General features: G+C 33.0%; 4 protein-coding genes across 4 annotated transcripts; 3 read left to right on the forward strand and 1 right to left on the reverse strand.

The window, feature by feature from the left end:
• The first annotated feature begins 24058 nt into the window (after positions 1-24058).
• On the forward strand, positions 24059-30761 carry LOC107895343 (serine/threonine protein phosphatase 2A 55 kDa regulatory subunit B beta isoform). Its single transcript, XM_016820651.2, has 14 exons — positions 24059-24585; positions 25591-25694; positions 25824-25922; positions 26034-26153; positions 26326-26511; positions 26652-26743; positions 27034-27152; positions 27473-27596; positions 27730-27853; positions 28011-28079; positions 28193-28284; positions 28374-28451; positions 28581-28648; positions 29697-30761. Exons 1-14 carry the CDS (start codon positions 24471-24473, stop codon positions 29837-29839), a joined length of 1533 nt encoding a protein of 510 aa, XP_016676140.1. The 5' UTR covers positions 24059-24470; the 3' UTR covers positions 29840-30761.
• Positions 30762-34056: 3295 nt separating this feature from the next.
• On the forward strand, positions 34057-36753 carry LOC107895342 (NADH dehydrogenase [ubiquinone] iron-sulfur protein 7, mitochondrial). The gene is made up of 2 exons (XM_016820650.2): positions 34057-34524; positions 36239-36753. The coding sequence occupies exons 1-2, from the start codon at positions 34142-34144 to the stop codon at positions 36471-36473; spliced, it is 618 nt and encodes a 205-aa protein (XP_016676139.2). The 5' UTR covers positions 34057-34141; the 3' UTR covers positions 36474-36753.
• A 5077-nt stretch (positions 36754-41830) lies between these two features.
• LOC107895341 (far upstream element-binding protein 1) lies at positions 41831-46414 on the forward strand. The gene is made up of 6 exons (XM_016820649.2): positions 41831-42209; positions 42457-42740; positions 42848-42937; positions 43020-43091; positions 43290-43406; positions 45160-46414. The coding sequence occupies exons 1-6, from the start codon at positions 41894-41896 to the stop codon at positions 46276-46278; spliced, it is 1998 nt and encodes a 665-aa protein (XP_016676138.1). The 5' UTR covers positions 41831-41893; the 3' UTR covers positions 46279-46414.
• A 987-nt stretch (positions 46415-47401) lies between these two features.
• Positions 47402-49917, reverse strand: LOC107895340 (ferrochelatase-2, chloroplastic-like). Its single transcript, XM_041095750.1, is given in 9 exon segments — positions 47402-47828; positions 47918-48018; positions 48116-48268; positions 48356-48482; positions 48576-48661; positions 48663-48680; positions 48964-49065; positions 49234-49374; positions 49520-49917. Coding segments are annotated over 9 exon segments (1107 nt in total). The 5' UTR covers positions 49580-49917; the 3' UTR covers positions 47402-47509.
• Between the last annotated feature and the right edge of the window lie 22172 nt (positions 49918-72089).

A 72089-nucleotide genomic window follows, 5' to 3' on the forward strand; every position in this document is an offset into this window, starting at 1 on the left:
ATAGCCATTTTACAACTTTTTGTTTCTATTTTCTTGTTTTTTTATGTTGTATGCTTCTGTTGTCTTCTTGTGCTTGCATGTTTATTGCTCTCTGCAGGTGTCAGAGGCGTGGAAGGCCAGTGATAGGCGAACGGTGGCGGCGGGCATACGAGGAGGCGCCTAGCAGAGCATGCGGCGCTGGGGCAAGGCAGCAACAGGAGCGGAGGCCAGTAGCTGCTAGGGTTCTCTGCTGCTGAAAATTTTTAGTTTCCTAGGCTAGGGTTTTTCTATTTTTGGGCCTGTTGAGTGTAATTTGGGCCATTGTTTTTATTTTTACTAGGCCAGCAAATTTGGGCTTCTACATTATTAATATTATGTTATTATTTCATTAATTTTAATCAAAATTCATACAAAAATAAAGCCACCATTCATGCATTAACTGTCCACTATGGTCTATTGTGGCCAGTTTGCCCATTCAAGTCTTTCACCATTAATAAATAAGCATTTTAGTTAGTAGAATTCAATAATGATTAATTTTTACGATTTTAGTTAGTAGAATTTGATAGCGATTAACTTTTACGATTTTTACGATTTAATTCTTATACCTTAATTAATCATCCAATCACTAAAATTTTCAGACCAAAATTAAATAAATCTATATAAAAACTCCGTAAATATTTAATAAAAAATATTTACGGCCTTGGTTTATGAAAACAAGACCTCAATACCTATTTTCCTACAACTACTGACTTTAGGGTCTAACCACTTGTATTTTAATTAATCGCCCTGTTAGCAAAATTTATCATATAAAAATTCACTGTAACAATGTATTTGACTCATAAATATTAAATAATAAATTTACAGACTCACTCTTCGGAATTGTGGTCCTGAAATCACTGAAAAACAGGTTGTTACATTATGGAACTTTGGTGCATTTCATTTTGGAGTGTAGGTTTGAGCACTTCGATGCATTGCTATATTGGAGTGTGTGGTGGAGTATTCCAGTGCGCATATTGAAGTGATGGATGGTTATGTTTCGTACATTCGACGTATGAATCACCAAAAGTTACTAAGGATTATCAATAAAATTTGAGTTGAACCATTATGCTATACTACCATAATGAATTGTTTTGATATATGAGTGTGGTTAAAACTAAGCGTTGATAATGGCAATATGGAACGATCGCAAAGCAATAAGAAAACAAAAATAAAACACACAGATTTTACATGAAAACCCTTCCGAGAAAAAACCACAAGCAGAAGAGAAGAAATTTACTAATGTTGAAAACTGAATGATACAAGAGGAGTTTCGATTACATCTATTTAAAGGTTGAAAAACCTTATTCTAATTACTGTCAAATAGAAGAAGTGTAGTTCTATTCGGATTCTACTTGTGCGGTATGGTTCATACACAGATCCCCTTCTTTTGCCACTGTATTTTATTTCTTTAACAAGGATTCGAGTCACACAACTCTAATTTGGGTAAATAATTCATGTTATTTATTTTATAATTTTTTTATTTTCTTTCATTTTTTTATCATGAAAATTGTATACATTTGTATCATATTTTTGTTATTTTTCGGTTTATAATCATGTATTAATTTATATTTAAAATATTATTTACACTTGCAATTTTTTTTTACGAATAAGAGAAAATAAAAATATTCTCATAATAATTTTTTTGTCAATATGTAAAGTATTTAAGTAATTTTCTTGATTAATTTAGTCTCAACTCGACACTAAATTTATATTATTCTTTTATTTTATTTTTTATAGGAAGAGAGGTAAAGTTGTTTCATGTTTGAATCTAAAATTATATGTTAATAGAAGACTAAATAATAATACAAATTATTTTTCACTAAATTATTTATTGACTAATGTACATTTTACTTTTAGAAATATAGAGAAATGTAAAAATAAACATATCGGGTTAATACAAAAATATCTATAATTATTAAAAAAATAATATCTATATTTAACATATTCAAAAATAAAAACTAAAATATGTGTCACTATATTATCTCTATTAATTTTTACACTTTAATATCTATATAAAAAAAATATTATGTGTTACTATATGTGTAAGTTTGTCTTCCTTTTTTTATTGGACTATTTTTACAACGATAATATTTGTATAAGAGTTTATAATATTTTATTTTGTTAGAGTTTAATGTTGTACAAAGTTTTGTCTTTAATTTATAAAAATTAAGTGTAATTTTTAATCTTATGTTGTTAGTTAAAAGAATAAGCAATCTCCTATTATTTAAGAACAAATTGCAAATGGGTTATGAGTTTATATAGACTCATATCCTATATCGCTTAAAATAATAAAGGAAATGAGACTTGAGGTATATATAAAAACTTGTTTTGTAAATTTTATTTTCACAAGAGGTAGTACCAAAAATATTTTTAATAAAACAAATTTAAGGAAAAAAAGTGCTTCTAGTTTGAATTATTTTTCTGTCAATACACTAAAAATGCTTCCACCTGGAAGCATCTGAAAACGTTTTTGTCATTTTGGTCTAATCCCGTAATTGTTAAAAATAATAATCTAATTCAATACTTTCTTTTTAAAAATGGCATTTTTAGCTCCATAAGTCATTTTATTGAAAATGGGTGACTTTTTCCGTTGACTTACATGTTATTTTTCATTGGCTGGGTTTGTTTTACTCAATCAAACACCAAAAAATTATAAAAAATGTGTTGTAGGAAATAAAGCTAACCAATCAAACAAACCCTTATTTTACCTTTATTATAACATCCGAACGACAAAATTGATGGAGTGACCAAAATTTTTAAATAGAAAATATAAACTTATTATCTTAAAATTAAAGCTCAAATTTTAGAAGAGCATAAAACTTTTGACATATTTAAATCTATAAAGAATCTGAAGTAATATTAACATATTTTTACTTATTTATTGACTTTATGATGTTTTAAGTGAGTTAGTGAGGTTCACAAAATTTAGTAAAAATATTATAATAATATAGATTATTAAATGTATTTTTTTTAAATTAACGAGGTGGATATAAATTTTATTTATTTAAAAACACAGAAAGAAAATATAATGTACTGCGATTTCTTATTTGTTATTTTTTTCATAATTAGACACTACACCAAAATAGGGATATAGCGGCACTTTTAGCGGCGTTTGGACAAAAAACGCCACTAACAATCGAGCATTAGTGGCATTTTACGAAAAACACCGCAAAATATCGAGCATTAGCGACGTTACATAGAAAAACGCCGCTAAAACCAAGCATTAGCGGCGTTTTACAAAAAGCGCCGTAATAGAGTAACACAGAACGACGACGTTTTCATATATTTGGGAACATTAGTGGCGGTTTTGCCCAAGCGCCGCTAATACTCCGTTCTTCAGCGGCGTTTGGCGTTAAGCATCGGTAAAGTACCGGTATTTTAGCGGCATTTTTGTGTATGCGCCGCTAATGGTCTTATCTTTAGCGGCATTTTTTTTATAAACCGCCGCTGATGCTCAGCACTAAAGCGGTGTTTATGGAGAATCGCCGTGAATGTTCCAGTCTATAGCGGCGTTTGTGTAACAGCACCGGTAATTCTTCGGTCTATAGCGGCGTTTGTGTAAAAACGCCGCTAATTAGAAAATCTAAAATATTATTTCATTCTTTTATATATTCTCAATTAATGTTTGAATTATATTATTATATTATAAGTTATATATTATGAAACATATATATATACTAATATTGTGTTAGTTACGTAAGTACATTTGTTTGTTAGCTTAAAAATAGAGCATATATTGGGATCTAAATTAAAATTGTTATACATTATATTAATTTGAATAATTTCAGTAAGTTATAAATTATAATGTTGGTTATATTTAAATTATACATACTGCATAAAATTGAAATAATTTTATAAATTCATATTAATGTATCAATTTAAAATAATGTCATAACAATTATCAAAATAAAAAAATCTACTAAAAAGCATTAAACTTATAAATAAAGACAAATAAAATAAATTAAAAAATTAGCGGCGCTTATACAGAAAACGCCGCTATAGAACAAGATTTGTGGCGTTTATTGCAAAAACGCCGCAAAATGTGTAATCGAAAGGACTTCGTTTTTATACTGTTTATTGGTATTACCGGCGTTTTTTGTAAAAATGCCGCAAATGAAAGTTATGTATTTTAGGGTTTTGGGATTAATATTTAAGTTTTGTTGTATACGGTTTGGGGTTTTAGGGTTCAATACATAATGTTTATTAATTTAGGATTACAATTTTATGTTTAGGGTTTTGGGTTTAGGTTTACGGCTTGAGGAATGGGGTTTAGGGTTTGAGTTTACGTGTTAGTTTTAATGCGAGGTTTACGGCTTATAAGATATATTAATGATCAAATTTATTGTTTTACGGCTTGATGTTTATGGTTTATGGTTTACCCTTATTGATTTGAATGTTACAATGCTTGGTTTTTGTGTTCGGATTTGCATGAAGAATATGAGTTAGCTAGGGTTTAGCTTTTAATTTTAATGTTTACGGGTTATAGGGATTAATAGCTTCGGGTTTTAGGGTACAAAAGCAAAAAAAAATTAAAATTCTTTCTGCTTTTTACTTCTTATTATGTCACTAGTATATAGGATTATAAGAGACAGGGTTATATATATAATATGCCACGATATATATCTATGCATATATGTTATATATTATACATATTGCATAAAATTGAAATAATTTTATAAATTCATATTAATGTATCAATTTAAAATAATGTCATAACAATTATCAAAATAAAAAATCTACTAAAAATCATTAGACTTATAAATAAAGACAAATAAAATAAATTAAAAAATTAGCGGCATTTATACAGAAAACGCCGCTATAGAACAAGATTTGTAACCGAAACGACTTCGTTTTTATACTGTTTATTGGTATTAGCGGCGTTTTTTGTAAAAACGCCACAAATGAAAGTTGTGTCAAAAAACGCCGCAAATGAAAGTTATGTATTTTAGGGTATTGGAATTAATATTTAAGTTTTGTTGTATGCGGTTTGGGGTTTTAGGGTTCGATACATAATGTTTATTAATTTAGGATTATAATTTTATGTTTAGGGTTTTGGGTTTAGGTTTACGGTTTGAGGAATGGGGTTTAGGATTTGAGTTTACATGTTAGTTTTAATGCGAGGTTTACGGCTTATAAGATGTAATGATCAAATTTACTGTTTTACGGCTTAATGTTTATGGTTTATGGTTCACCCTTATTGATTTGAATGTTACAATGCTTGGTTTTTGCGTTCGGATTTGCATGAAGAATACGAGTTAGCTAGGGTTTAGCCTTTAATTTTAATGTTTACGGGTTATAGGGATTAATAGCTTCGGGTTTTAGGGTACAAAAGCAAAAAAAAAAATTAAAATTCTTTCTACTTTTTACTTCTTATTATTTCACTAGTATATATATAGGATTATAAGTGACAGGGTTATATATAATATATGTCACGATATATATCTATGCATATATGTTATATATTATATATACTGCATAAAATTGAAATAATTTTATAAATGCATATTAATGTATCAATTTAAAATAATATCATAACAATTATCAAAAAAATCTATTAAAAATCATTAAACTTATAAATAAAGACAAATAAAATAAATTGAAAAATTAGCGGCGCTTATACAGAAAACGCCGCTATAGAACAAGATTTGTGGCGTTTATTGCAAAAACGCCGCAAAACGTGTAACCGAAACGACTTCGTTTTTTATACTGTTTATTGGTATTAGCGGCTTTTTTTGTAAAAACGCCGCAAATGAAAGTTTTGTATTTTAGGGTATTGGGATTAATATTTATAAATTTTAATGTTGTTAATGTTTAAATTAATCATACTGTATAAAATTAAAATTTTTTTATAAATTTTATCAATTAAAAAAAGTATTAAGTTTGAAACTTATTAAAAATAATAATTATAAATAAAAAGAAAAAAATATATTATAACAACTGAATTATTAGTGGCGTTTCTATGAAAAACGCCGCAAATATATTTAATTGAAACGGCGTCGTTTAGTGAGAGATCATATTTCGGGGTATACCCCCTCTCCCAGCGCCAATTTCATTTTTTCTCTTCTAAAATTCCTAAGTTCTAAAATCCCTAACTCCATTTACTGTTTTTGCTTTCTCCCATTTCTGAAAATCAATTCTATATCTCTTTCAAATTTCCTTGTTTGGGTGTTTCAATTTCTTGCAAAACTGATAAACATCGGGTTCGTACATTCCGTAGACACAAACAGTTGATGGAGAACGTCGAGGAGCATCGTCGGAATTCGTGGTCGGGGGAATAAGTGTTCAAGGTTCGCTTTCCCCATTCTGCCTCCGTATACATTGGGTTTTCCCCAATTTGTTACTTTTATTTTTCCTTCCTTGTTATTGTGCTGAGAAACTGACATTAAAAAAAATATACTCTGTTTATAGGGTTTTCGGTCTTCCTCTTCAATTTTTGTTCATCGTTTTGAAGGTAATGTAATGCTTCGAATGTTTATTTATTTTCTAAATGGTTTCATTGGTTAGGAACTGATTTTATAGGGTTTATGTTTAGGGTTTCATTCAATTCCATTTCATTGCTTCCTTTTCTGTTTTCTGCATCATTTAGCAGGTATGTTAATTAGGTACAATTTCTTGATGATTCCTTCTGTGCTAATACAAGATTAAGTTGAAAAGCATTGACGTGTGTTCTGTGCTAATATATTTTTACCATCCAACATCATTGTCGTGTGTTCTGTTCCTTATTGTCATTTCCAGTTTTGGAACAAAAGAGGAAAATATCTGGAATATTCTTGGTTATGTTATTTGATGCTTATATATATAACAATCATGGTCGAATTATATTTTATACTAAGAGTCGAATTATATTTTATACTTATTAAAAGAATAAATAAATTAATTTCTATAAAGAGTAAACTAAATTTTTTTTGTATTATATTTCTATTTATTTTTACCGTTAAATGTCACGTGTTACTGCCTAATTATTTTATTAATTATGCTAGTTTTTAACTGCAATATGGAAACAATTTATAATAGATATAATTAATTGAATTATAAAAATTAATTTAATAAAAATGGGAAAGCAAGTTTAAGAAAATAATAAATAAATGATCTCGTTCGTAGGGACTAAATTCTTAATTTTAAACACCAAATAAATTTAAAGATTATTTCGAGTAAATTACAATTATATTTTTAATTTAATTCATCAACAATTTCAAACATTAAATTTAAGCTTAAAATATGTTATTATTTTATCTATTTACTTAGGTAATATGTTTATAAAGGTTAAAAAGTATTAACTTATATGTCTCTATCTTTGCATATCGTATCAAATTAATTTCTAATATTTAGTTTATATCTAATATTTTTGTTTTTTATTTAAATTGAGGTCTAATTAGATACAAATCTAAAAATAATGATTTTCTTAAATACAAGGACATAAGAAAAAACAAAATAAAAACCCATGTTCTCCGCAATAACTACCAATGAAAATAAACATCTTATATTTCTTTTTATTGAGTGCTGTTTAGTCTAGTTATTGTGTAGAGCATGCCTAATATTAACATATACCATTTTTTAAAAAAAAATTGATTTGACTTTGACCTTAGCTGTAATTAGTTAAAAACTCAAAAGTTAAAAAAAAAATTACTAGGAACAGTAGGACAATAAAATGTAAAGAAGAACGACCTTTCAATTGTCCTATGGCTGCTGCCGACAAGTCAAGGAATTAAAAATAATATAATATAATAAAAAAAGTAAACTAATCTCCCAATTTCACATTTCATTTTTTATTTTTATTTTAAGGTACTGTTAACGGGTTATATAACTTACATAATACGACATAATACATAAATATATATCATATCTTAACTTACATAGTGAAATAATGCTTATAAGTGAAAAACTTACCCTTGTAATATTTGCTGAAAATCAGACTTGCAAGAATTAAGAATTGGACCGGTCTTGGATGAATTTATCAAGGGTAAGCAACGAATATCGAAATGGAGTACAGACTTTTCTGAATTTTGTATTTCAATATGCAAGCCAAGAGAACATGATTCTTTGCCCCTGTAACAAGTGTGTCAACATAAACTGGCATTATCGTGAAGTTGTATACGAGCATTTAATTGTTGATGGGTTTGTTCGGGGTTATAAAAAATGGTTTTTCCATGGAGAATGCCCGCCTAGTACTTCCTCATCAACAATGGATGTTTCTTATCCTGGTAGATCTTACCATCAGTCCGTTGGAGGGGATGACATGGAAGGTATGTTGCGAGATGCATTTAATATGCACAGTCATGGTTTGCAGTCGTTCCCAGTCGACTTTGTGCCATCTGCTGATTGTAATGTTGGTGCAAAACTTTTACCGAACCGGGAACAAGTGTACCTCCTGAAGAGCCGAATGGAGAAGCGGCGAAGTTCTACACGCTACTTAATGACATGAACGAAGAACTATATGAGGGGTCAAAATTCTCTAAAATGGCTTTCTGCGTTCGTCTTTTCCAGTTAAAATGTTTGGGAGGGTGGACCAGGAACTCTTTGACAGTGCTGCTAGAGTTTTTGAGAGAAATGTTTCTGTTTGCAAAAATCCCTCAGTCATGCAAAGATATGAAGAAAATGATAAAAGACTTAGGTCTTGGGTACAACAAAATCCATAGTTGCCCGAATAACTGCATGTTGTATTGGGGCGATCGAAAAAACCAACAGTGCTGTCATGTATGCGGCGAATCCCGTTGGATAAATAGAAACACAGAAGATGGGAACGACGATGAAAATGATGCACAACCAAGAACGAAGCCGGTCAAGATTTTGTGGTATTTTCCGCTGATACCAAGGCTTCAAAGGCTTTTCCTGTCGTCGAAGACAGCGGAGTCAATGACGTGGCACCATGATGGACGAACCGATGATGGATTATTAAGGCATCCGGTAGATTCTTTAGCTTGGAAATCATTCGACAATAAATTTCCAACCTTTGCAAGCGATCCTAGGAGTGTGAGGCTAGGCCTAGCATCTGATGGATTTAATCCTTACAAGATCATGAGCACTGCGTACAGTACTTGGCCAGTAGTGCTTGTTCTTTACAATCTGCCTCCGTGGATTTGCATGAAGCAATCTTCCCTTATCTTATCTATGATTATCCTTGGAGAGAAAAGGCCCGGGAATGATATCGACGTTTATTTACAGCCATTTATTGAAGAGTTAAAACAATTATGGGCTGGTGTCGAGACATACGATGTGCTGATAAAGGAGAACTTTAATTTACGTGCAGCTTTGATGTGGACCATTAATGACTTCCCCGGTTATGCCAATTTATCCGGTTGGAGTACAAAGGGTCATTATGCGTGTCCTTGTTTTGCTGCACAAACATGTTCGCAATGGTTATACAATGGGAAAAAGTTCTCTTACATGGGGCATAGTCGGTGGTTACCGAAAAATCATAGATTTAGATTTCAGAGTTCAGTATTTGACGGTACCGAAGAGTTCAGAGAAGCTCCTTCGCAGATAAGTGGATCTGATATCTTGTTCATGTTGAAAGATATAAATTTCAGTTATGGAAAGATGAACCACCCGGCAAACATGCAAATAAATAGAAGATCAAATGATGAAACTGATGATGACTCCGATGAAGAGGATGATCCCAATGAGGCAGACTTGTGGAAAAAAAGAAGTATTTTTTTTGAATTGCCTTATTGGGAGTATCAGCTTTTACGACACAATCTTGATGTTATGCACATTGAGAAAAATGTCTGCGAGAACATTGTGGGTACAATTTTGAATGTAGATGGAAAATCAAAAGACAATCTTCAGAGTCGACTTGATTTAGTCCAAATGGGAATTCGACTTGATCTTCATCCGAATCCACTTCCTAATGGGAAATATCGGTTGCCGCCTTCAATTTTTTCGATATCGATGACAGAGAAAGAAGTGTTCTGTACAGTGTTGAAGGATATAAAGGTTCCAGATGCGTATGCATCAAATATATCTCGATGTGTTAGTGTTAAAGATCGAAGACTGTATTCGCTAAAATCACATGACTATCACATCTTGATGCAAGATTTACTACCAGTTGCTCTACGATGTTGTATGTTGAAGAAGGTGATGTCTTGTATAATTGAATTATCCAATATAATGAAAGTCATTTCTGGCAAAGTTTTGGATGTTCAAGAACTTCAGAAGGTACAGGATAGAGCCGCATTGACTTTATGCAACATGGAGAAAATCTTCCGACCTTCCTTCTTCACTATTATGGTTCACTTGATAATCCATCTCCTAGGAGAAGCAATTCTTGGCGGACCTGTTTTCTACCGATGGATGTATCTCATAGAAAGGTGTTAATTTATTTTAAAAACTCTCCTTCCCTAAATCCTATATGCCTTTAAGTACAACTTTTCATAATGTTGCATATCGTGTTTAGGTTCCTATCCAAATTAAAGTCTTACTGCCGCAACAAGCGTTATCCAGAAGGATCGATTGCTGAAGCCTACTTAGCAGAGGAATGTATGACCTTCTGTTCGCGATATTTGGATGATGTCGAAACAAGGTTGAGCAGACCAAATAGAAATGTTGGACTCACGGATCATAACTTGGCCGATACTTATTTGTTCCAAAGTTTTGGAGAACCAATCGGCAAAGTGGAAATTGTAGAATTAGATGATTTTTCGTGGGTACAAGCACATCGGTATGTTCTGTTTCACCACGAATCAATGGAACCTTTACGCAAGTAAGTTCTAAAAATTTGATAAATATTCATCACCTTTAAATTGTTTATCTTCTAACAAGCGGAACATATTTTTTTACATAGTGAGTACAAACAAATACTGAGATCTCGTCCCGAAGAACACAACTTCGAGATATCAATAAGTTATTCACAGAATCTTTCCATGAATGGTTAACCCAAACGGTATGCAATTGTAGCTTTCATCGACATATAATTATAATATTTTCTCATAAAATTTTTATCAACTTAGTTTACTTTTCATACAATAGGTTTGGAGTGGGAAGAACATGACCGACGAAGTTAAATGGCTTTCCCAAGGTCCAAATCGGGTGGTTAAAGGATATAGTGCGTTCCTCATAAACGGATTCAAATTTCATACAAAATATCGCGAGAGATTGAGGAGAACGCAAAATTGTGGAATAGTTGTTAATTCCTCAATTACTAGTTATGCTAGTGCTAGGGACAACAATCCTGTCGAGGGAAATGTAGAATATTTCAGACTTCTTACTGATATAATTGAGTTGGATTACTACGGAAAATGGAAAGTTGTCTTATTTCGAGGTGATTGGACTGATGTTAATACTGGTCGTGGAATTAAACAAGATCAATTTGGTTTCACAATGGTGAACTTCACTCGATTGATTCATACAGGACAACAATTGATTGATGAGCCGTACGTATTTTCTTCTCAAGTCAAACAATTTTTTTACTCAAAAGATCCAATTGATGAGGGTTGGTACGTTGTACTCCGTAACATCCCTAGGGACTTGTTTGACATGGGCACTGAAAGTAGAGATGGCATTGATGACAGAACACAAACTTTGCCATTTCCAGAACAAAACTTAAACGAAAACATCCCTAGTACTAGTACACACAGTCAATGGGTCCGCCAGTATACGGATGAAGATATTTATGGATTATAATATAGTAAGCTTTTACGATTATTTAATTATATGTAATACCATATCATAATATTGGTCTTATTATATATTTCAACTATTTTAAACATATTATTATTGTAATTGTAATTGTATATTAAGTTTTCAACTAATTTATTTGTATTGCAGATAAAATGCCTAGAAGACCCATGCGAGAGCATCGCATTGTTCAAGGTACTCCAAACTCGGTGGAAACAAACAGCACTGAACAACAGACTACTATTGGATCTTCAAATGTTCCGGTTACACCTGAGGAACCTATAGAAGCTCAAAGTAATTTAACATTTAATTTACATGTGTGTTGACTTATTATTTATTTTATTTTTTAAATTTCTTATATTACAATACTTTTATTTTCCAGCTGAAACTGCTGGGACGCGGAGAGTTCACGGACGTACGCTACTGAGGGATTTATACGATCTAGATCCAGTCGAGCGTGTCCAAGTATCCAGTAATACCTTTGGTCAACCTGTTGGATCAGAAGCTCGCCTTTTAGTAGGATACATGGGCATTCTAGCACGGGATGCAAATATGTTGCCAATTAACTTCGAATCATGGCATAAAGTGCCCGAGAGTAACAAGAACCAAGCTCTCGATAACATTAAGGTAACAAAATGTGTATATCATTTATAATACTTGGGTTTAAGTTTCGTTTACATTTACTTTCTTAAGTTGTGTTTTTTGTAGGCGAGATTTGCTCTAGAGGTCTACGATGCTTATGTAAAGAAGGCATTGGGAAAAAGATGGAGAGACCATAAGAGCACTTTAAAGAAAGACTATTTTAAGACAAAAACAACACTCGACGAGAAATTACAAAATGTCCCGCCGGGAATGCTGAGGTACCAGTGGGAAGAGGTCGTTAGATTTTGGACTTCGAAGAAATGAGAGGTATGTGTTACTACAAAAATCTTGTAATTATTTTGGTTTATAGTATTTACTAATTAACGTACTAATAATTTCATAACATAGGATCGTGAACGAGTTGGAACAAGTAGTAGGCAGAAACAAAAATTCACGCACACAGCTGGGTCGAGAAGTTTTGCGTGTGTAGCTCAGGCCGAGGTATTTTGAATTTTTTAATACTGGCAGATATTTATTACTTTCTATCAAATAGTATTTTTACTATTGTATTGTAGGAAGTGTTGTCGGGTCAAAAAGTTGGACGCCTTCAACTTTTTGACATTACACATAGGAAGAAAGATGGAAACCCTATGACTCCTGAAGCTGCAGAAATTATGGTATGTTTGCTTAATACAATTTGACTTGTTTTAATTATTTATACTGTTTATTTTCTAATGGTTTATTTCATTTCTTGTAATGCAAATATTGTTAAGTTATGTTGCATTTGTTTTTTTAATATATATTGCGTTCTTAAATATATGATTTATTTTTTAGGAAAAACTGAAGGATAAAAAGGCGGAGTACGAAGCGATTGCTTCCAGTGATAGTTCTGTTCATATTGACGACATTGATAATCGGATTATCACTGAAGTTTTGAGTCCTGAAAGGTATGGTCGGGTTCGATTTCAAGGATCTTTTGTTAACCCATCCCAATATTTTGGATCCAGCTCGCAACAATACATGCATTCGGGGAGTCAGGCTCAAGCTGAAGTTCAGAGGTTAAGATACCAGATAGCTCAGATGCAAGCGACAATAAGTGAGCAAATTACACAACTTAAAGCGGAGGCAACATCGAGAGAAGCTGAAGTTCAAAAAAGATATGAAGAACTCCAACTACAACTTAAAGTAGATGCGGCAGTAAGAGAAGCAGAGGCAGCAGCGAGAGAAGCTGAGGTTCAACAAAAGTATGAACAACTCTAGCAGCAGCTTAAAGCAGATGCGGCAGCGAGAGAAGCAAAGGCTACAGAAAGGGAAGTAGAGGCTACAACGAGGGAAGCAGAACAGCTTAAAAAGTTCGATGAACTCCAGCAGCAGCTTCAAAATATGATGAAGATGTTTCAGCAGTCGCAACCACCGTCGTCTTAGACTATCGTGTAAATATACTTCAATTTTGACTTTGGTATTATCATTTTAACTTTTACAATTTTTGTAAGAATAATACGAATTTTATTTTATTTATTGACATTTATTTTAAATATTATATAGATTTATTACTTTCGGTTGGTTAGATTTGGTTTCTTCTGATTTGTTTTTTACAGGAGGGCTGAAAATAAAAAAAAAATTCAAATTTGCCAAAATTAGTGGCGTTTTTCTAAAAGCGCCGCTAAAAACCATGAGCTATAGCGGCGTTTGTTGGTTAAGCGCCGCTAAAGACCATGGTCTATAGCGGCATTTGTATGGTAAGCGCCGCTAAAGACCAAGATCTATAGCGGCGTTTTATGGGTAAGCACCGCTAAAGGCCATGGGCTATAGCAGCGTTTGATGGGTTAGCGCCGCTAAAGACCATGATCTATAGCGGCGTTTGATGGATAAGCGCCGCTAAAGACCATGGTTTATAGCGGCGTTTGATGGATAAGCGCCGCTAAAGACCATGGTCTATAGCGGCGTTTGATGGAAAAGCGCCGCTAAAGACCATGGTCTATAGCGGCGTTTGATGGAAAAGTGCCGCTAAAGACCATGGTCTATAGCGGCGTTTGATGGATAAGTACCGCTAAAGACCATGGTCTATAGCGGCGTTTTATGGATAAGCGCCGCTAAAGACCATGGTCTATAGTGGCATTTGATGGATAAACGCCGCAAAAGACCCTGGTCTATAGCGGCGTTTATTATAAAAAGCGTCGCTAAAGTTACCGACGCAATCATTAGCGGCATTATTTGCGGCACTTCTCTAAGCGCCGCTAAAAGTATTTGCGGTGCTAAAAAACGTCGCTATAGCCCTAAAAAAGCGCCGCTAAAAGCCTGTTTTGGTGTAGTGAGAACATATATTACTTGTGGATTAAAAATAGTACAAATTTTACCAATAATTTACTTGAAATAGATTATATTATTATGTTTGATTTATTTGGTTGGAATATAAAATTTTATTAATTGTTATCTTCAATGTAAAATTATAATAAAATTTTGATAAAATAATAAGAATAAAATTATTATAAAAATAATATTTCAGTCGAAATGTTACATTACTTAAGGAATAAACAAAATTGAGACTACTTCATATTAAATACCAAATCTTGGAACTATTAATAATATTATATTATTCACTTTAATGTTTTTAAAATTAGATAGGTGGTTGAATCAATCAAATTATCAATTTTTAGTTCAATCGGTCATTAAAATAAATTAAATAAATTATTAAAAAATTAAAAAAATATTTAAAATAAAAAATATTTAAAAAATAAAGAAAATCGGTTCAACCGCTAATACTCAATTCAACTTAGTTTGAGCAATTTGCGGATCAACCACTCCAATTTTTCTCCTGGATTGATCGATTCTCGATCTAATTGATCTAATCGGTCGATCTGATCCAATTTAAACAATATGACACAAGATAATTTGTTTAAACCAATCAAAATTATCGACTTTCAAAATGTAAAATTCTTACAACAATCATAGGTAAAAGTACTACAAAACCCCCTGTATTATACATTGAATTGCATTTTAGCCCCTCCGCTGATAAATTGGGCTTAGATGAGTGAGCAAAACAACCCATTCATTAAATTTTGGTGTTTATATATAAGGTATAATGATAAATTTAGCCCTTAACTTTTACACATTTATTCAATTCAACCCCTACTCTTCTATTAGAAGTAAATTAGAAAATTTTTAAACTAATAAAGCTAAAGGGTCAAAAAGGCCTTAGTAAAAATTTAAAAAAAAAAAGCAATTAAGCCCTTTTAAAATTTAAAAATTATTTTAAAAAATCATTAAAATTTTATAAATTTTTTATTAAAAAATAACAATAGTGATCCATTAAAATCTAATGGTTATAAGATTTTAAATAAATTGATCCCTACTCTTTTATTGGGTTGATATTATTATTTTTATAAAAATTTTATAACTTTTTAATAAATTTTTTATAGTTTTTAATTAATTTTAAATTTTAAAAGGACTTAATTAATTTTTTTTAAATTATTATTAACACTAAATTTTAATGGAATCTGTGGAGCTGTTAAATGACTGGAATATTTTACTTGTAAATATTTTCAATAAAGAACCTAAATGCTATCAAAAGCATAGGCAGTTTTATACCTTTCATCAATAAAGAACCTAAATGCTATCTAAAGCATAGGCAGTTTTATACCTTTCATCCGAAGTCCCTTAAAAATTACAAGTAAAATATTCCAGTCATTTAACAGCTCCACAGATTCCATTCATAAATGTTACATGGTTTACCAAAGAGGAAAATATTCCATTCATATTTTAACCTTCTTTAGACAAAATCAACTTTATCTTACAACTTACAACTTACAACAAAGACTATACCTTTTCTTTTACATTTTACTTCTTTTATTCATTTTTTATAATATTTTAAGTTAATTTTACTAATTTAAATATAAAATATAATTAAATTAATTATAAATAAGCTTTTAACTTGTAAGAAATACCATCAGTTTAGATAAGTAAAAGGATATATTATATACTTTAATTAGAAAAAAGATATTGGGTTTGAACTCAAATCCTTTGGATAATATCAATTGAGACTGATCATGGGTCGGTTCGAAAAGTGAGAGGGATTGAGTAAAAATATAAACTCAAAAAATGGGTTTGGGTAAAAAAAATAATGCTCGTTTAAAAATTGGGTTAGGCCTCGGGTAAGACATTTTTTTGCCCGGGCTTGGACCGCTCCAAATTCGCAAAAGGACAAACAAATCTAATACTTTTTTTGTTATTTTAATGCTATTTTCTCGTTGCTTTCTCCCTATTTTGCTACCATTTCACTATTATGTTACTACTATTTTATTGTTATTGTTTGGATATTGTACAACACTAGTTTTATTGTTAATTTTGTTATTATTTTAGAGATATTTACTTGTTAAGTTACATTTATCTTAGTGTTATTTATGTATACATATTTAATATTTATTTTAATGTTTTAGTATTTTTGATATATTATATATTTAAAATTTATATAAAAATAATATAAAATGAATTAATACGATCAGGTTAGGCCGAATCTAAATTTTAATATTTTTATCTGGACCGAATTTTGAAAAAATTTTAAGCCTATTTTTTGATTGGGGTCCGGGCCTAACAAACGGGCATAATTCTTTAGTTGAGCCCAACCCCTGACTCATGATCACCTCTAATATTATATTTGCTTATTTTACCCATTTAAAAACACGGCTAATTTAGCAAAAAAAGCCAATTTTTTTATAAAATTACCGAAATGGGCCGGTTTTTTAATTATTTACCGGAATGGGCCATTTTCCCCGAAATCGCGTCCACGTCAGCGCGATGTCAGGGGACGTGACAGTAGGTCGGGTCCACGTCAGCGCGACCTCCTGTCACGTAGCGCGGTACGGGGGACACGATTTTAACGCTGATTTTACGTTTACGTTTTATGGCTTTTAGGGTTTAGGGTGCAGGCTTTTTAGGAGTTAGGGGTCCCGGAAAATTTTTTTTCGAGTTGACGTATCTGGTTAAATAGTGGGAAATCGCTTCTACCAGGATGCTATTTAAGAAGAAATTGTGAAATAGTGGCCTCGTAGACGCGATTTCGCTACAGTGGTCATGTAAGAAATAATTTTTTTTTGACGTTTTCTGAGCAAATAGTATAAAATCGCTGATACCAGGATGCTATATGAGAAGAAATTCTGAAATTGCGCCCTCGTGGACGCGATTTCGCTACAGTTGGTCATGTAGGAAATAATTTTTTTTTTGACGTTTCTGAGCAAATAGTGTCAAATCGCACCCTCGTGGATGCGATTTTTCTACAGTAGCAAGTTTGGGCTGAGGCTATAAATTAGGCAGAAAATGTTCTTAGAATGCATAACTCACAGCAGAAACATTTTAGAGAGGCTAAGAAAGTTAGAGTTTCAAAATGAGTGAACGTATTAGTGTTGTTATTTACTATGATGGTGAGGTTTGCCACACCGAGAATGGTGTTATTTTTTTGTCGGAGAATACGGTGCGACTGTCATTTAGCCAAAACATAGATTTGACAGAACTCCGTAAAAGAATTAGGCATAAAATCTTTGGAACCACGCCAATGAAAGTTCTGTCAATGACGTATCGATTTTGTTCTTCTGTTGATCCGGTGACATATGACTCGTTCGACATAAAAGGTGCTCGTAGCTTGGAGGCAATGGTGCAGACTCATCTTGCTAGCGGAGCAACTTATATTGAGTTATATGTACAATTTACGTCGCCAACTGATGTACTTCCGTCCGGTGTTCGAGATGTATACACGACCCCTGACCGACACTCGGTTAGCGTGTTACAAAATACGGAACAGCCCATGTTTGGTAACGGTGTCGAATGCACATCCCCCCAAGACACTCTGTCGGTGGATGGGACATGTACGTCGGTGGCTCGAAGTTTGACACTGGAAATACGAACTGGGGAACTGCATCAAGTTCTACTGGATGGCAATCTGCATCCAATTGGGGACGTTATCAAATGCCCAGAAGAAGGGATGACGTACTACCTACGACATCAACCGGTGAGGGGACGTCATACGTTGCAGATGATTTTGGGTTAGAAGGTGACTCCGATATGGATCCATCTCGAGAGCCCGGGTCGGATGGTGTAGAGGTGGGATTATTTTCTGAACCGGGGCCTATTCTAATAGAAGGTGAAGATGGTGATATGAGTGCAGATGATGAAGAAAATTCACGATTCAGAGCATATTCACCTCCAGCCCACATGTATAATGTCGATCTGTCAGCAGATGATGCGTTAGAGTTTCCAGATCTACCACACCGGGTGTGCGATCGTACAAGTTCGGGGGTAGATCTTGGTGAACTTGAAGTTGGTAATCAGTTTACCAATAAGGATAGTTTTATTGGTGCTTTGAAACAGCATAGCATCAAAAACAGCGTTAATTACCACGTCGTTAAATCAAAATCTGATAAATTTGAGGCGAAGTGTGCGGTGCAAGACGGCACATGTTCATGGAAAATCATCGCCTCGTTAAGGAAGAGGACAGGGTTGTGGGAGATCAAAAAGTACAAAGGTCCACATACATGTGCTGCAGGTACAGTATTGAATGTGTTTTTAATTATATTTTTATTTTCCAATGTTGCATTACTTAATGTACTCCCTTCCTATGTAGGTGTTTCAAAAGATCATCCGAAAATGGATTCAGCTGTGTTGGCTAGCTTGATACTGCCCACGATAAAAGCAGATCCTCGGACTTCAGTGCCGGTGATAATTGCCAATATCCATAGCCAAATGGGGTATACGCCCTCTTACCGCAAGGCTTGGATAGCTAAGCAAAAGGCATTAGAGAAGATGCATAGTGGGTGGGACGCCTCATATAATGAAATATGGCAATGGTGTCAGGTGCTAGAGAGATACGTCCCAGGTGCCATCACAGACCTTGAAACGGAACATGCGTACTACAACGGCCGATTGCTACGTGGATGCCAAGTGTTCAAACGCCTATTTTGGACCTTTAAGCAATGCTGAGACGCATTTCCGTACTGCAAGTCGTTGGTACAAATTGACGGTACCTTCATGTTCGGTAGGTACACTCATCGGCTATTGGTTGCAGTGGCACAGGACGGCGGTGGGAGAATTCTTCCAATTGCATATGCAATAACACCGGGGGAGTCGTCTGATGACTAGGATTTCTTTCTCTCTAGGTTAAAGAGGCATGTGTGCCCCCAACCTGATATCTGTGTTATTTCAGATCGAGGCGCCGGTATACTAGCTGTATTTGATCGAGAGGGAAGCTTGTGGCAGCGTACACACCATAGATATTGCCTGAGACATGTTGCTTCGATTAGGTTAAGGTTTTTAATTAAATTAGGTTAAGGTTTTTAATTAAGTAGGGTTAGGGTTTTTAATTAAGTTATGTTAGGGTTTTTAATTTAATTAAGTTAGGTTAGGTTTTATAATTAAGTTATGTTAGGGTTTTTAATTAAATTAGGTTAGGGTTTTTAATTAAATTAGGTTAGGGTTAGGGTTTTTAATTAAGTAGGGTTAGGGTTTTTAATTAAATTAGGTTAGGGTTTTTAATCAAATAATGTCAAAATAACTCGGAAAAAATTCTATGTGTATTACATCGTCATAAACTTCTATTTCATTACATCAAATGATAAATTTTAATACGGTAATCAATGTCTATGACCGGGGGATTCGGTTCCACATGGCGGGGGTCGACGGTTACGCGCTGGATTCCTTCTTCCTCTAGCTTCCGGCGGCGGTTGTTCTTCCTCGGGTTGTGATTGTTGTTCTTCCGATTCGGCATCTGCTTGTTGGACTTGGGACGATGATCCACCTTCAAAGAATAGTGTATGTGGAGGTGTTTGCATCATGAACGGCGACGGAGTTTGAAAGCCATGCGTTGCTGGCGATTAGTAAAAAGGAGAGCTCCCCGACGGCCCCCCTTGCGACCCCTTCTACGTCGATGGCCTAGTTATCGGTGGTCCGCTCTGCATTACAGGAAATAGAGCTGATCCGGGCATTTGGCTCCAACCTGCCATAGGATTCGGAAAAGGATACATGTACGGGTTAGGGTACATATAAGGGCTAGGAAACATACCTGGCATCATAGGGAAAGGTGAATGTGTGGGTATCATCTGTTGAATTGCTGCACCAGGTGACTGCGTCGGTGCTCTCGTTGGGGACGGTGATTGCATGGTCGCTGATGATGAACCAGGTGAATGTCTGGGCCTCGTTGAGGGGCTGCCCTCGTAGTCTTATCCCCTTGGATTTTGAGGCTCGCGCATTTCCCTTCCGACACGTATTTGCCGCCGCCTCTCCTCCGGCGTAAGTAAATACGGCTTCCCATGGGCCCTAAACCATGGCATGTATTCTGGAACGCACGCTAACTCAGGAACGATGATTGGTTCCCGAGTAGGTAGATATTCATTCCGATTTTCCCATATTTCTATGTACACTGACCAGTATAACGGCAAATTCATACCTAATAGCCGAAGGTCGATTTTGTGGTGCTCGTCAAACTCCTCAGGGTCCGCAGGGATCGGTTGTCTACATCCAAACTGTCGTAGGACTCTGTCTATCTGGTGGGGCTCTACGGTTGCATAGTTGATCAACACCACTTTCACGTGCCAAGCGTTCGGATTTTGTAAAAACTCTTCCGGGATTACTGCCCGGACTGCCGGATCCTCGTATGGTGTCCATTGAAACTACATGAACATGATAGAAATATTACATATATACATAATACTAAATACTAAATATCAATCCACTAGCGAATGTATGGAACTATTTGCAATAATACTTACTTCTGCTTCCGACCGTTGCTCCAATATAAGCCGTATATCTTCAAGTTCAGTCGGTAATCCATGATAACTTGCCGGATGGTTCCACCTAATTAAATAAATTTTTAGCATTCTTTTATTCTTACAAAATCTACATAACAATTTCAAAATGTAATATAAAATTTACCTCGTTACGAGTGGGAATGTATATGGGTGGTTCACTCGAGGACGTAGAAATGGAAAGCGAAACCGTGCCCATGATTGCAGTAGTGACAGGCAACCTCCGATTTTTGCTCTCCTCGGTTTGGTCGCCCCGCACATCTTCCGATATAATGTTGCCAAGACGGCAGACCCCCAACTAAATTCACCGGCTGCTCTAAAATCAACGAGTTTTAGCAGTTACCTTAGATGTACACGGCTCCGTGAGTGTCGGCCATGAGATAGCCTCCAATTATTTGAAGAATGTATGATCGAGCATATCGGATTCTTTCAATCTCGGTTGAATTTTCATTCAGACCGGGGAAGGTGGCACGTAACCAGCCCATCTCCACCTTACCTCCATCCATTTTATCCAGAACGGCACCCAAAAGCTCGTAGCACACCGCCTCCCAATTGCTAGATTGGGCAGACCCGGTCACTGGGTGCCCATCCACCGACAATCCCAAATGCAGATGGACATCTTCTAGAGTGATAGTGCACTCTCCACATGGAAGATGAAATGTGTGCGTCTCAGGTCTCCACCTCTCGATCAACGTACTGATCAGTTTCGGCTCCAACTTGCATCCCCGGTCAACCGTTGCCACGTGCCAAAATCCCGCTTCCCGCAGGTAGTTCTCTACTAACGGTGATGGAGGAGCATGCATATTCCGAATATTGCATTCCAATACCCGATCTTCAGCCTTTTATAACAAAAAATAAATTAATAAATATCTAAAAATACATAAATAAAAATATCTTAAATAAAATTTAAAATTTAAATTTAATACTTACCATGTTCATTTGCTCCACCGATATGTGATTCTTATCGAGACGAATCAATGATCCGGCCATTGTTGAAAATATTAAAAATTTTAAAATTATTTAAAAAAAATAAAAAAAAAATTAAAATTTTCTTAAAAAATGAAATTTAATGGAAAAAGAAATTTAATATGGATTTGGAGATTTTTTGAAGGAAATTGAGAGGATTTTGGAAGGAATTTGAGAGTTTGAGAGAATTTTAGAAGGAAATTGAGAGAAATTTTGAAGGGAATTGAGAGAATTTTTGAAAGGAATTGAGCGAATTTTTGAAGGAAATTGATATTGAATTTGTTTGTGAAAATAAAAGGGGTGAGGGGGTTTATATAGTAAAAAAAATTTGACCGTTGGGGGGGCAACGGTCAATTTTTTGACCGTTGGGCACTGTTCACGCGCGCGTCCACATTGCGTCTACGTCAGCGCGACCTCCTGTCACGTCCCCTGACATCGCGCTGACGTGGACGCGATTTCGGGAAAAATGGCCCATTCTGATAAATAATTAAAAAACGGCCCATTTCAGTAATTTTATAAAAAAATTGGCTTTTTTTTGATAAATTAGCCTAAAAACACAAAGAATTTTCTCAAAAAAAAACACAGAATATTTTTCCACATTTTTGTTAATTTCAATAAAATAAATTATACATTTTTTGTTCCATTCTAAAAGATCTTTCAAAAGACGAAGATTCTTTCTGCTGATATTTTTTATTTTTGAGTTTTCTTTTTAGGGCTATTGATTAAAGAAAAGCAGAAATTAAAAAGAAAGAAAGGAGAGAGCCTTGTAATCTACGCTAAACATAGCAATGTCCTCAACCTCATCCATAAAGCTGAGAAAACAAAAGTAGACGTCGTTTTATCACCAAATAGGAATAGTTTCCCATCGAATATTCCCAAATCAGTTAAATTAATCACCAAAATACACTCCAGAAAAAGAATATGTCAAATTCTACAAGAGTCCCTCTGCCATGTTTATTTCAGTTAAAACATGCTTTACGAATTCAGTCCTTTTACTTTGTTAGATTTAAAAAATTAACACCGTTAAAATTTTATTGTTAATTTCAAGTTTATTATAATATTGTTTTTGTTATATGATTACTAAGTGATTTTTTCTATTCAAAATATTGCACCAACAAATTAATAAAAAAATTTTAACGGTGTTCACAACTATACTCGAAATTTAAAATTTAAAAAGTAAAAGAGTTAAATTTTTTAAAATAAAAATATAAACTTTATTTTATTAATTTATCAAATAATTTGATTTTGCTTATTTAAAAAAATCACAGTTCAATAGTAATATATACATTGTTATTGTTTAAAAAAATCAAATTTTGCTTGAAGTAGTGGTCAAAGTTTTTGTCTAACAAGTAACAACTAAATGAAACAGGTTCAAACTAAAAGTATTAATAGATCGAGTCTAAATATGATATTAATATATTTTATCCTTGTTTAAGTCTAGTTCAACTCGAAATATGAGTTTTAAATTTTGTTAAAGTCCACCCATATTTGTAAATAGATAACTCAAACTCATTTTAGATTCCATTTTTTTTAATTTTTAAAAATATATATTTATATCATTTCAATTTAATATTTAATAATTCTATATATTTTTATTTATTAAAATTTTATATATAGTCATCTCAACATTTTTTTAATGCTTACATTATAATAATATATTATTATATATGTAATTTTTTTTACTATAAGCTACATAATATAAAATATTACAAACTTAAAAAACCAGGCTGAGTTGGATCGAACTTAAGTATTAAATGTTCAAGCCCAAGTTTAACTCATATTTTAAACAAATCTAATTTTTTTTCCAATCCCTCTAATCTTGTTCAAACCATGATAATATTTATCAAACTATATAAAAATATTAACTTATAGATGTCCTATTTTTCAAAAATATTTTTAAAATTATTTGACAAAAATAATAAAAAAATTCATTTCAAAATTGAAAATACACATTTTAAAAACATAAACAAATAAAAATATCAAAGCATATAGTAAGTGCTTAATATTTAAAAAAAACATAGTACAGGGACCTTCCATAAAAATTGACCAGAAAGAAGAAGAGAGAGGGGAGGGGGTCCAATAATCGGCCACAAAGCTTCGTCGCATTTCCAGCTTCGTCATTATCCTCCAATTTACATTTTTCTTTCTTTCTTCTCTCCCGAATTAAAAGAAACATAAGAGAGTAAACTGTGAAAAGTTTTAATTGAAGGAGATAGAGTGGAATCTCGTCGATGTTTATTTTTGTTTAAAAATATATCTAATCCATGTTCATTACCGGTTAGAGAAAAAAAAGAGCGATAAAGGAACACCGATGAATTTTCTTTGTGGAATATATCGATGATCGATCGAGAAGCTTTGCATTTTTCAAATGGAGATTGTTTTAAATCGATGAAGTGTTTCGGTTTTGTTGTGAATCTGAGCGCCAGATCGGCTCGTTGATGCATTGAGTTTGCCTTTTATTTTATTTCGTGAGGTGGAATCGTTTTTTTTTTTGAGACAACGATGAACAACGGCGGCGCTGAAGCAGCCGTGGCTCCTGTGGGAGGGCCACAACCGCTGGAGTGGAAATTCTCGCAGGTGTTCGGAGAGCGAACTGCCGGAGAGGAAATACAGGATGGTACAATATTTGGATTTATTCGATTCGGTTTCTCTTAGAGCTATTCATTATTGATTTTAGAGTTTCATTTTTTTAATCCAAATAGCTACAAGTTTTATTATTTAGTCGTTTTTCCTCATTGCTATTTATTTTCTCGATTGTTTATATTGGTAATACGTGACTTCAATTTGATATAACATTCGGCTGGATTGCATTATAATGTTAGGATTTAGGTCTAGCTTCACAACTGTTTCAAAGTGTGATATGAAACAACGGTGTGTAAGTTGTGGTTTATCAATTTGTTCCTGTTTTATAATTATCGCTTGAGTTTCAGCTGAGGTTTTTTTTTTTTTGTTCATTGAGTTTCAGCTGAGGTTAGTTGTTATTGACTAAATGATTGAAATAATTAATCAATAAAATGTTATTTCATATATGCTTGGCCGTTGTTTTCCGCAAGTTGTTCTAATTACTAGGGTCTTGGAGTTTGGTGCACAAAAAAAGAAAGGGAAAAAAAGGTATTTAACAAGCCTTTGGTGGCAAGTGACAGAGTTTGCTTGCGTGATTGATGCACTTGACTTTAGGTTGTGATTTCTGGACTAACATGTTCATTGTCAAAGTATACTAGCGTTTATTGCTTTATGTCTCTCATTTCGGAGGAGTTGTAGAAAATGGAAAAAGGTCCAAGTGAACTAATCAAATTGTCCGACTTAGAATCTTTCCATGTAAGTGACTAGGTCCATGAATTACTGTCGTTTTTGTCCTGTGGGAAACATATAGTTTCTTTGTGTGAAGCATTTTCAGCTGCGCTGCTATAAAATTTGCTCTTTACGACACCTTCCTTTCATCATTCTCAATGCTAGGAGGGATTAAATTGATATTTGGTGATATAATTCTCCCTGATGCTCTTTGCTTGGTGATTCTGCTTGTGTGAAGTAAACAGTTATGGGTATGATGTACTTGGTACTTGCTTGTCCTGCATTTCTGATTCCTCTGCTCGCTTCATTACATGGCGCTTTTTTTTTTCAGTTGATATCATCTCCGCTATTGAATTTAATAGAACTGGGGATCACCTTGCTACCGGAGATCGAGGAGGTCGGGTGGTTTTGTTTGAAAGGACAGACACTCAAGATGTATGTTGCTGACTGTTTCCTTCTTTTATATTTCTGAAGCTGTGTTGTTTGTTTCACTCACTGTGTTGCTCCAGTGTTCTGTTCTCATCTTTTGTGGTATGTTCTTTGACAAAACTGAATAATGTGTAGCATGTTGGGCATCGGAGAGATCTAGAGAAGATGGATTATCCAATTAATAGGCACCCTTTATTTCGCTATAAAACAGAGTTTCAGAGCCATGAACCTGAGGTATTTATGTTTGGTTATGCCAGATAAACATAATGAATGTTTGGGTTTACATGCTAAAATATTTCTGGACTTGAATTTCATTGAAATGTCTACGATATTGGTTTAATACAGTTTGACTATCTCAAGAGCTTGGAAATTGAGGAGAAAATTAACAAAATTAGGTGGTGCCAGTCGGCTTATGGTGCTCTTTCTCTTTTGTCGACAAATGACAAAACAATCAAGTTCTGGAAGGTAGGTAAAGGCATCTTTTATAACCTAGATTTTACAATTATAAAGTTGTACACAGATTAGTGTTTATTGTCTTTTTCCAACACTTATGTCCCAAAAGTGGCAGTACAACAAATCTACTCATCTAACCTTGCTATCCGGTTGGTCTTTCTAATGTCATTTCAAACTTGGACAGGTACAAGAGAAGCAGGTAAAAAAAGTATGTGACTTGAATGTGGATTCCACCAAAGCCATGGGAAATGATCCTATTGTTGGTTCAAGTATATCAACAAGCTCCAAACAATACATGGCAAATGGAGGATGCACAAGCAATGACTTTTCATTGCTAAGTGGGGGTTTGCCATCTTTGCGTTTGCCTATGGTAGTTGTTGTCTATCATGAATACTTAAGAAATTATTATGTTATTTTTGTCATTTTTTAATGTTTAGGCTGTGTCTGATACGCCAAATTGTTGTTTATATGGTTTGTTGATCTGACACGTAGTGCTTATGTTGTAATTAGGTAACTACTCTTGAGACAAACCTTATGGCCAGATGTCGAAGAATATATTCTCATGCGCATGACTATCATATTAATTCCATATCCAATAACAGGTCTATATACTTATTTGATTGATTTTAGCCACAACTGGCCCCCATCTCCCTCTTATTCCTTGTATATGGACTATGATGTATATCTTGTTTTATTTTCCTTTGAGTTTCTACTTTCTTGGGTTGAATTGTTTACATTTGCTGTCTGTTGGTTGGGAGGTGGGGAGTGCATTTAGAAAGATCATAAACTGAGAGAGAGTAATTTCTCAACTTTTGAACCTGAAATACTTCGTCTTCAAAGCTAGCTCATGATTTTATCAAATACTTATTATTCCTTTCTTCTTTATTTGTAGTGATGGTGAAACTTTTATTTCGGCTGATGACCTGAGAATTAATCTCTGGAACCTGGAAATTAGCAACCAAAGTTTTAACATTGTTGATGTGAAACCTGCAAACATGGAGGATTTGACTGGTGGGGAATCAGTTTTCTAATTGGACATTATGGATTTATAAATTTATTTTATATATGTCCTTTATTGCTTATGGGTTGATAGTCTGTTCTTTCCGTTATCCTCATCCTTCTTGCTTTCCTTCTGTTTTTGGTTATCCATCTGCAAAAATTTCTTCCTCTTTTCTACACCCTGCTATTTTTCCTAGTTGACTATCATCATCGCACTCTTTGGGTTTCACAATGTTACTCTTATCAATTTATGGGTGATTCTCTGTAAAATATAATACTCTTATGTAATTTTCATGTTTGCATGATTCATTTGCTTGAGTATATACTTGCAGAGGTGATAACTTCGGCAGAATTTCATCCTATACACTGTAATATGTTAGCTTACAGTAGTTCAAAAGGTTCAATTCGTCTTATTGATATGCGACAGTCTGCATTGTGTGATACCCACAGTAAATTGTAAGTGACCCGTGGTATTTCTGTTTTTTCTTGGTTGATTTATCATTTTAACAGTCATCTTTTGCCGTAAGATAGTTCTGTCGCATTTCCTTGTATTCTTTTTTCTGGTTTTTGAAGTTTCTTGATGGTACAGGTTTGAGGAACAAGAAGCTCCAGGCTCCAGGTCTTTTTTCACAGATATCATAGCATCAATCTCAGACATCAAGTTTGCCAAGGATGGAAGACACATACTAAGTCGTGACTACTTGACCCTTAAGGTTGATATTGTTTTTACGGAATTAATTCTTCTCCTCTTGAATAACACTTTGCCCTTGTGTCGTAGGCATCTGATGCTTGCATAAAAGCTGAGTTCCTATATTTGTTTTCTCCTTCCTCCTTTTCTATTGTTTGGTAACAAGGTTTTCTTTGCGTCAGCTGTGGGACATAAATATGGATTCTGGTCCAGTTGCAACCTTCCAAGTTCATGAATACCTTAGGCCTAAGGTAATGTGTACTTCTAAGGCTCTTCTATTTTGTTTAGATACTATTTAAAAAAAGACCCTATATTTACCCGTATGATGGATGTTTTTCTGTTATTATTTTGGGACCTTGAGCAGCTTTGTGATTTGTATGAAAATGATTCCATCTTTGATAAATTTGAGTGTTGTCTAAGTGGAGATGGACTTCGAGTGGCTACTGGTTCCTACAGGTACAGTTTTTCTTTTTATTATCTCAAATAAACAGTCAAATATGCCAGGACCTGGACAATACATAACCTAGTGATTTCTGTTATTCCAGCAATCTGTTTCGGGTGTTTGGTTGTTCTGAAGGTAGCAAGGAAGCAACAACACTAGAAGCCAACAAAAACCCCATGAGGTATGTTCCAATATTCTGTTGTAGGTATAATGATTTGAGTAGCTTTTAAAGGAACTTGTTTGACCTTTCTTGGTTTGGAAAATCCTGAATCAAAAGAATGACATTTTTATTTTTGTAATGAATTTCCAGAAGACAAGGTCTGACAGCATCAAGACCTTCAAGATCTCTTGGTAGTCCTTCTGGTGTTGTTAGACGAGGTATGCGTTTCACATTGTTCTTAGAATCCAAAAAGTTTGAGATGTTTTAATCATCGATTTGTGATTTTGCTTGATCATTAGTGAATTAGGATTATAGCCTTCTTTTTTTCCTGCGAAGTATCCAATTTCCAAACGACACTTATACTCGCAAGCTATTCAAGTTCCACTTGAAAAAGAAATTTCTAACTTGATTCAGTTGTTGTTGAGTCAAGCTTGAGCGAACTGAATTTGTTAATACTCAATTCAAGCTGCTCGCTAGCCTAATCAAAGCTTTATTTATACTATATATTTTTAAAATTTTATAATTAAATTAGTATCTTACCCCATATATATGCACTTAAAATCCAGACCCTACTTTTTTTCACTAATTTTTTCCTTTAACAGCTGTCATTTTTTCATTCCCCTGTAACACCTCTTTTTCTTCTCAACAAGTCTGCGTCTCCTACTTTTGAAATTTGAATACTGCTTGCTGCCATTTACAATGATTTACTTTCTTTCCTTCTTTCTTTTTCTTAAGCTCTTATATTTTCAGATCTGGGTTTTGTTTTGCTGATACTCAGATTTGATTTCAACTTTGTATTTTGCTTTTGTTATTCGTATTTTGTGTTTTTTCTTTTACTTTTTTATGTAGCTTTGGTTTGGTTTCAACTATTTATTGTAGTTCTGGTAATTCCAGGGAAAAAATCTTTGTCAATACATTGACTAGTAATGTATATAATAACTTCGGTTTGAACACTGATTGCTAATCCTTTTTCCCATCAATTCTTAACATTTCATATTTCATTATTTTAAGATAAAATTTGTATATGAAACGAGCTCAGACTCAATCTCGAGTATATAAATTGTGCAAACAAGTTTAATCAAGCTGAGCTCGAAGAATTCGATTTATTTTCAACCCAAGTTCAAGCTCAAATGATAGGGTTCGGTTAAGCTTGAACCGAGTTTTGAGTCAAGCTCAAGCTCAGCTTGGCTCGATTACACCCTATGGCTATACTTGAGCTTTGTTTCACATCTTTTTCAGCTATCCATATCTCGTCTCATTTTTTAGGGAAAGGAGCAGATAACTCAGCAGTTGATGCAAATGGAAATACTTTTGATTTCACAACAAAGTTGCTACACCTAGCATGGCATCCAACTGAAAACTCCATCGCTTGTGCCGCATCAAACAGTCTATACATGTACTATGCGTGAAGATGATCCAATGGAGCTAATGTTTTTTTCCCGGGCAGGGCTTTTGCTGATTGCTTTTTGCTTTTTGCTTTGCGCCTTCCTCTCTAATTAATGAGGCTGAAGCTGCAGCGGTTTATCACAATACTCTTGGTGATTTATTGAAATTTTCTAGGCTTAAGTATAAAAAAAAAATCTCTTCAATTAAAATTAAATAATTATCCAAGCCCCGATCATTTTATTACAATCAATTAAACATCTATTTTCACTTAATTGACCTCTAGATTGGATGGAAACTGATGATACCTCTAATCAAGGGCTCAATTTGATGGAAATAGATGTTTGAAATTTTAATGAACTGCAATAAAATGATGTGGGCTTGGATGATCATTTGGTTTTAGTTTAGGGACCTTTTTTTATATTTAAGCTAATTTTCTATCATGTCTAATGTCTTCCAAGTTCCAACACCAGAAGTCCAATGTTGCTGTTGTTGATTTGTGGAGGAGGTAAATTGGTCCTTTCATACACATTTAATATTCTTTATAGGGATAGACACAGTGGTATTCCCAGTCTGACTTTGTTTAGTGGGAGAAAATATGATGATTAGCAGTCCGTCTACACTTAAACAACAGCTTTTCTAATTATGCTGGAAATGGCAATGGCAATGGCAATGGCAATGACAAGGAAAATGTTGCTGGGTTTTGGAGACCAATGGGGATCTTAAACCCAAATTCCAAGGGGAAAAAAGAGCTATACAGGTGCATCAATTCTCTTTGATATAATTTTAGCCCTTTGTGCTTAAATCTTGTACTATTTCAACTTTAATATGTGTTATGATTATTGTTCTTTTAATTTCTAACTATTTTCCTTTCTCTTCCTCCGTAGCCATAGAATTTGTTGTTTTCTGTTGGTTTTGAGATGAAGTAGAAGCTCTCGTTAAAAACCATTCTCTGTCTGACTCACGTTATCTCCCGAGTGATTTATCTATGATTTTATATTATATTTTAGTTCTTGATATTAATTCAGTTGAAAAATGATTAAAAATCATTTTTTTACAAAATATCAAATGCCATATAGAGTGTCCTTTTATCTTTGAACTTAAAGTATAATTTCAATTAAAGTTATTTTTTTCTCGTAATGTTTTGTTTTGTAAATATAATTTAAGTTTTTGGGTTTGATAAGTTTTTTTCTTTTAAGTTGGGCATGCGAGCTTCAAGTCAATAAAGAGTTCTTTTTCTATTGTTAATAATTTTATATTGAGTGTATCTAGTATCTTTTCAAATTTATGATAATCAGTAGTAAGAAGTAAAGCATTAATCTTATTTCACCAAAGCAAATCCATGTTTGTTTTTAGGCAACTTGGGTTCATGCAAGAAAAGATCATATGGTTAAGTATTCTTTTTTAGTTTCATTATTAAAGAATGGAACTTTTTTCAAGTATGCTCGTATCACTAAATAAAAATTACTAAAATATAACAATTTTGAAGCTTAAACCACCAAATGGTGCTTAAATTATATATTGAAAGCTTATATATTATATAACTAAATAAATATTACTAGAATATAATAATTTTGAGGTTTAAACCACAAAATGCTACTTATATACTGTCTTTTTTACATGTTGGTCTATAAACTATTTTAGGTAAATTACATCTAAAGTAACTAAATTATTAGTAAGTTTATGTTTAATCACTCAACTTTAAAAAGTTACAAAATAGTCAATGAACTATTTGAAAGTTTTTATTTAAGTCATTGAACTATTCAGAAGCTATTATTTAAGTCGCTGAGTTGGTAAGTTTTTTTTTTTTTAAGTTTAGCTAACGAGCTTTAAGTGATGATCCGGCGATTGGTACGATGGATCAATACCCATCAATTAGTATAACTTACCTTAAATCCAAATAGATTTGATGGTCAATGTTGAATGTTGGAGAAGAAAGTTAATTGGATTTTGGTTTCTAGATACATGATGTTCAAAGTTGATTCATGAAAAAATTTGAACCGTAAAAAAAGAAGAGTGTAAGCTTTTGATTGGTACAAGAGATGCAAATAGAGAATGTCATACAATAATGATTTAACAATACAGTGATTCAAATAATGTGAATAATTTAGTAACGGCTTTTGTACATTTTTGAAATCGAGTGACCAAAACATAAACTTAGTAATAATTTAGTGACTTTAGGTGTAGTTTATCTAACTATTTTTTTCTTAAGTGGTACTCAAATTATATTGTTATTAAAATTACTTCTTAGAATAATGTAGTATAGATTAGGTATCATTTATAATAAAATAAAATAAAATATAAATTTAATTATATTTAAGAAAATGTGTAATTTAAATAATAATTTATGGTTTTAAGTCTAATTTCAACCAAACAGTAAAATGTACATTTCGTGCCTCTGGCCTTTTTGTACAAGCATTGCTAGCGTTTGCAGCACATAGAAGGACAATATGTTCCACTCCCATTCAACCAAAAGACTTGGAATAAAGTAGGGTGGAAAGTAGTGGTGATCATGGGTTGGGCTACTCGGCCCGGCCCAACGGCTCACCCGAAAAATAGGAGGGTTCGGGTAAAAATATAGCCCGAAATATGGGTTTGGGTAAAAAAATGAGGCCCGTTTAGAAAACAGGCCAGGCCTCATGTAAATTTTTTTGGCCCGGGCCCGGCCTAGCCGAAATTATATATTAAATATATATTTTTATTTTTAATCAAATATATATATTTAATATATATAAAATATATATTTAATATGGGCCAGGCTGGGCCGGACCGGGCTCATGCTTAGCAATTTTTTCGAGCTGAGCTTTGATAAATTTTTAGGCACATGTTTCGGGCCAGGCCTGGGCCTAAAATTTTATCTGGGCCCGGCCCGGCTCGACTCATGATCACCTCTAGTGGAAAGGGTGGAAAAATGGAAAATTGAAGGAATAAAAAACAAGAAATTTGGAAAATATAATTTATCTTTTCATATTTATATTTGATACGAAAGGTAAGAGAATTAAAAGAAAAATATTCAACTCTTATTATAAGTGAATTTCTAAAGATTCTTTTTAATTTTTAAAAATTTTAGAAATTATTTTATTTTTTAGTGTCAATATCAAAATAAAATAGGATATGTTGTATGAAAATGAGGAATTTATTCTCTTCTTTTTCTAAAAAAATGCTTTTTTTTTTGCTATTGCTTGGTATTGTTAAAAAATGAGAGGAAAAAAATATAAAACTTTTTAAAAATGCATAATTTTGAATTGATATGCATATTTCTTTCATTTTCTATATTTTTATCATTATAATTTGGGAGAATTTGGTTTTATGCATTAAAATGAAAAGTTGAATCTCACTTATTTATTTCCTCATTTTTCTTTCCAACTAATTTTTTTTTTACACTTTTTCATTTTTTCTTTCTATCTTATTATTTTTCCACTCAATCAAATGCATCTAAGAAAACACTGCTCCTGGTAAAAATGCCAGCTCAAATAAGCAATAAGTGGAAAAAACCTTTTTGTATGTTTTTGAAAAAAAATTAAAATGATATGTTTTATGTCTATTTTTTTATTTCAATAAGAAAATAAATTTAAATATATCTTTACGTTCCCTTTCTCTACTTCACAACAAGTACCTTTACTTAAAAAAAAGTTTTAAAAAAAAAACACTACAAGTAAATATTAAGATTTTACTTTCTCCTAATCTTTTACAAAAATACTATTTTTTCCTTTTATGAAATTTATAAAAGATATTTTTTAATATAATTAAATAATTAAATAAAATGTTGGTTTATAATATTAACTAAAAAATGCAAAAAAATAATAGTTTGAAGCTTTTATTTTATTTAAAGTATATGGAAAATTTTGTCAGAGATTTAGATAAGAAATTCGTTGAGATAATTTTACTTGAATATTACTTTCGGCCTGAACAAGATTATACTCAAATCATAAGACAAATGACGACACTTGTAGCTATAAAAAATACAAAAATAAATAAAAATTACAAAGTTGTGGGAGATTTAATAATTTTATAAGAATTTTAGTAATTTACATGATAAGAGATTCATTAATTTTTTTGAATTAATAATTTTATAAAAACTTTAGTAATTTTTGTTAATATTTAGTATTTTTTATAAAGAAATCAATAAATATAAAATTATATAAATTAGACCTCTCCACCTTTCCTAGCCGAGCCGAGCCGAGCCTAGCCTAGCCTAGCCAGGCGTGCTTGCTAACAAATTCAAACTACTACTAAAACCAAACGATAAGCAGCAGCAGTAACATGGCCCAGAATTGAGAATTGTCACCGAATCAAAGCTCTCCCAAATTTCTAAAACTCACCGACCCATGTCCCTAATCACCCGAGCCAGCGCCAATCGCCTGCCCCACCTCCTCTTCGCACAGCGGGCTCTTTCTTCCTCCTCCGCCACCCCAACCACTTATGTTCGCCCTTCTCCTCCTCCTTCTACCTCCGGTCCTCCCCCCGGCATCTCCAAGACCGCCGAATACGTGATCTCCAAGGTCGATGACCTCTTGAACTGGGCCCGTCGTGCTTCCATCTGGCCCATGACCTTCGGCCTTGCTTGCTGCGCTGTTGAAATGATGCACACCGGCGCTTCTCGCTATGATTTCGATCGCTTTGGTGTCATTTTCAGGCCTAGTCCTCGCCAATCCGATTGCATGATCGTTGCTGGCACTCTCACTAATAAAATGGCCCCTGCTCTCCGCAAGTATGTTACAATCTCGTTTCTTTCTTAGTATTTTATTTAGCTCAAAATCTGTTGCCTTTGTAGTTTGATAATGTTTGAGATTTAAAACGTTAAAACTTTTAAAAAAAATTCTATTACTATTTAAATTATAGTCTAAGTGCCAATGAGGCAGCTTAATGGCAAGGTATCGGGAAATTTGAGGTCTAGTTTCATTTTCTATCATGTGGTGTACTCTGGTTTGTTAGTTTGAGTTCAGTTTGCTTATGAAATTATAGTATGGGTGTATGGATTGTAAATTTTGATGGAAAATTATCAATAATTAGATTAGGATTTTTAAATAAAAATTAAGAGATTTAATTTTTATGTTTTAAGTAAATGATTAAGTTTACTTTTATCCTACCATGTGTGTGGGTGTTCTGGTTTGTCGATTTGATTCCGATTAGTACTTGTAATGATTGATTCCGACGGGTTTTGATTGTATTTTATTGTAATTTAGTATGTTTGTTAAGTTCATAATATGAGTGGATTGATAAGTTTTGATGGAAACTATATTAGGATTTTTAAATAAAAAGGTAAGAGATTTAATTTTCAATTTTGTAGGTAAATGAATAAGTCTCAAATTCATTCAAATACAGGGATTTGCAGCATATTTCAACTTCAATCTAAGAATTTAATAGTCCTTTTCTTTCCATCTCTATATTTTAGGTTTGGAAGCTCTTTAGTTTTGTTTTGTGCAGTCCAAACAATTGTTTTATCTCATTGTTACATTTTTGGGCTAATTAATACAGGCTTAATTGCAATTTTTAATTCATAAGAACTCCATTTGTCAAGGAAATATTTAGATGATCCTATCTTTTTAATCATGTAAAATTATAAATTGATTTGTGACTGAATTCCAATGATGCTAGCTCTTTCCTTTGATTCAAGTTGGGAGCAAATTTCAAATACTGAAAGATCATAATAATATCTCTGAATTTATGGATTTTTATTTGGAATATGGTAGATAAAATAAGAATGATATGAAATCCACCTGAGGTTGTTTCTTCTTCAGTCTATACATTGCCATCTTTGTGCTCCTTTACATAAAACATTGTGCTTGCTACTCCGACTTTGTATTAGTCTATTGAACTTTTCAGCTTCCTTCTGATTTTGAGGAAATTGTTGAAGAGTCAAGAAGATGAAGAACTATGATTACAACAATTTTTATCTGTGATCTTTCAAGCCCTTATTTTGGTTGGCTGAACATTGATTTTAAAGGTTTAATTGTAAAGCCTGAAGTTCAATATGGAGCTACCTTGAATTGTTTTGAATAAGTTTGTGTGATCTACCTGGTTTGTTATGTTAGTAGTTAGGTTCACAAATTATAAACAGATTACTTAACATTGATGTTTGCTCTATTGAACTTTTATATAACTAGTTTCTTGTGTGTCTAGTCGTAAAAAGCTACCTAATACCTTGGCAGAGCTTGTCATATTTGAGTCGTGGTTGAGTCTGATTAGGACCATAGGCTTAATGTGTGATGGTGAATTATGCAAAGGTTGTTTCAATGGTGGTTTGGCATTTTGATTTGTTCCTCTTGTGTTGTGCCAAATAAACACCTTATTTTTTTACCAATGCTGTTGGTTCGTTCTCTTCTCTCTACTGCTTCTCTTCTGTTTCCTGTTATTTTCCTGTTTCAGTTGTACAAATTTGATTGAGCTTTGGTAATTTGATCACCCTATTGTAATTTTTGCAGGGTTTACGACCAAATGCCAGAGCCCAGGTGGGTTATTTCTATGGGAAGTTGTGCAAATGGTGGAGGATACTACCACTACTCGTACTCCGTTGTTAGAGGTTGCGACAGAATTGTCCCTGTTGACATCTATGTCCCTGGTTGCCCACCCACTGCCGAGGCTTTACTGTATGGAGTTCTTCAATTGCAGAAAAAGATCAACCGCCGCAAGGATTTCCTCCATTGGTGGTCCAAATAAAGTATCAGAAGTTGCTTCTGGGCTGCTTTTTGGACCCCACTGTTAAGAACAAATAAACTAGTTCTCTGCTGAAATGAAATGTAGATGGAGATGATTGTTAAGCTGGTTTTAAATATAATGTCCGCTTGATTTTTCCACAAATCAGGCTTGTGTTACATGTTTTTGGTGACTACCTCTTCTTGTGTTTGACTACTTGTGCTATTGATCAAAGAATGTTTAAGCTTGTGAAAAATGTTTTTAGAAAGTGATTTTGAAGTCAACTAAGAAGTTGGTTGGTTAAGTGGGAAGATGCTTGTCGGTGTCTTAATCATCATTAAAACAATGATGATGTAAGAGATGACAAAAAGCAGCTGTGACACAAGCAGTGACAACAGCGGTCATAAATGCAAGCATGACACATGGAAGCAACCATAGCCATGCAAAAAGAAGGAGACGTGGAAGCAATCACATCCACAAAGAAGCCGAGTCCTTATCAGAAACACTGTACGGGATTCAAGATACAGTTGTATAGAATTTTTAGAATTCCTCTATAAATAGGGAGGAAAGCTCAATTGTATAGCATCTTGTAAATTACCAACTACTTTACTTTTTAGTTTTCTCTCTTGTAAACTTTTCCTTTTGTAATAAAAGAGTCTATATTCCCTCCCGCTCATACTCTCAAATACCCTCTACTCTCCCCCCCTACTTGGTATCAGAGGTGCCGGTGTAACGATTTTCTGGAGAAATAATATCGTAATATTCATTGTAATTTTTTGTCTTTGATTTACATTTCTGTTTGTTTCACAGTTGTTTGTTTCAAAACCTATATCTGTTTATCTGTCTTCTTGTTGCCGTTGAGTCCAGGGAGGACGTTAGGTGTTGTGTGAAGACGTTAGGATAACAGGCCGATCTTAGGTACCCGAAACAAACATTATGAAACAAATTGAGTGTCAGTTTAAAGATAAAACTTGTGATCATATTACGCATATAGACTCTAGAAATGAAAACAACATTTCATCTCTGAGTAAGGGTATTAATAGTCTTGTCGATATGACTTCTTTTTATTTCAGTAAATTATATAGTAAGGTTAATTCTGTAGAAGAAAAAGTAAATAACTTAGGTAATATAAAAGAATTAGACTTAAACCATGAGTCTAAAGAAATATTAACTAATGTTAATAACAAATTAGATTAGGTTTTTAGTAATAATAATATCGAGTCCGAGGTAGATTTAGGTCCTTTATATTACGGTAATGGTAAATATCATATTTTAGTTTTATCTGAAGAAGAAAACACTTCTTCTGATGAGTCAGCTTCTATGTTAAAAAATTATAAAAAACATAAAAAACGCAAAAAAGATGATCAACAAAAACAATATGATTTCCAGTCTTATAAAACCCTTATAGAACATTGGAAAGAAAAATTTACTAATAGTAATGATCAACTAGAAAGAGTTGAATATTTAAAACTAATAGAAGAACTTTATGAAAAACATAAAGATCTTTTTAGTATGTTTAATTATCATTATATGTTAAAATATGATGATAGCAGTAGTTCAAGTAATTCTGAACAAACAGAATTATTAAAGAAACAATCTGAAGAAGAAAAAACTTCAACAGATCAGGATGAAGACATAAAAGTCTCAACATATAACTCTGATGAAGAAACCACTTCATCTGAAGATGAAAATATAGATATCCCAGAACCCATGGATACTGAACCACCAGATCCATATAGAAAAAGAAAAGTAGAGTCAGATAGTCAAACAGATGATTATCTTAGATTTTCTAATAAAGACTTTGAATTTGATAATGAAAAATTTAGGGTTTTTGGTAATAAAACCGAAAACATAGCTACTAATGATGTAAAACCTGAATACCCAGGGAAAACTTCAAATCAACCCGTTCAACCAAGAATAGATGATTTAAATAAAAGAAATGTTGCTCAAGGAGGAATATATTTAGATTTATATATATTCCTATTATAACAGTTCTTCAGCTTCATTTTCTTTAGTTGTTTTTTCAACTAAGAATAATGAAAATTTGGTAAGAGCTCTTCGGAAATTGGCTCTTTGATTTGAAATATGGGTTTTCCATATCTCATTTATAAAATCATAAAATTCTGGTGATAAACCAGAGTTATAAAAATCTTTAATTTTTGAAAGATCTTTTAATTCATGAATTTGTTGTTGATTCAACAAATTCTCGGCTCCCTTAATGACTTCAGCATAACTTGTTTGTGATACTGAATTCGGATTTTGGGACCATTATGATTGACTCACCGTGTTTGGGGTCAATGAAAAAGTATTTCCCATTGGTTGGTTTACCATAGGGTAATTTAAAACATTTGATCCAAGTGGTTGGTTTACCATCGGATAAGATACATAATATCCTTGGTTAGGATAAAATGGTATTTGTGCAGGTTCAAATCCTTTTTTGGAGTTTGATTCTGCTTTCCCTTTGTTGGGCTTTTTGTGAACATTTGTCCATTCACCAACTATTAGAGGTTGTTTACCTCTATCCATGAGGCCTGCTCAAGAAATCAACAAATATTAGTAATTAATTTACAAATACTAATTAATTTTAATAGGTGTAAATTTTTTATTACACACTTTTATATTATTTTCTTCAAGTGGAATTTCCACAAAATCTTCTTTTATTGATAACCAAATAGAATGTTTATCAATAGTGAAAGGTAAATATTTACAAATAAAATTATTCCCTAATAATAAATCTGTTTTCATTTTTGGAAAACAAACTATTTTAGGAATCATAAATTTAACATTATTTATGTAAATTAGTATGTTTTTAGCTTTATATTTTATTATATTTTTACTTCCATCTATTCCCAATATTTTTATGGGTTTCTTCATTAATTCCCATTTTTCTACAGGAATTGCATTTTCTCTGCAACTACAAATTATAGCTCTAGTATCAACCAAAGCATTTAGAGAATATTTTTTATATTTTCTAAATTGAAACGTAACTTTAATCGTTATTTCAACTTTTGACTTTTTATCAATTGTTGAAGTTTGAATTTCTTCCATTCTAGTTTTTCTAGAATTATTACTAGGTTCAGTAGGAAATATAGGAATTTGTACAGTTTAGAAGTACATTCCATTCTAGTTTTTCTAGAATTTGTACAGTTTTTATTCCTATTGGTGTACTATTTGTACTAATATTATCCTCTTCTTCTTCTGGTTGAGAGTTAGAGGGTAAGACTAAATTTTCATTTGTATTTGTTATACAATTATTTTTAAAATACAATTTAGTACCTGATGACATATATTTTATAGTACTAACTGGTTTAGAAGTACTAGAACTATTAATTTTTTCCATCATCCAATCTCTTGGAATTGACAGATCTCTTATATCTAATAACCTTGGCTGAATTTCAGTAGTGAACCTGTTTGGTTCAAAGAGTTCAATAATTTTATTATTAATCTCTTTTATTTCTACTTCATCAGTATTTGTATATTCATTAATGGAAGTCCAGCTGATTGCTAGATCTTCTGCTAAATCATTAATATCAGAATTTTTTGTCTGAATTCTAAGGCAAAGACACTCTTCTATTAGAGGATCTATAATAGAAATAAAGTAATTAGGTTTAACTTTAAATCCACAAAATCAGCTTAATGGAAATTAAATAGATTTATTTAAAATGAATGTCGCCCCAATATGTTTTAATAATTATCAAATTATTGATTTTCGCTTCATTTCATTATTCATTTTACAATAATTAATTAAAAGGTGAAGCCACATTCACACTTTTTTTTTATCCGAATTAATCTTTGAACTTAACAGTTAGTCTCATATAGGGGTTTAAATTTTTCTTGGTCTAAGTTGATCTTTGAACTTCGCAATTGTTCTTTCATAGGATTTGAATTTTTTTTGTCCAAATTAATTTTTGAACTTGTCGATTAATCTCATATTGGGGTTTAAATTTTTTTTTCAAATTAATTCTTGATATTTCCTTGAAAACCTTAAAGTTTAGGCCTCAAAGTGAGAACAACTATCAAGTTCAAGTCTCAATTTGGGAACAATTGTCAAATTCAGGGGTTAATTTGAACCAAAAAAAAGTTCAAACTCCAATGTGAGAACAATTACCAAGTTCAAGCTTTAATATAAGAACAATTATCAAGTTTAGGGATTAACTTGGATAAAAAAAAGTTTCAACCCCTATGTAGGAGTTGTTGCCAAGTTCATACCTCAAATAGTGGTTAAATCCTTAAATAAACAATTAAAAATCATAAAATTTTAAAAATATATAAAATTTATAAAACTGGTTCAATCGTAATTATTAAAGGTTTAATTGATCATTGTCCTCTTTACACATTTTAAATTTAGTCCTTTTATTTTTAATTTCTAAAATTTAGTATTTTTATTCTTTTAATTTAATAACTAAAGTTTGATTAGTATTATTTTCAAAAGATTTTCATTAAATTTAAATATTCACATTAAAAAAAAATTGCTCATGGTGTTGTCAAACTAGATTTGAATGTTAAATCAAAAGAATATAACATCTAAAATCATGAGATTAAAAAGGTAGAATGGATTTTTTCTTTTTTAGGTTTAAACATTTAAGGTATTAAACTTTAAATATGTAAAAGTATAAAGATTGAGATCAAATTAGGCAAGAGCAGAAGTCAACTCTCTCACTCTTGAGTCATGTGTCATGTGGGAGTAGCAAAATAAAAGTAATGGACACTTTTCGCATTTTATCTCATTAATAGCACCCCTCGAAATTAGTCATTCATTTGGAGAGAGGATTTAAATCAATTAGATCAAAAATCGATATAGATTAATTGAACAAATTTTTTTAATTGGATCGATAAATTGATTAATTCGGCTATTAATTCGATTTTAAAAAATAAATTATATTATCTCTTCTTAATTTAATCAATTAAGTATTTATAAATATTAGGGATAAGTTTTAAAATTATGTATGATCTAATTATCACAAATTATTAATACAATTTATTGATGTAGCATTAATTTATGTTTATATACTGCATATAAAAATAATTATATTTATCCAAAATAAAAATAAATTGATATATTTATTTTTATAAATATATATATGATTGAATCAAAATTAAAATTTGGTATATACATTTCAAGCGCAATCAAATTTTAATATTTATAATTATACCAAATTAAAGTTTAAAATTATTTGAGATTTATCTTTGAAAATTATAACTAATTTGTTATACCATTCATAATGTTGATAACAATTTGATGCTTCCCTGGTCGAACCGGTCAAAATTATTAAGTTTGAATTTAATGGGTCGATCCGGTTCATTCCAACCGCAAACCGAAGGAGAAGAATCCAGCTCACTCGAGGACATAATATAAATATAAAATAATGAATTTTCTACTTGTTACATCACATAATAATATCCTCCCATTTTCTTAATCTAGGGTTTCTTTCGCGCAAACAGATATGGCAGACGAAGCACAGTACTCTTCAGGTCTCGATGCCGGCAGCAACAAGCGTAAATACGATGACCAACCCCCTCTCCCCTCCGGCGCTAGGAGGCCTACTGGTTTCTCTTCCCCAGATTCAGCTCCTCCTTCCTACAACAGCGTTCCGCCGCCGCTCGATGGCATCGAGATGGCCAAGCAGCGAGCTCAGGAGATTGCTGCTCGCCTGACTGCCTCCGTCGCCTCCGCTGGGGCCGAGCCCAAGCGCCCTCGTTTTGAAAACGGCTCCGGCGGTGGTTTTGATCACGACAAGGGGTTTAGCTCCGCTCCTTCTGGTATAGCTTTCCTTTTATTTTTTGATAGAGAATTTTTTTTCTTTAATGAGATTGTTGCTTCTAGGATTTTGTGTTTAGAGTTTCGAGCTTTTAATGATGTAAAATAGCTTTCGAGTTTTGGCTGCTTCTCCTGCATGATTTTTGAAATTAAAAAGCATTGATGTTGTGCAAATGTAAAGACCTTTACCAAAATCTGCTCCTTCAGCTACCATAGCGTGTTGAAGTTAAAAGCGTTGATGTTGTGCAGATGTAAAACCTCTTTCGAATTCTGCTCCTTCAGCTATACCGGTTTCGTATGGCAGCTACCATGGTAGTAGCAAAAAGATTGATATTCCTCAAAACAGGGTCGGTGTTATAATCGGGAAAGCTGGAGAAACCATTAAATATCTTCAACTACAATCTGGGGCAAAGATTCAGGTCCAAAGAGATATGGATGCTGACCCTAATTCTGTGACTAGGCCTGTAGAGCTTGTGGGTACTGCTGAACAAATATCTAAGGCAGAGCAGTTGATAAATGATGTTCTTGCTGAGGTTATTTATCCTTTTTTTTTTAATTATTGTTATTTATGTCAAATTGATGCATTGCTGCTATGCAGAATATGAGCAATATAATTTATACCTTTTAATTTTTTATCAAGGCTGAAACAGGGGGTTCTGGCATAGTTTCCCGGCGATTGACAGGACAGGCTGGAAGTGAACATTTTGAAATGAAGATTCCGAATAACAAGGTATACTGGTGTAAAAGTATTATTCAACATTTCAACTTCAATGAATTTGTTTAAGATGGTACTAATAAGTGCATGATCTCAGGTTGGTCTGGTGATTGGTAAAGGTGGTGAAACAATTAAAAACATGCAAGCTAGAACTGGAGCTCGTATTCAGGTTTGAATCTTAGTTTCATCTATATTTGGAAGTTATTATTAGGAATTGGATGCATGGCCGTTCTATATCTGCTAACTTTTAACAGACTTTTATGTATTCTAATCAGTTTGTTCCGTATACAATGCTCTTCTGGATCTTGTTGTGATTGCACCTAAACATACCATTTGTGATGGAAATACCTCTGTTAATATTATGCAGGTGATACCTTTGCACTTGCCCCCAGGTGATACATCAACAGAAAGGACTTTACATATAGATGGGACAAGTGAACAGATTAAACATGCAAGAGAATTGGTTGATGAGGTCACAAGTGAGGTATGTTTGGAAGTGGATGTTAGGAGGAAAGTGTTTCCTCAATGTAAATTATGTCTGCCACTTTTATATGAATTGCCTGTGTTTGTTTTGTACGATTAACATGCATGCCTACTGCAGTAGATTCTTTTAGTTCTATTAATAATTGTTCTAGTTTAATTTGTTATTTGAATGTTGATTATTGTGATCTTGTGACTAGTCTTGACAACATTAGTAATGATAGAATTTTTGAAATTTCACTTTTATTGAGGCTTCCAACATTGGTTAAGAGATTTCACTGTACAGGATATTGTAGAGTTGCTCCATACATTTTTAATTGCAAGCAAAACCTTTTTTCTTTCCTATATATATTATTGTATTATGACCTGTCAATCATTTTTCTGGTCAATATTCTGAAACTTTCCCCCTATATTTTAACAAGTTCTTAGATTTTCTTATACATTTATATACCTGTTGAGGGAGAATATTATTTTGCACAAGCAGGTTATAATATTTCTTCCGGGTAGTATGCTGAATAATTCTTCTATAGCTGCTTTTGCTATCCCTTTGTAGTTATTCAGTCGCTTTGAGATATGGACTGGATTTTATATTATCATCTATTTCTCTTCTTCTCTTTGTTCCACTTGTAAAATCTCGAGAGTTGCAGACGTTTTTTTGGTGGTGACCCTTGTTGCTATGGCAGCTGGTTGAGAAATTGTTGTAGGTGTCAAATGACCAATGGAAGATGAGCAGGTCCTCTACTTTGTAAGAGATTCGTAGCTGTTTTGTATCAAAATCTTCTGGTTCTAGCTTAATATTAGGAACTGGATAACGTGGTGGTTTCATTGTTCACTGCTTGGTACCCTTGAAATCAAATCTTATGGGTTTAGTTATAATTTTACATGTTAAGTTCAAATTGTCAAGCTCTTCACATGCAGTTGCTTTCTTATATATTATTAAGGTAAATGGTCTTTTACTATTTGGATGGAGGTCAAACTGAATGGTTCGAATTTGGTGAAGACTGATGGTTATTGTCCTTCAGTCTTCCTAAAGATTTGTGCTAAGATTTTGATAAAAATATTGAAGTTTTATCACCATAAAGGGGAATTCCTTGTTCATGTTTTGATATCTTAACATAACTTGACTGTGACCACCAGTTAGTCGCCTTATCTAAATGCAGATATTCGTTTTATAAGTGTAATACCTGTAATGCTTTTTTCCCTTCTTTGGTTCAGAGAATTCTAGGATCTGTTCTAGGCGATAATCATTTGCTTAATGCATGTTGGTTGATCTATCTAGGTCGTTGGCATTCCTTATCTGATATTCTGTTTTTTAAAATGTATCAATTGGATTATTGGATAGATGATATAGAGTGAACTTTTAACTGTGAGAGTTTCTTGCCTGTATATGGCAATTGGGTTCATAGTTCCTTTTGCTATGATGTAAAAGCTTCTATTAGTATCTGTGGGGTTCTTTTTTTTTTTTTCTTTTTGCACCCATTCACTTCAAATAGGGAAATGATGGGCTTCTGCTGGAGTAAACTCAATAATTCCTCCGACCATACGGTATGTAGGCATTATACTCTTCGTAGTTTATGCTATAGTACAAATCCATTAAATCCACTGAACACATTTTGTTTATTTTTGCAGTTTTATGCTGAGTTGATATTGTATATGCCTCTTGTATATATATGCATATTCTGTAATGCTGTATGTGTTTATGTGCTATCATCATCGGAAAGTACATATTGGTCATTTGAGGAATTGATCTTGTGCAGAACCGTATGAGAAATCCATCAATGGCTGGAGGATTTCCACAGCAAGGTTATCAAGCAAGACCAGCCTCAAGCTGGGGCCAAGGGGCTCCTCCAATGCAACAGCCTGGTTATGGTTATATGCAGCCTGGGGCATATCCTGGCCCATCATCGCAGTACAACATGTTGCAGCCTCCTTATGGGGGCTACCCTTCCCAACCGTCATCTGGTGGATATGCCTCTGGTTGGGACCAGTCATCTGTACAACCAAACCAGCAAACCTCTGCTGCAAGTGGTTATGATTACTATAACCAACAGCCTTCACAGCAGCAGCAGCAAACCTCTGGTGATTCGGTAACTCCAGCTGATAACAGTGGTTACAATTACAGTCAACCTCCAGCTTCTAGCTATATGCAACCAGGACAAGGTTATTCTCAGTATGGCTATGGTGGATACCATCAATCTGGTTATGGGCAGCCATCATCATACGATCAGCAACAAAGTTATGGTTCTGCTTCGAGCTACGGTAATGTGACAAATCCAACTCAAGGTGGTCAAGGGGATTCAGGTCAGGCACCTACGTCTACCCAACCGTCTGCAACAGGCCAACAAGGGTATAATACTAGTCAGCAGCCTAACCCAAACCCTGGAAGTTATCCACCTCCAGGAAGTACTCAACCTGGTTATGGAATGCCGCCTTCCCAAACTGGCTATGGGAATCAGCCACCAGCACAGCCTGGTTATGGAGCTGGATATGGACAACCACAAACGCAGAAACCTTTGGCCAATCCCCAGATGTATGGGCAGGCTCAACAGTCGCCTAGCACCCCAGGAAGTTATGGCCAGCCAGGATATCATTCACAGCCGCCATCTTCTGGTTATGGTCAACCAGAGACAGGTTCACAACTTGCTCAACCACCAAGTTATGGTGCGGCATCTGCCCAGCCTGGATATGGAGCCCCAACCTATGGAGCTGGTTATGGAGCACCTTATAACACCTCTTATGGTGGTAGTTACTCACAGCCTCCAACATATCCAGCCGACAACAATGCTGGTGGGAGCACTAATGGAAATTACGATGCAGCACCAGCATCTAAAACTGTTGACCAGGGTGGAGTTGCCAAGGCATCCCCCAAAAGTTGATTTGGCCGTAGTACGATTTTATAATTTTGAATTTGTGGTCTAGTTTTTGCATTGTTTTTAGGACAATGCTTAGAGTGTGTTGAGTGTTTTTACTTGAATATTTAAATGTGCTTTTAATGGTATTGGATTTGGTTTATTTGTGCTTTTGGTATAAATGCAAGGTGGTTATTAGTAGTGGTTTATTTGAGATGATGCATTTATATTATGGTTGAATCCAAAATTCACCACTCTTAAGGCAAGCAAAATGGATATTGTATGTAAATGCAATTGTTTGGGCAGAACATCAACCATATAAAATAAATAGCAACATCTCCAATTATATGTTAAATGCTTCTATCATTCTATTTCTTCCTTGCTTGAACTCGTTATAAGATCCTCCATTTTCTCCCAATTTGAGGCTATTTCTTTTTGGTAGCTGCTCAATTTGAAATCTAAGAATATTAGTTGCCATGTGGTGAACTATAGATACCGTGATTACAACAAAAGAGAATTTAAAATATGCTTTAAAATTGTACTATTTAAATTTGGATTGATTAACTTATTTTTTGGGTACCTAAGTCTGTATTTAATAAATACTTTTGTTTGGTTTTTAAAAATATTTTCTGTTTTTATGTTTAGAAAACAATTTTCATTTTATAAAAAAAAAAAGAAAAGAAAACATGGTTGGTACCTATTTGAAAGATTGTTGAGAAAAAAAGATATTTTTGTGTTTATATTGAGTTTATTCAAAGTCATTATTTTCGATGTTAGTGAGAACAATGAAAACAATATTTTATTGATTTATAATTTTCGTTGTTTTTGGAGAAACGAAAATGATTTTTATTTCCTAAAACTAAACACGAGGCTTCTTGAGAATTAATAGACGTATTAGAAATATGCTCCAGACTGAAGTAACCTTCTTTAATCCCTCTTTAGACGTCAAGTTTGATTTGATTAGGCTTCATATAACTCGATTCATGAAACATGGTTTAAAAATTTAAAGTAAATAGTGGCAGATTTATCTTCTTCACGAGGATATAGTGTGGTTGTACACAGCTTTTATCTTCATACCAAAAGATAATGGCAGCTATGGTTGAACCAAATATTTAGAGGATCGCCAAGCATAATTCTTACTCTCTGTGGATGCCACTATTATTTCACTCTTTCTATGGTATGTATATCAAACAAATCTCCGTAATTCATTCTTATCTATACCCTCTTTCAATTAAACCTTTTTTTATGATTTTTTTCATCAATGGAGATGATTCCTAAATGCAAATACCACCTTTGGTCTTAATAGTAGCAAAACAAACGCCAAGATCGAACAGAAGAACAGTTTAACAAGGTATCTCACTGGCTCGTAGTTGGTTTCTTCAGCAGGTTCCCTTGATGCTGACAGTGCTTTTGCGGATGGTAGAGCTTCAACTACTGCATCAGCTAGATCCGTGATGAAGGAAGAGGTGCAACCTAGGGCAGGAACACGACCCCAATTCTCGATTCCGGATTCAAGAGCTAAGTGCTTATATTCCATGTCAATCTCTTCCAGGGTTTCTATGTGTTCACTCACAAAGCTGGAATTGAGATGGATCTAGAGTTAATATTTTTCCCTTACATAATCATGCATTTCAAAGCACACCTACCTCAGTAACAACTCATGTACCTTATCGGAACAGCTAGAAGACTCTTCACACCTTTCTGTCCAAGCTCAACAAGCACTTCGTCTATGTAGGGCTTTAACCAGTGCACAGGCCCAACTCGAATCTGGTATGGAAGCATGAAGAAGAAGTTGAGCATAACAGTTTTTATTACTTTTTTCTTATTTTATGAGTGACAGCCGAAACTTTGTTCTAAAACCAACCTGGTAAGCAAGGGTATGATCATTTCCAATTCCTCTAGATTTCAGCTCTTGCATAATTAAGTAGACGCACTCCTCCATTTGATCTTTGTATGGATCTCCAGCATCCTCAACATAACTATCAGGCACCCCATGGGCACTAAAGAATATCATGACCTGAAGTTCAAATGAATACATATTATCCTAATCCTTGACTTTAGGCATAAAAGATTACAGACTAGACCATACGGTAAGCAAACAAACCTCTTCAGGCTTTGCAAATCTCTCCAGCTCTTCTTTAATCAAGTCAGCCATGGAACAAATATAACCTTGTCGTTGGTACCAAGAGAGGATGACAGAAACAGGTAGTCTCGATAAATACACATCTTCCCTGAAATATAACTTGCATTACAGCCATTCACAAAGGGGAACGCTGATGGATGAAGTCAAGCAGAAAATTATAACACAAAATATCAACATCAACCTGAAAATATGCTGGAGAACTCGGATGCTTGACCCAGTTGTGGAAATGGAGAACTGAGGATATAATGGCAGCACAACAAGCTTTTTTTATCCTGTCTAGCTTAATCTGTGTTGCACATAATAAATGCTTATCGGTAATCAGTATATAACCCGAATTGGACTTGAAGATAGATCATTCAATGCTACGCGGAGAATTCCAAATTAATATACGAGGTATAAAGTTCTTCAAAGGCATAACCAAATAAGAGTATCCCTCATGTAAGGATTTAATCAATTTAACAACAACCTTAAATATCAACAAAAGCACAACAGAAAGAGCTCACTCTCCGTTTATGGTATCATACAAGTTCAAAACACACGCAAATTTGTTAGGCTATCAAGAGACGAACCTGCTCAATGGCCTCCTCTGTGAATGGATACCGATATCGCATTCCAACATATACACTAACATTCACATTCTTTGCCTCCAAAGCCATTCGAAGAGCATTTGCCTGCAACGAGTTCTTTAAACTATAAATATACTTGCCAGTTTCCCCAAAGCACAACATGGTTCGTTTTGGAAAAAAATATCCATATAAAAGTACAATAGTTCATTTTCAAGCCATTAGCTCATGACAAAGTAACAAGAAAATTTCTACAATCAAGGGACTTGATTTTACCTGTTCATCGGTTATTTTACGCAAAGGCGAGCTGCCACCAATGGCAGCATACCCTTCACTTTTCGGAGCTCGAAGAACAGATATTAGCTTCGCCAATGGCCGTTGAAGTAACTTAAACAGCCCAGGCAACCGTATTATATCCTGCACAAAGAAACATCATCACCTCAACACCATTGTAACTTGAAACCCACAAATGTTCATATGAAATACACACACACAAAACAAAAAAAGAACAAGCAAAATAACGTAAAGGATCAGCAAACAAGTTATATAGAAAAGGTTGAACATCTTTAAGTGTCTCTGGCCCTCCAAGGTTCAAAAGAAGAACCCCAATTTTTTCCTCCATGGCATGTGAGTGATGAGATTCCACATCATCATTTTCACCCAAGGTGTAAACCCCCACCCCGCAAATTGCTTGCAAATGCAGATTTCTCCTCTGAATTAGGCCATCACTGAGAAAGGGTCCTTTGATAAGGGCTTTAGATGAAGGCTTATTCACACCATTGAATCCATTAGATGAATGTCGTGAGAAAGACGCAATGCGTCTTTCCCGAGGAATCGACCAGAAAAAAAAAACAATATAAAGAAATGGACAAATCCAAGAATTTCATCTTTGATTCACAAAAAGAAGAGCTAAGAACAATCTTAGGTTCTATAAAGTTCCAAAAAAAAAAAAAACCATTCAGACAAAAACTATAAAGCATAAACCTCTGATTAACAGTTCAAAGAAAATAAAAGGATTACCTTGAAAATCTATCATCAGAATAGCATTGATTGGAACTAGAGAGTTTGGTATATGAAAGAACACCAGGTAAAGATGCTGCCTCCATTATTTTTATCAAAAATAAGAGTTGGAATCTGGGTATTAGGTGAATTTGGGAGAGATTTTCTATGGGTCAGTTGAGAAAAAATGGCGAAAATTGTTTATAAAGAAAACTGGAAATATAGATTAAAAACTGTGTTGGTTCCCAAGATTGAACATATTATTAATGCCATTGGTTCAAACCCCCCCAATAAAAGCCTTCCTTGAGAATTAAGGCGGTGCCTTACTCTTTTACAGTGTTTTACTAGCAAAGGGTAAACTACATTGCAAGTCCCTCCAGTATTAATAAGTTTTGGTTTTAATCATCGAAAAGTTATTAAACGACGAGTGACATTATCCGTTAACTTTTTTTTTTGGTGAAAAAACAAACTAAACAAATAACGTAAAGCAAAAAATCAACTACCCTACCATTCCTAAATCGTCCTAAAATACTTCATAATTAGAATTGCTTTCTCTAGACGAATACCACCTATATGTTATGCTATATTGTTTCGCCCAACTCACTGATATCTTAATAATTTTCAAGAAATTTCAAGAAATGCCTTGAAAAACAAAAAATATTTCTATTTTTTCATATTCGCCATATAAACAAACCAAAAAAAGTGGGCCAAGGAACCTCATTTCTTAACGTCCATCCTGGACTCCCCAAATTTGTCATAATCCAATCTAAGAGATTCTCGAAAAAAATTGTGTCAACAATTTCCTGGCACAAAATAATTCCAAACATCTTTAACAACTAGGTAATCCCCAAGGACATGCAAAATATCTTCCATCTCATGATGACAGACTGGACATGACATATTTTGTCTAATGCCCCTTCGAATTCTCTCCTGATTGGCAAGCAATCTTTGTTTGCAAACAAGCCATAAGAAAAAACGAACACGATGCAGTCCTTGATACTTCCAAATGATCTTCCACCTAGCATCTCGTGCATTCCATGCGTCTTCTTTAATAATTTGATATGCACTTCTTATCGAAAATCCTCCATTATTTGTATGCGTCCAAAAGATTTTATCAAGACTTGCTAGGGGGTGTAGAGGAGGAATGTTTGCAATTTTTTTAATAACTTCTTCTGGTAAACGTTCCCTAAAGGCCTGCAAATTCCATACTTCGTCTTTTGCAACCATGTCTTTAAGAAAACATTCTGTGACTGGTTGATCCATGGAAGAGACAAACATTTTTAATGACCCTACTTTTGGGAACCAAGAATCCTCCCAACAGCGGATCAAGGACCAATGGACCAGCATAAATTCTCTCTCAGTAGGGGCCAAACCTTTGCAATCCCTTTCCAAACAACTAAACAACTTCCTCTTGCTATGCTTTCAAGGATACTTTCTCTCATCCCAAATTTTGATCGCAGCACCCTAACCCATAAAGCTTCCTCATTGGTGACGAGATTATACCATAATTTTAGCAAGAAGAAAGTATTTTGATCTTCTAAATGTCTAATACCTAAACCCCCACAAGCACGAGACTGGCACATAGAGCCCTAATCAACGTTTCCTTGTATTAAACCCTTATATGAATTGTCTTTTCAGGCACTAAATCTCTTCACACACCCCTTTCGGGATTCGCATGGACTGCATAAAGTAATTTGGAATAGCGAGGAGGATAGATTGGGCCAAAGTGAATCTTCTGCCATAGAGAGTTGTCTTGCATCCCAATTACATAGTCTAGCTCTGACCTTCTCAATCACAAACCCCAAGGTTTCATTGGTGACTCTTTTATGGAATAGTGGAATCCCTAAGTATGTTCCCAACTCTTGGACCTTCTGAAAGCCTAGTAGCCTGCTTAACTGGTTACTAAGATTTTCGTCAACTCCTTGAGAGAAAAACACATTAGTTTTTTGTGCATTGGTTCAGTGCCCTAAGAAACTATAGAATCGATCCAGAATGCTTTTTAGTAATATGCCATGCTTTGTGTCTGCTTTGGAAAAGATTACTAAATCATTTGCAAAAAATAAGTGGGATAAAGTTGGCCTTGTTCGTGCAAGCTTAATAGGACTCCATTCGCTAGAAATCTTAGTTGCTTTGATACTGTGCCCTAACCATTCCATACATAAAACAAATAAGGAGACTGAAGGCATCTTTAACGTACTCCTCTAGCAGGTTTGAATTTTTTTGTAGGGACTCCATTCCATAAAACCTGCATAGTGGATTTTGAAATGCCAAAGATAATCACCTTTTGTAAGGATTCTGGTATTCTTGCTGCCGGTATAGAGCCATCAATAAAGTCCCACCGTACCCTATCATATGCCCTTTCTAAGTCAATTTTAACAACCATCCACTTTTTACTCATTCCTTGCACGGAGTGAATAACCTCCTGAGCAATTAGGATATTATCAGAGATACTCAGGCTAGCAATAAACCCAACATGTTCTTGTGAAATAATTTGGGGAATACTACTTTGAATCTATTGGCTATAACTTTCATGGCCAATTTATAGACAACAGAGCATAAACTAATAGGTTGAAATTGCGAAATTTCTTTAGGTTGAGTAATCTTTGGGATGTGAACTATAAGTGTATTGTTTAATTCTTGATCAATAGGCTTTCCTTTGAATACTCCTTTGACCCACTTGTAAATTGTCCCCCCAATACTGTCCCACTGATTCTGGAAAAATATCACATGATGCCCATCACTCCCGAGAGCTTTTAACGGAGCCATATCAAAGAGTTTCATTTTAATTTCTTCATTCGTAACCTCTTTTCCTAGAAAATTAATGTCACTTTGTCCTAACTGAGGAAAGCAACTAGAAGGTAAACCCTCCATCATACTTGGCTTCTCCTCATACAATTGTTGAAAATAAGCTATTGCTTCTAATTGAATTTCATCCGATTCATACAGCCAATTACCATTTCTATTGCGCAGGGTGTTAATGCGGTTGGCCTTTCTTCTATGTAGTGTTCGACTGTGGAAAAATTTTGTGTTCCTGTCTCCTAGTTTGAGCTAGTCATACCTTTACTTTTTTTTCCATAACAACTCTTCATGATTAAGCACCTCTTCAAGCTCCTCTCTTATATCCATCTCCCTTTTAGCTATCATGTCTGAATTTGGCCTTTCTATTTCTCTTTGGATCTGGTTCAAGGACTATAGTAATTCCCGTTTATGCACCCCAATATGTCCATAAACCTTCTTATTCCATTTTTGAGACCCATCGTGAGTTTTCCCAAAATGTCCGATATATTCCCACTGAATCTCCACAACTCCTGTACGATGCCTGATAAATTTTGATGTTGGGTCCATTCAACCAGGAAATGAAAAGGGCACCTTTTAGGTAAGTTAAGATCTGGGTTAATGTTGATGAGAAGAGGTCGATGATTGGATTTAATTCGTACGAGATGCGTCACAAGGAACTTTGAAAAAGTTTGAATCCAAGCATCATTTCCCAATGCTTGATTAAGTCTCTCAAAGATCCCTCCTATTTGCCAAGTAAACGGTGGCCCTCTAAACCTTAGATCTTGTAGATCATTTGACTCAACAAATTCTCTGAATTGGGGACATCACTTTCCAACGTATTACCCCATTTTTTATCACTCTCAGAAAGGATAGCATTAAAATCCCCTACCGCCATCTAAGGAACAAAATTAGTAGGAATGGTGTCTTTTAATGCTTCCCAAAACACTTTCCTTCTAGTTCTATTTGGGTCACCATATACGAAAGTGATAAAAATAGTCTAAGAGGGGAATCCGAAGGAAACTTGTATCAAAATAAACTGAGGGTGATTTTGAACAAATTTGAGGCGAACCGAATCCTTCCATCCTATCTAGATTCCACCAGAAAATCCCTTTGCTTCAACCCGATGCGAATATTAGAATCCTAACTTTGCAATTATCCCATTTATTTTTCCACCACTGACTTTCGGCTCTAGAAGGTTAACAACATCAGGCTTATGTTCCATATTATACTCTCTAAAGATGCGAGGAAACTTTACGTTTGCACACCCCTGATAGTTCCAAGTAAACACGAAAAATTTAGAGTTCATTAAAAAATAAATAAAAAAACAAATTGCAAGGCACTTCCTCTTTTACTAACGAACACCATCCTAGCCTTTTGTATTCTTGTATACTTCCTTAGAAGCCTTCATCACCAGCCCTTGTTGAAATTGGCTCTGTAATAATTCCACAATGTTGATTACTGATTCGGTCAAATGAACTTTTTGGGAGGAGGCCTTGAAAGGATTGCCCTCCTCCCTTATAGTTTTATTCAATTTTTGATTTTTCTTATTCCCAATCTGTTTCCCCTCACCGACCTTGATTAGCGCTAAACTTCATGACCTTGGGTTTGTTTGCCGGAATCGTTAACTGCCTTTAACCTTTAACAGAATGATGATATCACATGTTTTATATAGGTTTAATATCTAAGTTAGCCGTTAAACTATAATTAAAATATTAGTTTAGTCCTTTTAAAATTTTTTAATAATTATTTTCAAAAATAAATACAAAAATTCTAAAAATATTAGATTTAAAAAAAATATTAAAATTCATAAATAAATTTTTTAATTATAAAAAAATTACAATTATATTTATGAGGAAATTTTTAATTTTTTTTAAAAAAAATCATAGAATTGTAAAAAAAGTTCTAAAAATGTCGAAAATTTTCAAAAGAATTGAAAATTGAGTTTTTTGTTAAAACCATTCCTTCCATCTTATTAACCACTCGTTGGTTTTGGAGTCTCGTTACTAGCAACATTGACAAGGCGGAGAACAGCCTACCATCATCTTCGGCTGCTTATCATGTCAACTTTGGTGGGTATATGCGAGGGACCGTCTTTTGGGAACCTGATACCCCCTCACCATTGAAGAATTTCATATGCCTCGTCTCAAAGCTGGATAAGCTCTTATTAAAACCAATGGTTTTTTTCTTTTTGGAATCATAAGAAAGGAGACACCAAGATTTGAAATGGGTCAACTCCATTGGTTCAGGCTATGGAGTATGCCAGTCTAATCTTCATGTTATAAAAGGTGAAATTCCATTTTCTATTCCTTATGTTCTCGGGCACGAGGTAACTGGGGAAGTAGTTGAACATGAGCTAATCACTAACTGCAACTGAAACAAAGATTTTTCCATATTCCATTTGACAAATTACTTGAAGGAAGCCAATTTCATCTGATGCGTGATTTAGGGGAAGGAAATTGAAGAATTAGGATGAAGAGGGGTGAAATTTTTTTTTTCACCGTCTTTTTTAACAATTTTATTTATTTATTTACTTCTTTTTAAAATAAATATTAAGGGAAATAAAATTTTAAATGACGTAGCGTTATTCTAGTGGCTGCAACTTTTTTTAAATTACACCTTAAAATTGGTTCCTTCAACTAAAACTGTAACAGCCCGATTTTTGGGTCTAGTCAGAACAGTGGTTTTGGGACCACAAATTCGACGAGGAAAATTTTATTTTTATGGTCTACAATTTCACGGAATGATTTCGTAAAAATTTCATTCGAAAATTTCGACGTTTGAGCACTCAATTTATTTAAAAAGTCTAAATTGATATGTGATCCCGAAAATTATTACAGTAAGAGAGTAGGTATTCTTGATATAGTAAAACAAGGAAATTTCGAGGACGAAATTTATTTTAAAGGGGAGAGAAATGTAATACCCCGAAAATTTTTACAGTAAGATATTATCTTTGATATAGTAAGGAAATAAAGTGACAAAAAGGAGAATTTTGAGTTATGACAACGTTAGGAAGTATATTATGACATATTAATTGAAGAAAGGATTAAATTGTAAAAGTGAGAAATGATTAAATTGCAAAAGTGAGAAAAATTTTGTTATCCAAGAGTAAATACTCAAAATTTGAGGGGTTAAAGTGTAAATATGAAAAAGTTAAAGGACCAATAGTGTAAATATTTTAAGGGTGGAATAATCTAGAAACTAAGGAAAAGGGATGAATTGGGACCAAATTGAATAGATGAAGAATTACGAGTGACTAAATCGTAATTTTACCAAATTAAGTGATGACTCAAGGATGGAATTTTAAAAGATCTAAATGGCAAAATGGTCAATTAGAAGAAAGAGAAATCTAAAAAATAATGATGATGTTGGAAATATTTTAGATTAAATAAATATTAGTTTATTAATATTTTAATTTAATTTTTAAATGACATTTTATCATTTTATTATTATTTTATTTAGTATATATATATATATGGAAGAAAAGATGAAGAATCATCATCTTCTCCCATGCATTCCAACGTATGAAGAGAAAAGAAAGAAAGAAATTTTCTTTTCTTTATAATTTGGTCATCTCACTAAAAATTCACCATTTTCACTTAGAAATCAAAGAAATTGCCGTAGCCGCCAAGAAAGAAAATTGATAAGGAGACCATGGAGAGCTAGGATATCAAGTTAGATTCAAGAAATAGAGGCTGGAGGAGAGAGAAAATCAAGTTAAAGATTGAAATCAATAGAGCAAGGTAAGAACATCAAGATTTCAATATATTTTTGAGTTTGATATTATTGAAAAAGTATGAAATTGATGTTAATGTAGGGTTTTATTATATAAGGTTCTATGTTCTTGATATGTTAGTGAAGGGAAACAAGAGGAATTGATAGAAAATATTGTAGAGAAAGGAAAGGAGGGTGTTATAAATTTGATTATCAACATCTTGCACTAAAACAGTTTTGAATAGTAGCGGTAGGTTAACTTTGAAAAATCACCATAAATCATGGAAATTTAATTAGAGGATGAAAAAATATGGAATTAAATATTATTGAGTCTAGTTTCCCATAGAAGAAACGATGTAAGCAATGAAATTGTAAATCATGAGTTATAATAAATTTTGTGAGATAAGGTTAGAATGATTTCGGGTTCCCCTGTTCTGACTTTGGAAAATCATAAAAAATTGGATAAAAATGATTATGGGATTAAATTTATATTTTTAAAATAATGAATGAGTATATTTTCAATAGAAACAAATGGGAACATCATCCAAATTCTTTACAAAGAGATAATTAATTTTTAGTGAAGAGAGGTCAGAACTGTCAAATAGTGAAATAGGGGAAACTTTAAAGAATAAAATGTACTTATTGGCTAAATAAAAAATTCTGAAAATTTTATGGTAAAAAGATATGTGAGTCTATTTTCATATAAAATTTGTGGATCTCAATTCGGAGTTTTTTATATTAATACATAATTAATTTAGTGAATATGACTCAAGTGAATAGCTTGTTATGAGTAAACATGTAAATAGTGGTATTATGTATATATCAAGGGTGTGGAATGGAGTGGAGGAGGAGGAGGAAAAACATATGTGAATATTCAGCTAATATGAGTTTATTTTAAAATAGCTAATGTACATGTTTTAGGTTCAGGGACTAAATTGAATAAAAATAAAATTTTAAGGGTAATTTTGTAAAAATGTAAAAAATGACCAAATTGCATGAAATGAATTGTTTTATTATTTAAATTAATAAATTGAATGGAATATTAATTTAGATCAAGATTGGGTGGAATTTCGAGGAAAATGAAAAATTACCAAAATGTCCCTGAATTTTGGTATTTCTGCAATTTAGCCCGGTAAGTTCGTGTAACTTGAATTATATTCTTAAATGCTTGAAATGTTTGTTATTGATGTGAATATTATTTGAATGTTAATTGTATGAAAATTGATGAAACATTGATATATTTGATAAAAAGGGGAAGAAATCCCGGTTGAATGGAAGGAAAATTCGATGGATCTCTGAAAAGGAATTGACGGTAAAAAGGATCTAGCCCGGACGGGTGATCCTAATCTGACATAGCCCTCCCAAAGAATATGTGGAAAATGGATTTATCCCGGACGGGTAATCCAAATTAGGGTCTGAATTTAGCCTGGACTGGTAATTCAGGTCCAAGCTCATTAGAGCAATTGTCATTGCAGGGGATTTAGCCTGGACTGGTAATCCCGCTGTAAGGATGAGGTTCGCGGGAGTGTGCTCTCTGAAATGGAAATGTGCGCACATGAATATGAATTGACGGACCCGGATTTGTACACTAAAGTGTACCCCTGAAAATCCATCGAAATTTTGAGAAATTCAACGGGATAAATATGGAAAAATAACAAGGAAATGGAAATCATGGTATTGATGAGCTCATCAATCATGGTATATATATTATTGATACATGGAAATTATTAAACTAACTTGAATGTTGAGCTTGTGCATGTTAGGGGAATAATGTATTGAATGGCATGTATACGTTAAATTGGCCAACGTTACCTTATTAATGTTTAGATTTTGTTTGGTTTTAAATATGAATGCTTGATGAATTGAAATGTCTTTAAATTAATTTGTAAACTCTGGTAATGCTCTATAACCCTATTCTGACAATAGATATGAGTTAGGGGTGTTACAAAAACAAATAATATAAAAGGGATTGAAAGATTGTGGTATATGCACGGATGGGGGGAAATTTATTAAATTTCATTCACCAAAGCTGTCAATTTTTAAGTTTGAAAAATCAATTGACTGGCGACTACTTTTTGGATAAGATCCAGACGTTTCTAGGTTAAGATGTCTTCAAGCGTTCGAAGATCTATCTCTTAGCTTCGAAATTCATTTTGAATTAATCGATTTCGAGTTCGAGAGCTCAAGTTATGATCGTTTTAGTGAAGATTGCGCGAGCAAAATTTCTGGACGGGATTATTACAGAAATTATGAGTTTTGAACTTTTAATTCGAGTTTAAATCATATTGGATCTGATTTTTTGGCTTAATTTTTTATTATATATGAGTCCGATATTGTTTATTATTTCATTATTTATTCTTTTGTTATTCTATTCTTTTCATGTGTAATTGTTTCTAATCTTTGATTTGGATTCCTTGTTATTTTTCTATCTTAATTATTTGTTTTAATTGCTACCCTTTTAATTCTTAGATTTGACTTAGATTTGTTTGCATTTCAAGATCGCAAGTTTTCCCAAGTTACGGATTTGATTTAGGGCTCTAGACAACCTCAAAGAAACTTGGATTTTGACACAACTTGAAACGCAAACAAATCCAAGTCAGATCTAAGAATTAAAAGGGCAGCAATTAAAACAAAAAATTAATATAGAAAATGAACAAGAAATCTAAATCAAAGATTAGAAACAATTAAACTCAAACAAAACAAAATAACAAAAGAAACGAAATAAGATAGATGGAAAAGATGGAAAGTGGCGGCGTGTAGAAGTCCTAAGGAGCCCTAGAAACCAGATAAACCCACAACTGCCTTCAGACGACTTTAATTTCCCCTCCAAGAAAGAAAACTTGGAAAGAAAAAGCTTAAATATTGTAACACCCCTAACCCGTCTTCGTCGCCGAATTAGGGTTACGGAGCATTGCCTATCAAACCATAACCAATAATGACATTTAGAAACAATTAATCAATTTAAATAATAACATTCAAACTAATACTTATTCATGGCATAAACATGGTTATGGACCTTAACTCGAGCTTATAAGGTCTTAAAAATAAGTTAGGAACATCCAGGGACCAATTTGAAACAAATCAGGAAATTTTGGAATAATTTAAAAACAAGGGTCACACGACCGTGTGGTTAGGCCGTGTGACATAGCTCAAGCCATGTGAGTGTTCAAAGTATAGGACACACGGCTGTGTCCTAGCCCGTGTGGGTATTCGAAATAGGGCCATACGGTTGTGTCGTAGGCCATGTGAAACTTGCACCTAAAATAATATTGACACACAGTCGTGAGGGGTGACAGTGTGTGGCACACGGCCGTGTGACAACCCATATCCTAGGCCATGTGCTTCATAAGTTACCCCTAAAACAAGTCAAATCAACTTGCACACCAAGACACACCATTTCCTTATGCATTCATATGACCAAAATACATTCAAACACATTCCAAAACATACCAAATCCACCATCCTATAAGACCTAATCAATATGCCAACAAAGGCATCACAGTTCACATATCAATTTTAATCCAATTCAACATCTCAAGATCATTCATTCTACATAAATCAAACATACCAAAACCATTTCACACATATATATCATTCAACAATGATTTACCTATCAAGACATGGAAATGCATAAGTGTTCAACAACACACCTATTTCCACCATTATTTAAAAACCATCAATTAAAAACATTAAGGCATACACAAGCTTGGAACCACTCAAGCATACCAAATTTCCAAGTTAACAATCAAGCCCTATTATAACATTAAACCAAAAGAACCAAAATCTACCAAAATGATGATTGGATAGTGTGATTGTGATCCGATGCAATTCCAACTGATCGAGCTTCTGATGATCTACAAAACAATGAAAAACAACTATATAAGCAACTAGTGCTTAGTAAGCTCATATAAAGGAAACTCAAACTTATCTAACATAAAACGATTAAACCATTCAAACCTTGCTGAATAGATCATATGGATATTTTTATTTCCTATTCAAAACACTTCATTTAGTTAGTAGATGCATTTAAGAACATATCAACTAATGAAACATGACACAAATCATGAAAAGGATTTCAATATATAAATCCATTCATCACATAATCCATTTTTTTTACCTTTTCAATCCAATTACACATATTAAATTTTCCATTCCATATTCTCAATAACATAGCTCAATTCATATATGTACCTTTTCATTTTAAATATTAATTACCCGTTGAACCAAATAGAATAACATCGGATACTCAGGAAATACTCACACAGAGTGTGCCTTTACATGTAACTGTAATCGTATCTATAATGCTCACACGAGCTCTGAAATGGGTCTGCTCACACGAGCTGTGGGTCTAGATGTTAGCTACACGATGCTGCTCATACGAGCTGTGGAGAATTCGCAACAAATGCAGGACCTCAGCCATTGGTAGGACATCCATGACCAACACTCAAAACTGTATAATCCCTAATGACATGTCATTTGTATACTAAATATTCATAAGGTTCAAACAAGATGTTTTCTATATCCAACATTTAATTCCTTTCCATTATATCATTTTTAATACATACATCCATAAAATTTCACATTCTTCATAAATATGCATAAATTGAATAAACATTACAATTTACTCCAAATTACTAGTTAACGATTTATATTAAATAAAAGTTAAACAAAGCATAACCTTAATTAATCATTCATCTAAAATAGAAATTAACCATTTTACCATTATACGAACTTACCTCGATAAAAACAATTGTAAAAACGAAGCCGACGACTAATCCAACACTTTAACTTTTCCTTGGTTTAGATCTGTTTGATTCGTTTCTTGATCTAAATAATAATTTTCATTCAATTAAACCGTTCAAATAACTTAATATAATTAATTCAACTCATAACCCTTATCAATGGAAAATTTACAAAATTACCCTCAATGTGCAATTTAGTCATTAAACCGAAAACTTGTAATTTAACCACTTTTAATTAAAATTCATGCTAGCCAATTTTCCCTTAGTCTTATAACAACCCATATGTTTCTTTATTTCACACAATTTACATTGAATTTTATTATTTCAACAATTTAATCTCTAAACATTAAAATCATCAAAAATCAATTAACAAAATACTTATATTTAACATCTATCAATTAAATTCACAAACACACTTAAATCATTCATGGTAAGTCCCTATACTTTGAACAGTTTTACAAATTGACCCCTTGGTTAGCTAGATTAAGCTAAAATGATTTCAAAAACATAAAAATCATAATAAAAAGGGATCAAAATCACTTACCATGCATGGGAATTGGCTTGGTCGAACCTTGAGGACTTGAAGCTTTTATTTCTCTTAAAAATGGTGGAAAGTTCGGGGGAATTAAATTTCGACTTGTCCCCATACATTTTTTTTCTTTTGTTTTATTATATTTTACTTAACATTTTAACATTAAAAATATTATAATTTAACTTAAAAGTCATACCAAACCATGCACTCACATTAACTATGACATATTTTCCATTTAAAACCCCTCAACTAGTCCATGAACACATTTAGTTCATAAAAACTCATAGTGATTAACTTTTGCAATTTTTATGATTTCATCCTTTTCAATTAATTAACTATCTAAACAGTAAATTTCGGGCCAAAATTCAATATACTTATATAATCATTCTATTAAATATTTACGAGCCTGGTTTATAGAAATGAGGTCCCGAAACCTCATTTTCTAAAACCAATTGACTTAATGAATTAACCACTTGAACCTAAATACTTTTTTTAATTAACAAAATTTATTGAATCTGTAACACCCCCTAACCCCATACCGTCGTCAGAATAGGGTTATGGAGTATTACCGAACCTATCAGACAATTTACAATTAATATACAAATAATTATCAAACATAATATAAAATAATCTTAAGGTCCCTTAAATTGACCCTCGAAGCCCAAAATACAAGTTAGGAGTGATTCGGGTGCTTGGGGATATATATATTTTTTGTGCGAGCTCAATATAACCACTTTATAAATGTCTAACCTTCCCTACAATTTCAAACTGCAACCAATTCAAAACCAATATCACAATTTATACAATTTCGTGTTCAAATAACCTAAACATATCTTTTTATAGCTTAACATTTCATTTATCATTCAAACATTAGAGACCAATTCTTTACAACCAAAACTTTCAAGACTCTTTAATAAGACCGAAGTACATGCCACATTTACCAAAGGAAAAATACATCACCGAAGGTATGCTGAAGTCGGGATTGATCTGGACGTTGAACCTGGACGTTTGACTTCTATCGACCTGCGCACGGAAACAACCGTACGTTGAGTATTCCATACTCAGCGGTATTACCATAATTCAAATTATAACAATAATATCATATACCCACAATTTGGAACTTGGACACATCATGAACCTTAGGTTCATTTCTCAATCCCATATCACATTTCAATTCACAATTCAACTTTTTCATCTCATTTCAGTAGCTCGATTGATCAACTCATTCGGTTTATCATTTCATTATTTACCACTATTAACAAAACTCAGACTTTGACGGATACACAGATCCAGCCAAACACTCCAGTATGGCACCCAGTGCCTCATCGGATAGTTCGAAGAGTTAGTTGACATCCAGTTTCTCATCGGCAAAGCCGAAGAAAGTTGGTACCTAGTACCTCATCGAATCTATCCGAAGAAATATAGTGACACCCAGTGTCTCATCGACTCGAGGTCGAAGTATCCCTAAACTCTTCCAACCCTATAACATGCTAACTATATCCAACTCAGCTCGACTAGTTAATAGGGTCTCCAAATTCACATTTCAATTCAATTCCACTTTTTCATTTTCAATCACAATTCAATTCAAAATTCACCTTTCCATTTTTTTCCAAGTCAATATTCAATTTCACATTCAAATCAATATGCAATTCAATTATACATACACATTCACCATCCAATCCAATTCCCATTCAACTCAAATATTAATACTTACCTTATACTCATTTATTAAATATAAAATTTATATAAAACATTTAATAAAAATTAATTTGAATTATAGTAATACAAACCGTAAATCTCCCGTTTTAGTCATCGATAGCTTTCTCCTTTCCTTTCGATTTCGATGCCGATACCTCGGGTTCTTTGTTAGCTACGAAAACAATAATAATTTTCACTATTAATTACAGCATTAAATTATAAAAAAATAGTTAAATTTTATTCAATTCCTGCTTATTCCCAATTTAATCCTAACTAAGTTTACTTACTTTTCTAACATAATTCATACTTCTTTTCTACTTAATTTCTTGCCATATTTAAGTCAACTATTCAATATTCATAATAAAACCCTAATTTTAAACTTCTTTCAATTTAATCCCTACTATGTAAAACTTATAACCTAGTTTAAAATTTAATCCTTTTATCAATTCTAACTAGAAATTCTATCAACGAAACCCCTAATTCAACAATTTGTTCAACATGAATCATGTTAAAAAAATCTAAGAACTTTCAAATTTTAACTTAAATTCAACAAAACTTTGTTCTAAGGCTTCAAAAAAAATCAAAATTAAAAGAAAAAGGACTTAATTGACTTAACAAATCAAATCTTAAAGCCTCAAACCCTAGTTTTTCCTTTTTCTTCTTTCCCTGTTCTGTTTCGAAATGGCTATTCTGTTTCTTTCCTTCTATTTGTTTTCTTTTTACTCTTTTAGTTTCTTTATTCTTTTATGTTTATTTACTTTATTATTTTAATGATAATTATAATAACAATAAATTTTTTATAATAAATATCTATTTAATAAAAAAGATTTATATTACATTTGTATACTCATATATTTTACACTTGTCTATTATCATGACCATCCATTTGTCTTTCTTTTATTTATTTATCATACAAAAATCTTATAATATAATTATTTAATTAATAAATATCTTTTAATTAAATTTTAAGTAAATAATAATTATAATACAAGTGTATATATATATTATTGCACTTGTATAATCTTATCACCATACACTTGTCTTAGTTTTAATTTATTCCATAATATAATAATATAATTAATATAAATTACAATTTGAATAAATAATAATATATTTTATAATTAATTAACATAAAAATCTAAGATTTTTATACACATTTGCCGCCTCATTTAATGGAATAGGCTTAATTGCCTATTTATTCCCTATTATTTTCTTTTAATCTATAATTAAACTTTTACCCTTTATTCAATTTAATCCTTTTTCCTAATTACCCTTAATTAAGCTAAATTCACTTAATTAAAACCTAATTAAGCTCACTACTAGACTCATAAATATTTCTAATAATTATCTACAGGTTAAATTTTGTAAGACGGAGGCCTGATACTACACTTTTCCGATGCTAGTGAATTTTTGGTCATTACATAATTAAAATTTCAATAATATTCTACTTGACTCATAAATATTAATTAATAATATTTTTGAACTCACTAGTCGGATTTGTGGTTCCGAAACCACTATTTTCCACACCACTGAAAAGCGGGCTATTACAAGGATGATCCCCATAATCTGAAAAGATTGTTAAAACTCTTCTAAAAGAAAACTCAAGAGACATTCTTGAAGAGAAAAACTCAAAGATAATTATTAACTCAAAAGAGAAAAGTTGTTGAATGAATTGATGAATTGTGTACAATGAAGAAACCTTTATATAGGTTAGCTAAGTAAGTTTAGAAATTTCAAGTATATTGAAACTCTAATTAACCTAAATAAGTAGTTTAAACTAAACTTTCTTGTTCACATAAAACTCTTAGTAATTTAAAATACTTAGGAAATATATCCAAAATTCGGGATAAATAAATAATGAAATAATAAGACCTAATAAATACAATATTGAGCTCATATATAATAAAAATTGAGCCTACAAATCGGACCTAATATGATTTAAACTTGAATTAAAAGCCTGAAAGTCGTAATTTTCATAATCATCCCGTTTAGAAATTTTGCTCGTGCAGTCTTCACTAAAGCGGCCATAACTTAAGCTCTCGAACTCGAAATCGAGTGATTCAAAGTGCGTTTCGAAGCTAAGTGTAACACCCCTTACCTGACCCGAACATCAGGTAAATGTACTAGGTCACATTCATTGCTGGAGCAAATTCAATCTTACCCTACCAAATAAACATTCATAATGCGTCAAGAATATGATTATCTAACTTAACTGAGCTTAAAATGAGCTTTAGAAAAATTTTGGACAAAACAAAACTCAATTCGGGACAAAAGGATGAAAACTCAAGCACTCAAGAGATCATCACGGCGTCAATTTTTCCTTGTCACGACATCAGTCTCTTGTCATGATGTCAAGGAGATCCCTCGTCACGACGTGAGTCACTAGCTTGATCTCGTCATGACTACAACATCCTATCGTTGCAGCATCGATTGCTCATCGCGACATCAAAAACCTCTCGTCATGACGTCGATTCTGCAACCTTCAAACTTGCACACTTTCACTTTCAAATTGCCACTAACCACTTCCGAATGCCTTAACCCTTCCAATTACAAGATAATACACTGCAAATACACTTTTATCAAACTTTAACCTTACCCAAATCATCATGAACAACTTAAAATATATAAAAAAATGAAAAGTTTACAAATTAAGCCATAACATTTATGTTTTTCATAACTTGTATCCTAAAATACATCTAAAAAATCCAATTGTACATGTGGAACGACAGAAATGTGCAAGTGTACACAATCGCAACAAGTAATAAAGTGACAAGTAAATGTCGAGTTATCGTACCCACAGGGACTATGAAAAGAATTATTTATGGATGCTATTTAAAACACTTTGGTGAAGAAAAGTATTTTGTTTGAAGAGGGTGATTAAAAACTAAGATTTTAAACTAAGTGAACTAAATAAATCTCAAATGGACGATTTCAAAATACGATTTTAATCAAGATGACATAATTGTGTTAGATTAATTACATTTCTTAACTTAGAATTATTAAACTCATGTTTATATTGTTACGAATAAGTTCACGACAACTCGGTAATTTGCTAACTTATGAACATACTCACCTACCAAAATCCATTTATCTCTTGACTATATCCCTATGTCAATTCAAATTAAACAAATCTTAATAGGCAAATATGTTATTGCACATACATACTTATTAAATCGAAATAATCTTTGTACATATCCCTATGTCAATTCAAACAATTAACTCAATTTAATCACATAAAATACTATGTGAGGTAACAAAGTATCCTTACCTTGAAACAGTTTAATCACAAAAATCTTGCAAGTTATGCAAGGAAAATGTATCGTCAGATATCGTTGCTAATCTAACCCTAAGCTACCTTAGATGATTAAACATGCACTGATTAAGTATTGTGCCCATTAATTACAATTTCAATCCGTTTAAATAATTAATTCATTAGTTACCTAACAATTGTAATGCAAGAATAATTTAGTCATGATTTTACTTAATCAAGCATCTTACCGAGGCCTATAACAACATAACACAATTTTAATAATTTTAACAAACGAAATGCAATCAGCCTAACACGAATTAAATTCAAGCTAAATTGATTAAATTAACCTTTCCAACAACATAAATATTCATAGATATGTTCAGCATAACAACAACAAAAATTAAAAAGATAGGGAAAAAGAATCAAATCCGGTGTTTTTCCGTGGCTTGACTAGTTGCTCAGTTCTTCCTTCTCCGTTGTCCTTGTCGACCAAGGCTGCTATGAACACTTAATTGATGCTCCAAATAGCAGATGAATGCCCCTTTGCAAGAGGATAAATCAGCAAGAGAGCAAGGGAATTTTGGAATGGAAAAGAAGAGAGAAAGTGGAGAGAAAAGAGGAAAGATGTGAATGCTTGAGGTGTGTTTCTAAAATGACCAGCCTAAGGGGGTTTTTATAGCTGAGGAGGGTAGCTAAAAATAGCTAAAATTATCAGCCAAAGATCTCTCCCTTGGCCGGCCACACATATGGCAAGGTTGATAGTTTCAACTTTGTTAATTTAGGCTTGGGGCAAATCTATAAAGCCACCAATTGTGGAGGGGTTGAAATGCAACTTGATCAAGTCTTCAAGGGCCTCTTTGCAAGCTTAAATAATCAGCTAATAAGCTGATTTGGGTCAGTTCTTGGGACGGTTTTTGGGCTGTCCATTTCTTGGTCAGTTCGGTTTACTTGGTTCAGTTCAACTGGACTACTTTTTTATAATTAATTATAATAATTTATTAACCCAAATTAAATTAGATATAAATTAAAATTAATTATATTATGAATTAATAAATATAATTTTGGACCGTCTTAGGCTAAAATTTAGTTCACCTCGATACTTCAAATTGCTTCTTGGTTTTGTGCTTCTAGTAGTGTCAGTTGAGCTATTTTTCGCCCTTTGTGCAAATCTATCGAAAATAACCAAAATTCATCAAAATTAATTATAAAATTAACTAAAATTCAACATGTTCATATTTTAAGTGCACTTTAATTATTTTGTAAAATTAATTATTTTTTCAACAAGAATTTTATTGAAACTGTATAATTTTAAGTTAAAAAGGGTATGTAAAAATGTGTAAATTTTCGTGTTGCCACACCCCCAAACTTAATTCATTGCTCTTTCCGAGTAATGCACAAATTAAAAAGAATTACTCAGAAAAAACCTTTGAAAAATTCCTTTAGAATAACATTCTTCTCAGAATTATGAATTTTATATACTTATGCTCAAAAATAAGAAATTTGATAGTTATGCTACTTCAGTATACATATCGTTCAAATTAATCTCAACAACTATTATGATAGCACAATTAGACTAAATGCTTCCTTAACAAGACATATTAACCCTTACCAATTTGATTTTATTTCCTTATTCAAGATTAAGCTGCAATCATTAAGTTTAACTTATGCCTTCATATGTTGAACATAGCAATTCCTCTCCACTAATATAGGTAGCATAGAAAACTTGAATCAATAGGTCTTTAAAAAGGTTGTAACGTAGCTAGGCTAGAGGTAGGTAAAAGATAGATAAATTTATGCTTTTAAAACCCTAGACTCAGCTTCAATCAGACCTTTGGAATAATTTCCCTCAATACACCAACTTACTTTGCTTTCATATGCTCTTTTGTAAATCTATTTTCTTTCAAGTACATGTGCTTTCTTTTTTTGAGCATTTTACTGTTTGTACTAAAATTTTTAGAGCATTTGATACTTATTTTAACTCCCCCAAACTTATTTTCAAAGAATATTCTGAATAGTACTGAGTCTAGTGTTTGGGACAATTTAAAGATAATTAAGAGAAAAGTGATGCCTAAATATTGCAAGGGTTCAAATAAAATTAGGCCATATAGTCTCAAAGTTGGGTTTCAAAGGATAAAATTTCATCAAGGTTGGCTTGAAAGGCTTAAAAGATCCAAACAAGAGTTGCCTAAATCATTTTCAACATTTCTTGCTTCCTAGGATTTCGCCTCAAGAAACTACTAAGTCAATTCTAAAGACTTAAACTTTCATGCATGCCTACCTTTCTTAAGGAACTAAAAATTTTATGGTACGATTTTCATGCTTTATTAAAAATACATTTATATCATTATTTAGCTAACATAACGATTTATTGAAATAATAGAACTTTATTTATACTGAATTTTAGCATACTTAACAAAATTCAAATTATTGAACACAATATATCCTAATCATAATTAAAAGAATTATTTATTCTGAGTGGAAATAATTTTAATTATTTGTTTCCCTTACTTAAAATGAACAATGTCCTCATTATTTAAAGTGAATAGATACTATACACCAGGTAGGATTCTAGAAAAGAGGAGGTGAGTCAATTTGACTGCTTAAGTTCCAAGCTCTTTCTAAATCCAATCCTAGACATGTATATATCTGTTGCCACACTTTATACTTCGTGACTTGTTCAATTTTATTAATGATTTCCATCTCTTGTTTTATTATGCAAAAATTTGTAATTAACTTTATCCTAAAATAACCTAAGAACATAAATAAAATAAAGTTGAGATCCCCCCTTTATTTATTTTAGATGCTTCCAAATTCTACTCATCTTTTGCTCCATCATTATTGTCTTTGCATGAATTGCTTCGCTCCTTTTTCGATAATGGGCTCCATGGTTCAAATATGTAATATGGAAACTCAGGCAGAAAAATAAATAGGTCATTGTAAATTTTCGTAAGAGCACTTCTCATCGAGTTATCCATTATTTTTTAGTATTTCCAGGAAGCTTGTTGCTGCCACTGCATATGTTGCATTATGTCCATTAACTTTGACAGCTCATCTCGAAGATCTGGGTAAGGTGGTTGAGCTTTGAACATTGAAGTCTTGATATCAGGTTCAGGTTCTGGTTCCATTGGTTCCACCTTATCAGGGACTTCAGCCGATTGCATTGGCTCGATCTCTGTGGGATCTTCTTCTTCTTTTTCGGGATACTCACTTTATTCAACTCACTGCTGTATAATAGAGTCTCCAGCTATTCAATAGAGGTCCCAATCTGTGATTGTGCCCTGGCTATAGCCTGCCTTTTTTATGTTTGCAAGAATTTTAGCTTTCAAGCATAGAATTGTTACCGTAAAGGGAAAGTAAGCTGGGCTAGAACGTGAACGTCTAACGACAGAATTTCACATTTCCCTCTGGATGATTTTCCCACATCAATGGTCTTTCTAGTTAAAATTGAGTATAATAAGACCATTCGCTTTAATGAGATTGTAGTCCCATGTGAGCTAGGCATAAGGCTGAATCGGATGAAGTAGAACCATACCTTTGCGAGTGGTGTCAAATATTCTCTTCGACAAGTATGGATTCCTTACTTTGACACAGTCCACTTAGAACCTGAAACTATAAGTTCCTTGAGAATTTCTTACAAATTTTCAGACTCTATATTGCTCATAAATGAGGAATATTCATCGTTTTCGAAATCAGGTAATTCAAAGAACTCATTAATAGCGTTTGAAGTTATTGGTACCTTGATTCCGCGAATTGGAACTTCTGTCAACTCGCTTGAGGTTAAATTCACATAGAATTCGCGTACTAACTCCTCATCCACACTAGGTCTCTTCTCACAAAACAACTCCCAATTGAGAGTTTCAGCAACCTGACGAATACGCGCCATAAAACCAATATAGTTGCTTTCTTTCAATGTGAAACCTTTCTCTGGATGCATCTGTTGATTCTTGAAGATACTCTCGTATCTTGCTTTGGTTTCTTCACAGTGGAACTTGTTTTGTGATTCGTTAATTTGGGTAGATACACGAGTTCTCTTGTGAGGCATGATTAACCAGATCATAAGATGGTAACAATTATTTTCTCAAAAATTTAATTAATATAAAATATTAATAATTCAATAAATTTAAAAATTAGATAATTAAATTAAAATTTAGGAGAAAAATTGGTTTTACCACATTTTTTGTAAAAATTAAGAGCTCTTAAGAAAAAATAATTTTGAATCAAAAGATGGCAAATTAAAATAGGTTGAGAGGTTTTTGGCTAAGGATGGGTGAAAGGGTGGTGTGCCGCTCGGGTATGCAAGGCAGCAGTACGTAGCAAGGGATGGATGTGAGCAGCGTGCGAATCGTTGAACTGGCCTGCTGTGGACGTGCGCGGGGTGCTGCTGACCGATCAGCTGGGCAATGCTATGGCTAGGGAATTGTTAGGAGGTTTCGACACTTAAGGGTTTTGGTGTTTTTGGAGGGAATGGTGTATGAATGAAAAAAAATAAGAATAGATGGGTGGAATTTATAGTGAAAGGAGGAGGAGCTAGAGTAGAATTCTTACAAATTCTAAGTTCTAATTCTACTCAAAGTATATAATGATTAATAATTAATATAATGCATATTAAATTATTATGTTCCATTTTTATTAAGATAAAAACTTATCGAATAAAATATGATTAAATTAAAACTAATCCTAACTTTAAATAAAGCTGATAATAATTAATATATATTATAATGGATATAATTATATATTAATAATTATCATCTTTTCTTTTTTTTATTGAAATAAAAACATTTATTCTAGATGCTTTTTGAAAATATTTACAAAAAGAGGCATCTAATTTTTAATATTTACAAAAAGAGCAACCAAATTTTTAAAAACAATTCAATTAAGTTCCTAGACTTAATGAAAATTTCAAATTGAGTTGCAACATAAAACTTGGACCAAATTGACCCTTTTATTTGAAAAACTAAAAATTTGTTTTGTCATTTAGGGAATAATTTCTTGGGTATGTTAAAATCAATTCCTAGGAAAGATTGGAAAGGTCACAAGCGGTCTCGCTTAAGTTCCAATCTCCTAGACAGAATTTATTTAAACATACTAATCTCGAAAATATACCCTAGATCATTTATTCAAATAGAAGAATAAGAAAAGTTAAATATCTGATAAAATGAATGAGATTTGATTCCGTTCAATCTTATCTCCGCAGTAATGTTTCAAGCATTGAGCATTAACTCGAAAATTACCTCCCTTACTTTAAAGTTCAACAACTCCGTATGGATAGATTCGATGAATCATAAAATTGGATTGGACTAACGTGATTTTAACTTACCTGGAAAGAACCTTAATCTAGAATTGAATAATAAGACTTACTGACTTGCTTCAAATTCTCGAACTCGAATGAGCTTGTCATGCCATTTCTTGAGTCTCTCCTTAA

The sequence above is a fragment of the Gossypium hirsutum genome, chromosome D06 (assembly GCF_007990345.1).
Source record: "Gossypium hirsutum isolate 1008001.06 chromosome D06, Gossypium_hirsutum_v2.1, whole genome shotgun sequence".
NCBI classification, from domain to species: Eukaryota; Viridiplantae; Streptophyta; class Magnoliopsida; order Malvales; family Malvaceae; genus Gossypium; species Gossypium hirsutum.

Coding starts and splice junctions, on each gene's coding strand:
- LOC107895343 (XM_016820651.2), top strand. CDS start 24,471: ATGAACAACGGCGGCGCTGAAGCAGCCGTGGCTCCTGTGGGAGGGCCA. Junction 27,153..27,472: donor AAACATGGAGGATTTGACTG/GTGGGGAATCAG, acceptor ATATACTTGCAG/AGGTGATAACTTCGGCAGAA. Junction 27,597..27,729: donor TGTGATACCCACAGTAAATT/GTAAGTGACCCG, acceptor TTGATGGTACAG/GTTTGAGGAACAAGAAGCTC.
- LOC107895342 (XM_016820650.2), top strand. CDS start 34,142: ATGTCCCTAATCACCCGAGCCAGCGCCAATCGCCTGCCCCACCTCCTC. Junction 34,525..36,238: donor ATGGCCCCTGCTCTCCGCAA/GTATGTTACAAT, acceptor TAATTTTTGCAG/GGTTTACGACCAAATGCCAG.
- LOC107895341 (XM_016820649.2), top strand. CDS start 41,894: ATGGCAGACGAAGCACAGTACTCTTCAGGTCTCGATGCCGGCAGCAAC. Junction 42,210..42,456: donor GTTTAGCTCCGCTCCTTCTG/GTATAGCTTTCC, acceptor GATGTTGTGCAG/ATGTAAAACCTCTTTCGAAT. Junction 42,938..43,019: donor TGAAGATTCCGAATAACAAG/GTATACTGGTGT, acceptor GCATGATCTCAG/GTTGGTCTGGTGATTGGTAA.